Source organism: Phragmites australis, chromosome 1 (assembly GCF_958298935.1).
Source record: "Phragmites australis chromosome 1, lpPhrAust1.1, whole genome shotgun sequence".
Lineage (NCBI taxonomy): Eukaryota > Viridiplantae > Streptophyta > Magnoliopsida > Poales > Poaceae > Phragmites > Phragmites australis.
Window position 1 is genome coordinate 38761509 of NC_084921.1, and position 71463 is coordinate 38832971.

General features: G+C 45.7%; 3 protein-coding genes and 1 pseudogene across 5 annotated transcripts; 2 read left to right on the forward strand and 2 right to left on the reverse strand.

Annotated features, from left to right (window-relative positions):
* Positions 1 to 1609: 1609 nt before the first annotated feature.
* LOC133918280 (uncharacterized) lies at positions 1610 to 6759 on the forward strand. Of its 2 annotated transcripts, none has more exons than XM_062362084.1 (4): positions 1610 to 2004; positions 3241 to 4676; positions 5001 to 5026; positions 5603 to 6759. In XM_062362084.1, the coding sequence occupies exons 2-4, from the start codon at positions 3287 to 3289 to the stop codon at positions 6347 to 6349; spliced, it is 2163 nt and encodes a 720-aa protein (XP_062218068.1). In that variant the 5' UTR covers positions 1610 to 2004; positions 3241 to 3286; the 3' UTR covers positions 6350 to 6759. The 2 variants fall into 2 exon arrangements, with proteins under 2 accessions (XP_062218068.1, XP_062218060.1); XM_062362076.1 differs by having other exon boundaries at positions 1611 to 2004; positions 3238 to 4676.
* A 15618-nt stretch (positions 6760 to 22377) lies between these two features.
* On the forward strand, positions 22378 to 34104 carry LOC133918290 (uncharacterized). 2 transcript variants are annotated; one of them, XM_062362097.1, is made up of 11 exons: positions 22379 to 22847; positions 22919 to 23116; positions 23206 to 23308; positions 31360 to 31430; positions 31510 to 31614; positions 32147 to 32180; positions 32414 to 32514; positions 33321 to 33380; positions 33437 to 33634; positions 33734 to 33873; positions 33944 to 34104. In XM_062362097.1, exons 1-10 carry the CDS (start codon positions 22518 to 22520, stop codon positions 33824 to 33826), a joined length of 1293 nt encoding a protein of 430 aa, XP_062218081.1. In that variant the 5' UTR covers positions 22379 to 22517; the 3' UTR covers positions 33827 to 33873; positions 33944 to 34104. The 2 variants fall into 2 exon arrangements, with proteins under 2 accessions (XP_062218090.1, XP_062218081.1); XM_062362106.1 differs by lacking the exons at positions 33734 to 33873; positions 33944 to 34104 and having other exon boundaries at positions 22378 to 22847; positions 33453 to 33628.
* Positions 34105 to 36677: 2573 nt separating this feature from the next.
* LOC133918301 (uncharacterized) lies at positions 36678 to 40787 on the reverse strand. The gene is made up of 6 exons (XM_062362117.1): positions 40127 to 40787; positions 39963 to 40014; positions 39391 to 39492; positions 37418 to 37482; positions 37140 to 37310; positions 36678 to 37056 (listed from the first exon to the last, which is right to left on the reverse strand). Exons 1-6 carry the CDS (start codon positions 40715 to 40717, stop codon positions 36988 to 36990), a joined length of 1050 nt encoding a protein of 349 aa, XP_062218101.1. The 5' UTR covers positions 40718 to 40787; the 3' UTR covers positions 36678 to 36987.
* A 1101-nt stretch (positions 40788 to 41888) lies between these two features.
* On the reverse strand, positions 41889 to 46302 carry LOC133884669 (uncharacterized; annotated as a pseudogene).
* Between the last annotated feature and the right edge of the window lie 25161 nt (positions 46303 to 71463).

Genomic DNA, 71463 nt, shown 5'->3' on the forward strand with positions numbered 1-71463 from the left:
AATCTTCATGGTTGATTTATCAAAATGCTACCCTAACAAAAGATAATTTGATCACGAGAAAATGGAAAGGGGATGTAAAATGTGTTTTTATTAATGAAAATGAAACCATTCATCATCTTTTCTTTGGTTGTAATGTGGCAAAATATGTGTGGAGCTTAGTAGGTCTTGTGATTGGAACTCAATGTAGACTTGAATCTTTTGACCAATATTTCATCTGGATGCAATACTTTCTGCCTCAGGGGAGAAAATGAGTTCTTTATGGTTGGGCTTGATTTGAGCTTCAATTCGTATCAGACGATAGACATCGTGGAACTAATGATTCCCGCTTGCAGCTTTATATTGGGTCACGTGGAAATTGAGACAAAGAGTTTGTTTCAAGAAAAAAATGGGCAGGTTATGCTTGTTCATTCTTGAAATATCGGGCAGGTTTACAGAAGGAAGCATTGAATAGTGGAGCTCAGGTATTTCAAGAAGAGGCGCTGAGGCTGCACCCACATCAACCTGATGATGGAGCTAATGAAAAGCTAAACCAAGTCGAGACCCGAGTGGTGATAGCCGGAAGTACTATCTAAAGACAACGCTGAAGGGACATTTGCCAGGAAGATCGAAAAGGCCGAAGTCTGGTAGCGCGAGTTCTACATATGGGAGCGGAAAACCTCCGAATCTACCTTTTGCTGTAACAACGTCGGACGTTGCTTTTGTAGTTCATAGACAGTAGGCACGGTGCAAGGGCTTCTGCTGGTTTCAGGTAGTGTGTAGGCTCCATGGGTAATGTTTGCTAGTTGGGTCTTTGGTGTACGTGGGCACTTCTAAAAATCGCTACAAAGTAGTTCTTTTCTCAGTTCTGCATTTTAATTTTCAGGTCTTTGAACTTTCGTAACAAACAGTGTATGGGAAATATCATGTAATTTTGTTGCTTTTAGTAATAAAATTCGGGGTGATCCCGTTATGGAAAAAATATCGTTAAACTATAGAATAAGTGTGTCCTTTTCGAAAAACTACATAAAAAGATTTTAAGGTAAAATAATAACTTGTTTGGTATAACTTCGGCTGGTGTATTATCAAACTTGGGTGACAAGCTGAAAAAATTCATGACTTACCTGCAGGGATTTCAATTTTGTTTTATAAATGTTTTCATTCACTGACGAAAAGATCAAAATTCGTAAAATTTTAATTATTTTTTTATCCTTTGCTCTGTAAATCTCACATATCAATTTGTTTCTTCAGAATTAAATACTTGGTCCCCCTCCGAAATTTGTGACCTCAGCTGTGATCTCAGAGATAAAAATACATAATTTCTTTGAGAGGCAGCTTGAAAAGAGAGCTGTACCAAATATGCCGGGGTGATCTGGCTGCAGGTGCGTTGAATGCAACTCCGAGTCACCCAAAAAAAAGCGCAAAGCGGTCCCTGTGATGAGATATTTTTTCGGTGACTTGTTCATCCCAAAAAAGAATACATTTGTATCTCCATACCCTCATCACTTGGCTGAAACTCCGCGACGTCACCCTCATCACTTGGCCAGTTGCGAAGACTAATGGTGGCTTTTAATCCCATAGGCCAGCCACGCGACGCTGCGACTGCCGACACGACGCGGCTGCGTATATGCCACAGCCACAGCCACAGCCCGGGCGTCCCCCTCCAGCTCTGCGCGCGCGGATTGGCTCATTCGCTGGGGAACATGGCCGTGGCCGTGGCCGCGCGAAAATTCGCTCCACCTGCGGTAGTGGGCGTCGCGTGCGGCGCTGCCGCCCACACGTTTTTATTCCCGTGGACGCGGAGGCCGCGATCGGGATGGGGATGTTGCCTGGCGGGAAGGGAGTGGGGCTGCTGAGCACTTGATCCGTTCCTTCTTGGCTGTGGCGCAAGTGGGCGACAGGTGCCTCCGCCGCCGCCGCCGCTCTTGCTTCTTCGCGAGGGTGTTCTTTTAAAGCCGCTGCGCTCGCGGTGGAGTCGTTCTGATCTAATCTAATCTTGGTGGAGAAATGAAGCCGGCGATTGATAAGGTAATTAAAGTTTTCTCTTTTTTTTTTTTTTACCTCATGAGTAGTGGTTGCTTGTTTTGATATTTAGTCGATTTATGGGTTCTTGTTTTCGAGAATCGTTGGGATGGTTGCGCCATTAGCTTGACAGATGTGCTTAGGAGGCCTCTTCTTTTGTAAAGCACTTTTCCTGCTTCACGTGATAACGATAGCTTTCTCCTCCTGTGTTGGGGCTTTAGGGATTTCTTGCTGAGTGGCAAGGTGTTTTTTCTTTTGTCATTTTATTCTTGGGACAACTATAGACAAATTATATAGTTTATTTCACAGCAAGAATGTAGCAGTGTAGCTTGGATTTAGAAGTTTAACTATTGGCCTTTTGTTGAGGTTGCATAATACAATTCGGGAACAAGCCTTGCTTACAACAAGTACCTTCTGTTCTTCGAAAAAGAAAATTAATTCTCCAAAGAAGGCGAAGAAGAAGAACCTTCTCAAGGCCACTATTGCACCCTCTCCTTTGTATTTCGATTAACTGATATAGTTGTTATTTGAAGTGTGCCTCTTCCGTGAAGTTTTATCCTACTTTCTTGGCAATATTGTTATCAGCTTCTTCGGTTGAACTGGAGCTGATAAATTGTACTTTCTGAGGCTTTAGTTTTTGTTGAACTGTTGATCATGATCCGTTATAGATTCACTTAAGCTGGTAATGCCGTTACCAGTTTACATGTTCTGAGAGTACAATCTGTGTTCATGCTTGTATTTTCTGTTCTTCAGTGGTTTTAATTCTTTCGAGTTCTTGTATTATAAGTCGGGTAAAAGTTTAATATTGTGCAAAATGGCATATACAATTTCCATAAAAATTGATTCAACTGATGATAGTCTTTGATTTACTATATGAACAAATTTCGTGATCTTACTCTTCATAGAAGGGATAAACTAAACAAAGGGTATTCAGAATAAAACGAGAAAGGATTATTAAAGCTACATCTTTTTCCTATCAACTCTTTTTTTGGAAAAAAAAGACTCAATGTATAAATAATAAGGATTAAATTTAGTAAAGGTAAAATTAACTTTGTATTGGGAATTGTTTCGAGAAGTTCCAATAGTACTTTGCGCTACTAACTGTTGTAATAACCCTTACAATACTCTCTCTCTCTCTCTCTCTCTCTGGGGTTTGCTTTTTCGTGCACATTGTTTTTTTGTTAGGGCAGTTTACAATTACAATTTGAGCTACATCTCCCTTCTTTCCATTTTTGGCAGAAGATTCAAGTAAATCTTTGAAGCTGAACTGTACTTGAAAGTTCCAATCATGTCAGACTGTGTTGCCAAAAGATTTGGGAAGAAAGAAGAGTTTGCAATCCTGTCAAGCCAAAGTGATCTTGGAAAATCATCTTACCACAAGCATTCCCCGTGGATGTCACATTGGACCAGAGCAAGCATCAGTGCAGAACCTCAGTGTGGCAATAGCTGTTGTCCTTTTGAGGAAATTGGCGATGTTGGCTATTCAAAAGATTGTGGGACTTTACCTTTTGAGCTTATTAAAGCTAGAGTGGCTGAAAGGTTTATGCTGGGAGTGAGCAATGCAGGTGCCTCTGCAGGGGATACACAGCAGTTTAATTCTAAGATGTGGGGTGTAACGCACAATGTTTGCCAAGGAGTTGAATGCAAGAATGATCAGGTTGATAGATCTTTTGAAAGTTCCATGACGCAGAAAAATGTGAACTTATATGCTGCTAACGCAGTGGTATCAGAAAGATTTTCTGTTCATAAGCTTTCTGATATATCTGTGAATTCTCGTAAGGTTTTGAGCTCTGACAATCTGAGTTCGGAGTGGAATCACTTCCCTATATTTGAAATCAACCAGAAGATTGACGGTATACTTAACCCAAGACGCTCTGCAGTTGGTACTTCACCTGATAAGCCTTTTGTTCCACAGAAAGCTTTAAAGGTAAAGATGTGTGCATCTAATGTGATGACATTTTCATCGAAGGAATATCAGTTCCACTCGCATCAAATAACTGATGAGAATATGAATAACTGCAGATCTGCAGTGGGCATCCAATCTCACGAAGATAATCATATTGGTCTCAATTCTGATCACGCAGGGAGAGAACTGAAAGGCCATTTATCAATTGAAGAGTCGTGCTCTTGCAGCAAGAATGAAACTAATCCATCATGTTCATTGACAGACAAGCGCTGTGCTAGCGTGAAATTGAAGGACTTGTCTCATTGGGCTAATGAGAACAAGTTCATGTTCTCAGCAAGCAGAAAAGAGAATGAAAATATTGAAACTAAGAAATTAGGACCATCAGGAGGATGCCAAAAGCAACAAGATTTTGAGAGAGTAGCATTTCATGGGCCAGTGCTTGATAGAGAATATGAGATGAAACCAGTTAATGCTTCTGCCCCCAGTAAAGGAAATGCTGTGGAAACTGGTTGTCGTGCTAATCTATTACAACCTGAAGAGAATGTGAATACACACAGAGTAGATTCTGCAATGAAGTTGACAGAATCCTGTGAGTTACCGGATAATATTGAAAACACGCTGACAATGAAGAGCAAGGGTGAGACACTGGCTGCTGGGAAACCACCAAAGGTTAAATTGACAAGTAGCAAGCGAAAGCCCCCCTGCTTATTCGAAATGTTAACACTACCTTCCAAGTCACAAGCTACACGTTTCAAAGATCCGACATCTTCAGGTAGATCTTGTGGTAACATAGGTAGTTATTTGTTGAGATCGCAGAAGCAGTTCTCAATTATAACTGGTACTTTGTATAGTGACGCTCACCGTGCGTCAAGTGAGGCTATTATGAGATAATCTAATATTAGATAATAATTAAGAGCATACTCTTTCGGTACACCTGGATGGCAAAATGCAAAGAACCTATCTACCACGTTGTTTGCATCAAAAGGTGTACCTGATAATGTCCATAAGAGAAAAAAAGATGCAGCCTTAACTCCAAGTTTCAATATCTTTACTTATTGTAATGTGTCAATGACATGTTTTTTGGGCTTCTTTGTAGGTTTTGCTGCTACATCAACACAAAAGGTATTAGCATTCCAAATTAATTTATTATATTAGCCTGGTGTATACAACCAAAATAGAGCTAAGTGCTAAAGAAAAACATGGATTCATTATTCATGAAACATTATTTAATTTTGTATATGGTACCATGCAAATAACATTTGGAATGTTAGATACAACTTTCTTTTCCTTTTACTTCCTTTTTCTTTGGCAGTAGTACATCAAAGCACATGTTATAGGGAAACATGAAATAATTTATAATTACTATTATAAATGCACCTTGCATATGTTTTTATGCCTCCTCCTACTACAAAAATCAACATATGGCAAAAAAATGACTACCTTGTGGGATGCATCTCGATTTTCTGATGTGCAAGTTGATACATGCCTTAATGCAAAGTATATCCCGGAGGAAGTCTCTGCGGTCTTGTTTGAAGGTTTCCTGCTCCAGAACTTTGTTTAGCACATTAGGGTTACTATCATTTACAAAATTGATTGGATTTATTGTATGCCTAACGCCTGGTCTTTCATATTCCTCATGAGGACCGAGACTATAAAGCTATATTGGAAACTTATAGTTATTGTTGTTGTTGTAAACAGCTTACAAATGTTCCGCGGGACTCTGACAGTCCAAACATGGCAAAATCCGAGCAGATAGCGCCTTCATCAATCAGAGGAGTATCAAGCAGCAGTAGAGGAAATGAAACTGTCAATCTGAGTGCAGAAAATCACAACTCCTCAAAAGCAACATGTGCCAGTGAGCAAGAATGGAGCATGTCCAAAACAGCAAGCATGAACCTAGATCTAGTTTTTCAAATAGGCAGAATGGGAAATCCAGTTTCCAGTGCTCTAATTGAGTCACCAGCATGTTCAGAGCCAAGTGACAAGTGGCTCAAACGCCTGCGACACAATATCTCAGATGCTCATTTCCTTTGTTCCAAGAGACCAAAGGTTGGAGATGGCCCACAACCTGGCGAAACATGTACCGTGTTTGGTCGAGAGATTGATTGTGACACACACAGTGCCAACATGATCAACCATGTGAAGGAGGATCAACTAAGGTATGGAAGACTGATGAACCAACAAAACCGAGAAGGCTCACCTATTTCAGCAAAAAGTTTTAATCGTTGGATAGGAAGATGGTGCCAAGGCGGCGCCCCTACTTTTCATGGAACTTCAAATGTAGAGAAACAAACCCCCAAGTCTAATACGCCACCTAATGATCTTGAAAGTCAGTTTCCAAGCATTGCTGCAATGGCGATGATGGGGCGGGTAATGAACAAGCTGCGGCCGTGTGAGCTTCAGAAAAGGGGTCCTTCGGTAGTCTGGAAGACACATGGGTTATGACTGACATTTGAGAAGTGCGTCATTTTCCGGTAAATCAGTAATGGGCCTAAGGCCGACTTCCCCTACTATCCAGGCTTTCCATCCATCATGGGGATCTGTGCCAGGGAAAAGTGATTTTATTTTGTTCCTTTCTCAAGGAAATCCGAAAAGGAATTGATGCATAGGCTGAACAGTATTTTATGCTGACCTTTGTTATGGTCATTCGCTGTCTCCTGTCAGCAAATATATACAGGCATGTCGTGGCCTTTTTATACGTGTCATTATCATTTGTACGTGTGAGAGAGAGGAGAATATGTGGCCTTTCTTTTATCGATTAGTTCTGTTGCCTGCGGCCCTGCTTAAATGCCTAGACTATTTTTTGTCCTCCAAAATTTCAGTCTCTTCACCTTACATTTCGTTGATTGTTGTAATATTAGTATGATCGCCCACCCTATGTATTATAGATTTAACTTTGACTAAGATTCTTTTGTGTTGCATGAAACACAATGCTGTAGTATTCATGGATAACATTTCTTTTGTCCTTGAGCAATGTTGCAGTGCACCCTTGCAATTTATTTGTATCACAAATATGGCACTAGCTGCACTGCAGTCGACACCAGAAAGCTAATAGAAAAAATAGATCTAAGTAAACATTACAACAAAACAGATCATCAGTGTCGGTTAGACTAGAACCGGTATTGATAAAGTATCAGTGTCGGTTCGTAACTTTCTATGCTCGATCAGTAATCAGTGTCGGTTCGTAACTCGGAATCAGTGCCGGTTCGAAATATAAACCAACACTGATAGTATTAGTGCTGATTTATAATTCAAACGACACTGATACTCTCAGTGGACCCAAAATTTTAGTACATCGTGATTTTTGCTCGTGCTTCGGTCTGACTTATCTCCTTTCTCTCTCCCTTATCTCTTCACTGGCACCTCTCTCCCCTTAGTCCCTCACCGGCCTCTCTCTCTCTCTCTCTCTCTCTCTCTCTCTCTCTCTCTCTCTCTCTCTCTCTCTCTCCCCCCCCCCCTCACGGTCTCTCATCGCGCTGCACGAGCCCCATGGGTACGGGAGCGTGGACAGGGCGACGGGTGGGCGTGGAGGCCACCACCACCATCACTGCGTGCACAGGTTGCAGTTCCGACCGGTGGGGCTGCCCAGGATAGCATACGGGTCGGAGCTAGAGGAGAAGATCGAGAAGGTCATCTACGCCTGCTGCTTCTTGAACTTCCTCGTCATCGGTGGCTCGCTCATTGGCTCCATCACGTGCTTCATCAAGGTGCCTGCTTGCTTCATCACCACATGTTCAGATTTGTAGTAATGGCTTCCTTTTTGCATTACTTGTTTCACCTCCAGACGTGTTTCTGGTTGGAACGATCATGTTTGTCTTCGGTGCGGGCCTGGAAGGAGATTCATAGACCCGTCGATGCATCATCTTCCTGTTCGTAGTCGCCTACGAATCAACCGAGATCCATGAACTCGTCCAAGGATCTGGCCGCCTAGGGTACGAGAGTGTGGCCTGGAAGGAGAGGATGGAGGGTTGAAAGTAGAAGCAGAACCATCACTAGTGCTAGGTTCCTTAGTTAGTGTTAGGTGCTGACAGTGTGATAGAATTGGTATGATTACTAAATTTAGCTGATGTTATTTGCTTGCACCATATATGTCATATTGCGCTAGAGTGCATGAATGCTTCCGATTGATTTGCTGATGTTATTCGATTTAATTATGTGAGATGATTACAATACAGTATGATTACTGAATGCTTCTGATTGGTTTGCTCTGTTTTCGTGCTCTGTGAGATGATTGTAATATTTAGTGGTGTGAGATGATTGGAATGAAGGTGGTTCTGACTCAATGCATCATGCCAGCTTGTTTTCGGTAGATTTTCTTTTTTTTTTGTTTTCTAAAAAACAACAACATTGCCGGCTGAACTCACAAACCGACACTGATAATGAGTATCAGTGCCGGTCCATAACTAGGAACCGACACTGATACTCAGTGCATCAGTGCTTATTCATAAACTGGCACTGATAGTCATGGACTATCAGTGCGGAGTAATCAGTGTTGGTTCAAAAATCGATGCTGATAGCATTTTTGAGCCGGTACAGATGACATTTTCTATAGTAGTGAAAGTTTGTTGCAATGATTTCTCCCTTTTCTAATCTACTCCTTAGTGCTTCCTCAGCTTAGGTTCAGTGCCAAAATTCAGTGCAAGTGTATCTCAAAGCAAATTCTAAACATATGTTAGGAATTTAGATATGAGAGATACCAATTTAACGTGAGAAGCCCTCCAATGTGGAGGTAAAAAACCACACGGGATAAATCTATATTATGATAGCTCAGGCTACTATTGAAACCCCGAAAAGCCTTATAGATATGTTCATGAAGAAATTGTCTCAGAAACCCCGAAAAGCTAAACAATGACTAGGATCACTTGTGTCTTCAAATACTTCATGCAAAACTAAATTGAGCAAATAACCAATAGGTCTCAACGCACAACTATCAACAAAGCAGACTCTAAACAGTATTTAGAAAAAGTCTTATGTGATACAATTGTATTGGTTTGTTTTGACCAATAGATGTAGGAAGTTAGTTAGTGTCAGTAGCTAGTTTTGCAGTTCATTCAGTTAATGGGTGTGGCAAGTTAGGGAGAAAATGGCGTCTGGGATGGCACGTGCGGCACCAGCATTGGGCAATAAGCCCATGTTCTTGTGATTCCATTTTGCTATATAAAATGGAGAAAACCCTGCTACAGAAAATTGATTCTAGCAGCACCAAATCCGTCATGTTTGTGTTTGTGTTCATCAGTACTTCAAAGTCTTGTTGGGGGTTTGAACTTTGTCAAATTTTCTTCAGACAAGCAAAGCGCAACAAGAGAGATAGCGAACCAGTGAGTTGTGAGAGTTCCAACATAGGCAACGACTTGGCAGGCACTGGAGATAATGGTGAATGCAGCGAAGAAGGAGGCGGCGATAAGGAGGGGTGAAGAGCGACATAGCCTTGGAGCCATTGAAGCGCGAAGGCATGATGATGTGATTGATGACTATGATCATCTGATTTATATATTTTTGAAAGATATTAATAGTTAAAGATTTAAAAATTTGATCGAAAACTTGTCCAAAATGTCTTATATGTGTAACTAGAGGGAGTAACTGAAACCGGAGTTGGGCATCCGTCTTTAGGTTGGCGATTTTACTGGTGCATCTAGAAGGTTTCAGCATGTTAATATTTTTTTTAAAAAAAAAAGTTTTGGCAAGTTTCATAAGGTTTCAAGCATGAGTTTCATCTTTACCAGAAACCCCCAGCTGCTTTTATTGAGTTTAGCAAATTTTTAGAAAGCAATTTTTGTTCATGGATATCCGCACTCTGTATGCTAGGTTGAAGCACACTGACCAAGGACCAACATGAGCTCGGAAAGAGGCGATTGACAACCAGACCACACCCCGTGACACCCCCTCTCTCGCAGCCTGACCTTAGCTCACTTTTTTTCTGTGGCCCCTTCCCTCCTTCGTCACCAACGACCTCGCCGGAGCCGAGGAGGAGAGGGCATCCCTAGTTAGGGGCAGGTTCACTCAGAGACATGGTGTATTGATGTACACCTAAATTTTGTGGAAAAAATTAACTATATAGCATATTCTCTAGGTAGCATCGAGCCCAATGACCCCAAGTGGCCAAGCCCAACACGTGGCAACGAGCTACGGGCAAGTTACCACCGTCCCATTGGGCGGTGGCCTAATTGGCCAATGCAATGCCCACAACCCACACCCAGCGGCCTAGGCGCCCATGAGACCATGACTGATTGACGACTCCACGGTCTAGCTATGTTTCCACTCGCCACCAGCAAATGCACGCATGAGTCATTGAGTTGAGATAGAGGGCGGCAGTGGCAGCACATGTGTGGCAACGGTGGCGCGGGTGCAAGCTAAGCGGGGCATGGCCATAGCGGCGCGATAGGGCATGGTCGCGACGGCGTGAGATTTGTTTTTTATCTGTTTTTTCAGTAACAAGATTCATATTGATTTTATATGGCAGTTAGGCTCAACTAATGGTTCTTTTTAGGTATGGCTACCGGGTGTAGATGCACTCGAAGATGGGGAGCAGCTCCACTTTGATCCTTAGGCTTACAATCATCTCTGAGGATTTAGCATTGGCTGGCCTTGCGTGAGGTGAGATTTATGCACATAGCGCATTATTCCTGTCCTAATTTGAGATTAATATATGGTCTGTTCTCAACAAATTTACCTTCAATTGCAGTTCCGATGTTGTGCGCGATCAACTTGGACTCCGATTAGAGTTCCCACATACATTGTATGGCGTTGCTGGAAGGCAGGTTGTGTTTCTCTTTATCCCTTTAGAACCTAGACATTGTTACCAACAAAACTTAAATAGCTCTTCATGTGTGCCATATGGTGACTCTTTGGTTTTCTTAAATACAACTTCTATGGGTATATTAATTTTGAAAGAAGAATAATTAGATGTATGCACTGATTTGTGCTTGCTTGGTTTGATACTTATGATTGGGTTGAGTATAGTGTGGATAGAGAGTCTGCCTTTTGCTTTGTTATTTATTCAAGGATAATATTCATGCTGGTGGAGATGCTTTTATGAATTGGGGATTTAATTGGAACCACAAAGTGGTATTTAGGAAACATGTTGGTAATATTAAGAGTGCCCACAATCAAGCTCAAGAGAAATATGATTTCTTTGTGAAACCTAAAACATAAATTCAATTATTCAACAATCATTTGCTTCGACAACCCAAAACTACAAGGTTTTTTACATAGACCGCTTGACATGATCACTTAAGTGCATAAGGTTTCTCCTGAGATATGAGTTTCCTTTTTGTGGACATGATGAAAGTAAATATTCCAAAAATAAAGGAATTTTTCTTGCGGTTTTAAATTTTCTAGCAAATAAATTTCAAGAAGTTAATAAAGTGGTTCTAAATAATGCTCTGGGAAACAGTAAAATGATAGGCCAAGATAAAAAAGATCTCATAAGCTCATGTGCCAAAGAAACTACTAAAATTATCATGCATGATCTTGCTAATGAGTATTTTTTGTGATGAATCTAGTGATGTGTTCCAAAATAAATAATTGGTTATTTGCTTGCGTTATGTTGATAAAAAATTTGTACTTTAGATCTTGTCATTGTTTAATATTTATTGTTATAAACAAAATTTGCTATGTACACCCAATTTGAAAATTTTGGGCCTGCCACTGTCCCTAGTTGCAAAAGAACAATTTGACATTTTGATGTAAAACTGGTGTTCTCTCAGCTTGGATAGCACCTGCTTCAAATGATCAGTATGGAGAGCTAGATTAGGACTATAAATCAGTATATCATCCAAAAGTACCAAGACAAATTTTCTAAGAAAAGGAGTCAAAATGTCATTCATCACACACTAAAATGTGGCAGGAGCATTTGTTAAGCCAAATGGCATAACTTTGAATTGAATGACCTTGATGTGCTTTGAATGATGTTTATGCTCATCTTCCACATTCATTCTTACTTGATGATATCCAGCCTTCATATCCAGTTTGGTGAAGAATTATGTGTTAGTCAATTCATTCAATATCTCATAAATAACTGGAATTGGAAATCTATTCTTGATTGTCAATGGGTTCAACTTTCTATAATCCACACAAATAAAACTGGAGAGGCAAAGGGGCTAGTACTTGGGATAATGAGTCCACCAGCTAATAATTCACTTACTTGACACTCAATCTCATCTTTATGGTGTCGGGAATATTTATATGGTCTATAATTAACTTGTGTAGCTCCTGGCAGTAAAGGAATGGTATGGTCATATACCCTTGGAGGAGGTAGTTCTGAAGGTTCAGCAAAAACATCCTTGAATTCTTGTGATAACTGCTCTACAGTCTCAGGTACTACTGAAGTCTGTGTTGCAGCATAGTTTGCCACTACAGCCACTGCCCACACCTCATTCCCTTGACGCCATTTGATGAATTTATCAGATGGTAGTTCACTGATTTCCAATTTAGGTTGTGGTACTCCTTGGAGTTTGAATGTCTTCCATTTTTCCTCAAACTCCAAAGTTTTGGTATCCCAATTACAGATCATGGGGCTATGTGCTTGCAACCAATCATATCCCAGAATTGCATCATAGGCTCCCAGGTCCATAACTCTCATGGTTGTTGTGAAAGTGTTTCCTTGGCACCACCACTCCATGTTAGGTACACAATGTTGCTGATCAAGGTCCCTTCATTGACCAATTTTACCTGGATTGGCTGTACTGCACTAGGAGTGATACCCACCCTGGGAAGGAAAGATGAATTTATAAAGCTGCGAGAACTACCACTATTAATCAAAATGAGCATCACTTGGTTTTAGTCTAATGCCCCGATCCTCATAGATTGGACATCTTTTGTGCTTATGTAGCGAAAATGGCCCTATTAGACCATGATTATGATTTTGGTGATTAATAACAACATAGTTAATGCAGCTAACATATTTGTCAATTATATGTTTTAGTAGGTCTTATGGATGCAATACATAAAAAAGCAACTGCAATCGGAACAAAGTTTGGTTGAATTAGAGAAATCCCAGGAAAAATGTACTCACTGGATGGTCCGGTGCTGAAACAATTATAGGCACCAGAGCTTTGTGTCTAGAGCTAGTTATATCTCACTGGATGGTCTGATGTCAAATGGGCAGAAGCAGCAGAACATTGTTGACAAAGGGGAGAATGCAGATGGCTTCACCGGATGGTCTGATGATCACCGGAAGATCACGCTGGACTAATTCTTGCAGAGAAGATTCCAAGCACAGAAAAACGAAGATCAACTCACCGAAAGGTCCGGTGCCTATGTTGTACACATCACATGCTTCACACCAAAGTATTTCATGCAAAAGCGTTTCTAAGAGTTGAAGATCGAAGAATACCTCACTGTATGGTATGATGATAGGTGTTGTGTACACCAGAAACTTACACCTACACAGAGAGGCTGTAGATGCTCGGATGACTCAAATATACTCACCGGATAGTCCGGTGATGGAGATGATGTATGCATCGGAGTGTCCAGTGTTTATAGAGATTTTGAGTGGAAGTCCAACGGCTAGTTTCTGAAGATGTACTCACCGGATGATCCGGTGTTAGTACTACTGTTCTTACCGGATCATCCGGTGTTAACAACTTTTTTTAGCCGTTAGGTTAACGGCTAGTGCACTAGTTTGAGGCTATAAATACCAATCCATTTAGTCTTTTGAAGGTGTGGTATGCTGCTGAAGTCTAAAGGAAGCTCATACACACTTGAGAAGATATTTAAGCCACCAAAGTGCTTAATGTGATCATCTAAGGTAACTAAAGCACATATTTAGTGAGTGATTAATGCTTATAGGCCTAGAGAGAGTGTTGTTAGGTGATTGCTGCCTAGAGAGTGGACCAATGAGTGATTCTAATTTGTACCGAGTGGTACGCTGGTGCCTTGGAGTCTTGATGACTCGCTGGCACCTTGAGCTAGAGTTTCTCAAACTTGTTGACCCTTTGACTTGGTGTGGAGCGCCTGCAAGACATGTGCACGGGGACGCGGAGACCCTTGCCTTGGTGGCTCAAGTTCTGAAGTGAAGACGACAACAAATGACTAGGAGAGAGGCTTGTGGTGAGACCTCCTCTTTGTGGCTTGGTGGCTCATTCGGATTGAGGCATTGTATTTATGACTTGGTGACTCAAGAGTTGTGATTAGAAGAGTCTTGACGACTGGGAGCATATCTTTGGTGGAGCTCCTACTGAACTAGGAGTGATATTCATACCATCGATACCACGAGATAAAAAATCTCTTGTGCCGAGTTTACTCTCTCTATCTTATTTACGTTTTCGCGTTTACATACTTGCAATCTACCTTTGCGTATTTATGTTCCTAAAGTAGTTTGCTAGGATTAGCTATAGGCTGTAAAACTCTTTTGAGCGGTAGAGTAGACACACTAGATAAATCTAAAGCATATTTAGATAGAAATTAAGATAAGTTTATCTTGTGAAGTTTTTGGAGCCAGCATGTTTCTAAATATCCTAATTCACCTCTTTTTAGGACGTCCGATCCCTACAGCCTACTAAAACATTCAGTGACAATTGCCCAAAATTAGCAGTGAATGTATCCTCCTTCTCCAGCTGCTGTAGAACTTCATCATTGAGCTCTATGTTGAGATAATTGACCACTAAAGCATTAGCTTGAGCTTTGGGCCTCTTAGTGCATTTCTCTAGGTGTGAAGGCTTAAATTGGTCACCACGATAATAAGATAGTCCATTTGCTCTTCTATAGTCCCTGAGCTATCTCTCCTTCCACAATGGTCCTATACTCCCCTATGGCTTACTGTCAGGTTTGTATGAACTAGAAGGTGTCTTGGTGGAACTACTGTTTTTTAAAAGTTGAACGTCCCTTTCTCCAATGCTTGTTCCTGAACCCTAACCAATAGCACAACTCTATCTATAGTTGATGGAATTTGAGACTACACTATTGCTCATATATCAGGTTTCAGTGCTTTCACAAAATGCGAGACAAAAGTCATCTCATCATAACTGACATTGTGCACGGAGATTTGGTAGCAAATATCCTCAAATTCACTTGCATAATTGTCCACGGATCCTTTCTGCTTGAGATCTAACAGCTGTTGAATTGCTCTCGATAGTCATCAGCTCCAAATTTGTCCTCCACCGCCTAATAAACTAATCCCAACTCCCTGATCCTAATCCATGGGTCAGTTTGTACACCTGCAGCCAACGAGCAACATTCTGTTGGAATTGATCTCGGCCTTATCCCTGACGTGACCGAGATAAAAGGAGGACCGTTTGCCCTCCATGCGCTCTGATCGGGAGCCCCAACCAACAAATGGTGGTGGTCCCACCTTGTGCTGCGCTTGATATAAACCAGGGGGGAGTCCCGTAGGACATGTGACTAGATTTTCGCATGTTAGGCTAATCTCCCCCCCCACAACTCTAATCCAATCCTAAGAGAACGCAGTAAACAAGGTGAAGGCTACTGCCGTCTCTTCATCCACTACGTGCTGGTGATCGACTACATCGCCCAAAGCCTCTTCATCACGCCGACGACCACTTCACCATCATCAGATGGCGTCACCGAACTCAGGTAAACACCTCACACTTCCGCACTTAGGGTGTTTGATCTTAGGGCTAGCTATTATGTTGATTAAGTGAAGCTTTAAGGTCTAACATTTGGCATCAGAGCCATCCTAGTCCCTAATCAAACCCAATTAGTCTTAAGCATGTTGAATTACGATCGGTTGACGCCAATTAGCGGTCAATTGTTTCCAATTTTGATCGGTTTAAGTACATTGATGATAAATTATGCGATTTAAGTTCAATTTTAGGCTCGGATCAATGCACAAGTTCATGTTTATGTCTCGGATTAATGAAATTAGGATGAATTCTTGTATACACTTTCATGAATTAATCAATTCGAGCTCGGGTCAATTCAATCAGGCGGCTCTTATGCTTATACATTCATGAACTAAGCTTCTATATTGTTGTTATGTGTTCATGGGGCTCGGGTTCGGTCAATTAGGCTCGGATTAAGTGGGATTAAGCAATTAGAAGGAGGGGAATTGGGGAGATTAAGAAAAACCCTAAGAAATCCCCAATTCCCCCCCCCCCCAAATCCGAACCCTAAACCCCAAATTTTCCCCCTCAATCCTGAACCCTAAACCCATTTCTCAGAACTCAAAGCAATAGAAAGAGGGGGGGGGGGAGGACTTACGGCTCCGGTGGTTTTCCGTCGCTGTTCATGCCCGTCGGAGTTCTCCTTCGGCGGGATCTTCCTCGTGCGCGCGCGGTTCATCCGGCCATTCTCGCCTCCTCCGTGGGACGAGATCTCCTCTCGCCGCGCGCTCATCTCCTCCCGGGCTCCACCGCAAACCAACCGACGGAGGCGCGCGCGATCTCCGTCGCACGCGCGCTCTGGCGGTTTGGCTAACAGAGGTGCCCTTGCCCTCTTCTCTCTCGGGCGACCGGCGGCCGCGCTCGGCGCCGTCTCTCTCTCTCTCGGCCGGGCCAAAGTTTTCCGTCGCCGACGAGCTCCGGGTCGGGCGGATTTTTCGGGGAGAGAGAGAGGAAAATGAATTAGGGTTAGGGTTTCGGCCGACGGGGTTTTTATACCGGGCGATTTCGTCGGCCTGCCGTTGATCGCGATGAACGGCTGAAAAGCTCTGGGCCGGCGCGCGCGCGAAGGCAGATTGGGCCGTTCGCGGTGGCTGGGCTGCGCCCTCGCTCGGGCCAGCGCACGCGTGGAAGCTGGGCCGTGCCCTCGGCTGGGCCGGCGCGTGCACGTGAAAACCTCTGGGCCAGGCCGTGCTGATGGGCCAAGCTGGGCCGAAAAGCCTTCTTGGGCCGTTTTCTTTAATGTTTTGGGCTTTTTCCATTTATTTGGAATTTCCAGTGATTTCTAACGTTTTTCCATTTATACACTGGAATATCTAATGAAATTAGCCCAAAATTAATGATGATTAATGCATAAAATATTGTTGTTAATTCTCTGGTTCAATTGGATCCAACGGGAAAAATTTTCCGAAGAATTTTACGATCAATTTATATAGGTTCATAATTACTTTCTGACCAAAGTTGATTATAATTATGTGCCATCTTTATGTGTTTAATTTAAACTCTTTTCCGTTTTCTGCCTAACGGTGATGCGGATTGGAGTTTTATTTTTGCATGATTTTAATCAAACCAACGTAGGGTTATTTTGGTGCAAATTATTTCCTTATGATAAATTTACTGATCTGGCCCAATTCTTCTCTCCAGTTCTTAACGCTTCCTCTATTGCCGCCACTATTGACGGCATAGAGCAACTCACGGGCAATAATTTTCCTGCTTGGAAAGCTAAGGTGACTGTTGTCCTTGGTGTTTTAGACCTGGACTATGCACTCAGGGTTGACGCTCCCACAGCTCCCGCCATTGGCGTGGAAAATTATGATGAATTAAAGAAAACTTATGATGCACTTTCTGAGAAATGGGAGCGGTCCAACCGCATGTCTCTTATGATAATGAGGAACTCAATATCAGATGCTATAAGGGGAGCAATCCCAAACTCAGAAAAAGCTAAAACGTACTTGGCATCTGTGGAGGAGCAATTTAAAGGCACCTCCAAGGTTTATGCCAGCACACTGATTCAGAAGCTCCTCAACACTAAGTATAATTATGGGTCTGGTGGCATAAGAGAACACATCATGATGATGACAAATATGGCTGCCAAACTCAAGGGCATGGATATGGAAATCTCTGAGGGTTTCCTTGTCCACTTCATTATGACCTCTCTCCCTCCTGAGTTTACTCCTTTTAAGATAAATTATAACACTCAGAAAGAGAAGTGGAGCATGAGCGACTTGATTGCAATGTGCGTCCAAGAGGAAGAGAGGGTGAGGGCTAAAAATAAAGATTTTGTGAATCAAGTAAGCAGCCCCAAGAATAAGAGAAAATTCCAAGGGGATTTCAAGTCTAAAAAGAAGTTGCATTTCGTCGCTAAACACGACAAGGCAGCACAGAGGGCGCCCAAGGCATTTGCTCCTTCTGCTCCTGCCTCTCAAGAATCTAAAGATGACGGATGCCACTTCTGCCACAAGAAGGACCACTACCAAAAGGATTGTGTTGGTTTCCTGAAGTGGCTTGCAAAGAAGGGTAATGATTTCATAACATTCATTGATGAATCACTTTATGCTGATTTTTCCCTTAATTCATGGTGGATTGACTCAGGTGCCACTGTGCACGTTACCAACTCCTTACAGGGATTCCTTACCGCGAGAACATTAAGAAAGGGGGAGCGAAGTCTTAGAGTGGTCAATGGGAAGGAAGCTCAAGTTGAAGCTATCGGATCCCTTCCATTAGTTCTTAATAATGGCTTCACTCTTAGATTAAATAATGTAGTTTATGTTCCTTCTATGAGGAGGAATCTCATTTCAGTTTCGATGTTAGATGATGATGGTTTTTATTGTAATTTCGGAGACAATAAATGCATTCTTAAATTTAATTCAGATGTTATTGGTCTTGCCATCCGACAAGACAAACTTTATATGCTTCCTCTTAATGAATCCCCTGTGACGATGAATATCTATGATGTAAGCTATAAGAGAAAGAGAAGTACAATTAATGAGATTTCTTCGAAACTGTGGCATTGTCGTTTAGGCCACATTTCGAGGGGGAGAATGGAGCGTCTCATTAGGGAAGAGATTCTCCAACCCTTAGACTTCTTCAACTCTGACCACTGCATAGATTGCATTAAAGGAAAATACGTTAAGCAAATAAAGAAAGGGGCCACTCAAAGCACAGGATTATTAGAATTAATTCACACGGACATATGTGGTCCTTTTCCTGTGATATCAGTTGACAGTTTTGATTCTTTCATTACCTTCACTGATGATTTCTCCCGTTACAGCTATATCTACCCTATTAAAGATCGATCTGAATCTCTCGATAAATTTAAGATATTTAAGGCTGAAGTAGAAAATCAGCACAACCTGAAGATTAAAGTAGTGAGATCGGATCGCGGGGGAGAATATTATGGGAGGCATGCCACATATGGGCAAATCCCTGGTCCTTTTGCCAGATTCCTTCAGGAAAATGGCATAGTAGCCCAATATTCTACACCTGGTGAACCTCAGCAAAACGGGGTAGCTGAGCGACACAACCGCACGCTTATGGACATGGTGCGAAGTATGCTCAACTATTCTAGTTTACCAGTTGGACTGTGGATGGAGGCACTTAAGACAGCCACACACATTCTTAATCGGGTTCCCAGTAAATCAGTTCCAAAAACACCATATGAATTATGGACTGGAAGAAAATCCTCTTTAAAGTATTTACGTGTGTGGGGCTGTGCAGCTGAAGCTAAAGTCTTTAATCCACACATTGGGAAACTAGATCCTAAGACAGTTAGTTGTCACTTTATCGGGTATCCAGAAAGATCAAAGGGATATCGCTTTTACTGTCCAGATAGGATTACTAAGTTCGTAGAAACAAGACACGCTGTGTTTCTTGAAAACGGGGATATGGAGACAAGGGAAGTTGATCTTGAAGAAAAACGGGTTTATGTTCCTACTCCATTGATACAAGAGTCACACATCCCTGTGCCTCAGGTGGTTGCACATTCAGTAGAAACTAACGTCAGTACACCCCCTGTTGAGGTCTCTGAAATTCCTAATGATATACCTAACGATGAGCCTCAGCAGTCCCCTGCAGCACCCAGTCCTTGTCCTGCAGTGCATATGAACCGATCAGGAGATCACAGCGTGACAGGAGATCTGCCATCTCGAATGATTATGTTGTTTATATGAATGAGGATGTTAATGACATAGGGAAGACAGAAGATCCCAACTCATATAAAGAAGCCATGGTGAGTAAGCATTCGTTTGAGTGGCTTAATGCCATGAATGACGAATTAAAATCTATGAGCGATAATGATGTGTGGGACCTAGTAGAAATTCCTGACGGAGCCAAAACAGTAGGTTGTAAATGGGTCTACAAAACAAAATATGACTCTAATGGGAACATCGAAAGGTTCAAAGCAAGGCTCGTAGCTAAAGGCTTCTCGCAAAGAGAAGGAATCGATTATAATGAAACTTTCTCTCCTGTATCAAGTAAAGATTCTTTCAGAATAATTATGGCGCTTACAGCGCATTATGATTTAGAGCTGCATCAGATGGATGTAAAAACGGCATTCCTTAATGGTGACTTGGAAGAAAATGTTTACATGGCTCAGCCAGAAGGTTTTGTCATGAAAGGCAACGAACATTTGGGATGTCGCCTTAAGAAATCAATTTATGGTCTAAAACAAGCGTCTAGACAGTGGTATCTCAAGTTTGACAAAGTCATCAGAAATTTTGGTTTTAAAGAAAATGAAGTTGATAACTGCATTTATATAAAGTTTAAAGGGGGAAAATTCACCATCTTAGTTCTTTATGTGGATGACATCTTATTGGCCAGCAGTGATAAGGATATGCTGTTTGAGACCAAGAGATTTCTTTCCTCTAATTTCGATATGAAGGATCTCGGTGAAGCCTCTTATGTTCTTGGCATTGAAATTCATCGAGATCGGTCAAAAGGAGCATTAGGTTTGTCTCAAAAGGCATACATTGACAGAGTACTAAAGAAATACAATATGCATAAGTGCTCTGCCACGCCTGCTCCTATTGTTAAGGGCGATAAGTTTGGGACATATCAATGTCCAAGGAACCAATATGAAATTGATCAAATGAAGACGGTTCCTTATGCTTCAGCTGTCGGAAGCATTATGTACGCTCAAGTATGTACGCGCCCTGACTTAGATTTCGTGACCGGGATGCTTGGCAGATATCAATCAAATCCAGGACCGGACCACTGGAAAGCCGTTAAGAAAGTCCTTCGCTATTTGCAAGGCACTAAGAACTACATGCTCATATTTAGAGAATCCGATAACCTTGAAGTCATTGGCTATTCGGATGCAGACTTTGCGGGGTGTGTAGACACTAAGAAATCCACGTCAGGTTATATCTTCACCCTCGCTGGAGGAGCTATCTCGTGGAAAAGCTCCAAGCAGACACTTACAGCATCTTCAACGATGCAAGCTGAGTTTGTGGCATGTTATGAGGCTACCGGGCAGGCTGTATGGCTAAAGAACTTTATCCCGGGACTAAGAGTGGTCGACAGTATTGTAAAACCACTCACATTATACTGCTATAATCAACCCGCAGTTTTCTATACGAGTAACAACAAGTCGAGTGGTGCTGCCAAACACATCGACATTAAGTATCACGTTGTGAAAGATAGAATCCAGGATCAAACTATAAGTGTCAAGCATATAAGCACTAAGTCAATACTTGCGGATCCGCTTACTAAAGGCTTACCACCTCATATTTTTCGTGATCATGTTGCCGGCATGGGGTTATTGGAAAGCCTATGATTCTGGATAAGAGGACCATTATGCCAACCACTCCCATTAGGAATAATGAATTTCCATTTCGAGATGAAATAGTGTACTATGGGTTCTGGGTTTCAGTGGCATTTTATGAACCGCTGTAATCTTTTGTCTTGGTGTGCTATTTCATTAAGAATGGGCTTATGATGTTAGCCTTTCGATCAAGGGGGAGAATGTTGGAATTGATCTCGACCTTATCCCTGACGTGACCGAGATAAAAGGAGGACCGTTTGCCCTTCATGCGCTCTGATCGGGAGCCCCAACCAATAAATGGTGGTAGTCCCACCTTGTGCTGCGCTTGATATAAACCAGGGGGGAGTCCCGTAGGGCATGTGACTAGATTTTCGCATGTTAGGCTAATCTCCCCCCCCCCACAACTCTAATCCGATCCTAAGAGAACGCAGTAAACAAGGTGAAGGCTACTGCCGCCTCTTCATCCACTACGTGCTGGTGATCGACTACATCGCCCAAAGCCTCTTCATCACGCCGGTGACCACTTCACTATCATCAGATGGCGTCACCGAACTCATGTAAACACCTCACGCTTCCGCACTTAGGGTGTTTGATCTTAGGGCTAGCTATTATGTTGATTAAGTGAAGCTTTAAGGTCTAACACATTCCCCTCCATATGCAATGAAGTAGCCGTTGTCCACATCACTTCACTGACATTGAAGATCCTAAAATAATCAAAACATTTATCTTTCCAAATCTGTGATTCTCCCTAGTGAACGTAGGGAAGGACAACTTGGGCAAAGTACGATGTGGGAAACTACATGCATCACCAGATTGACAACTTGGGCAAAGTACGATGGGTGTGCGGTGACTCACCGAATGGTGACTGGAATCTCGACTGCTCTGGTTGTTGCAGTGGTCTGGATGTGTGGTGTAGCCTTGGAGACGCCCATGGTTATGGTGGACTGATCTGATCACCCTCGCTCGCCGCCACCATGTGCTCCACTGTCAACCCGGCCACCGCCTGATTTGTGGTCTCAAGCTGCTTCGCCATCAATTGTTTCTCGCATGTGATCTACCAGACCACCTTGGTATTGAGATCTAGTTGCGCCATCATCTGTTGCTAAGTCATCATGAGTGCGCCGATCTGCGCATAGATCAGATCAACATTCTCCATGATTCTCTCCCATTTGTTGTCGTCCTTCTTCTCTGCCTCCGCCATCGCCTCCAAGACGAACGGCATCTGCACTGAGGGCTTCAGAGGAACCGTGGTGCCCTTGCCTCAAACTAAGCCAACCCGATCGGGATTTCTAGGATGCTGGAGAAGTGCCACATACGGCAGGAGCTTCAATCTCAACTAACCCTCTTCAGAATTTTACAGCTCAAGGTCGAAGGAATGGAACTATCCGGCCGTGTATGGGTTTCCGGGCCGTTGGCCTCCAGGAAAAGGCCCGGCCCATCATTCCTTCCACGGTTGCACCCTCAAATCCTGTTTTGCCCATCCCAATCTACGAGCCGCGAGGGTGCCATGGCGCGATACTCCCCGCCGCTGCTGCGTCGCTTCTTCCGCTGCGCCGCCAAATCCGCCTCCGCCGCCGGAGGCGGCACTGGGAAGAAGAACCTCGTCTTCTTGGGATCGCCCCAGGTACTAGCACCCCCGAAACTCCCAGCTTCTCGGTCCGGTGTTCTGAGTAGAGAACTCGGGTCGCTCCTCAGGTGGCCGCCTCGGTCCTGGACACGCTGCTGGCCGCGTCCGGCTCCCTGGACTCCGCGTTCCAGGTCGCCGCCATCGTGACGCAGCCCCCCGCTGCCAAGAACAGGGGGAGGAAGCTGATGCCGTCGGCCGTCGCGCAGCTCGCGCTCGCACGCGGGTTCCCCGAGGACCTCATCTTCACGCCGGAGCGGGCCGGGGAGGTATCTTCCTTGGCAACCATCCTCGAGTGTTCCTCCACTGTTAGGCTATATAGGATTTGCGGTTCGAAGTGATTTTTGCTGCAATGCAGGAGTCGTTTCTCTCGGATTTGAAGGATGTAAAACCGGATGTTTGCGTCACCGCTGCTTACGGGAACATTCTGCCCCAGAGGTTTCTTGATATCCCACCATGTGGTACGCCTGGTCGTCAAAGTACCTGTTTGACTTTTTGTTCGTATTGATTGAATGTGGTGGCGCGCAATGCACAAGTATTGCCTCATGTTCAAGCAGAAATAGTTCACTTGGAATTCTCACCAGAATCGATTAGCAACTAGTACTGTCCACTCTTTCCAATGGAAAATTAACACATAATGCAGCTCCAGAATTGACTAGCATTAACATTTAGGGCCCGTTTGGCGGAGCTCCCTGTGGAATCAGGGGAGCTCTGCTAAACATCAGTTTTCAGTTTTTAGCTCTGTTAGTCGCTGAATTCTTACTCTTACTAGTAGCTGAATTCTTACTCTCATCGAGAGAGGATGACACTAAGAGTTGGGGCAATTTTTCTGGTTTATTTCTCACACAAATGCCATGCCAACCTGAAGGGTTGGGGATACATATTTATAGGCTGCTAGCCAGCCAAGCATATGCTAAGATGCTGTCCTAGATGCCAAGCATATGCTAAGATGCTGTCCTAGATGCTGTCCTAGCTGTCCTAGATGCTAAGATGCTGTCCTAGATGCTGTCCTAGCTGTTCTAGATGCTAAGATGCTGTTCTAGATGCTAAGATGCTGTCCTAGATGCTGTAGCCCTAGAAAGGACCACAAAGACCAGCCAAGGACTATCTGAAGCAGCCCCACAAAGACCCATATGCAGCACAGAGACTTATCCCATCATTCTCCCCCTAAGTCTTGTGCGTCGTCTTGTGGGAAAGTTGAACCATCCCGGTCCTGGAGCAGAGCTCAAGGAACTTGATCCTCCCAAGAGGCTTGGTAAGCAGGTCCGCGAGCTGGTCCTTGGTGTTGATGTAGCTCGTCTTGATGCTCCCTTCCTCCAAACAGCCTCGGATGAAGTGGTACCTCACCAGGATGTGCTTACTCCGTTCATGGAAAACGGGGTTCTTTGCCAGGGCCAGAGCGGACTTGCTGTCCATCCTGAGCTCCACCGCTCTAGTGTCTTTGCCGAGGAGATCACCAAGCAGTTGAGCGAGCCAGAGCGCCTGAGTTGAAGCGGTGGAGGCCGCTATGTACTCGGCCTCGCAGCTGGACAGGGCCACCACCTGCTGCTTGACCGACTGCCAGCTAACGAGGCACTTGCCGAGGAGGAAGAGGATCCCGCTCGTGCTCTTGCTGGTGTCGATGTCGCCGGCGTGGTCACTGTCGCTGTACTCGACGAAGTGTGCCGCCCCAGGGCACCTAGGGTAGTAGAGGCCGTGGTCGAGAGTCCCCGCAACGTAGCGGATGATTCTCTTCACAGCCTGCTGGTGCTCCGTCGTCGGTCGCTGCATGAACCGACTGACGTAGCCGACGGAGAATGCCAAGTCCGGCCGTGTGTGGGCGAGGTAGCGAAGGCTCCCCACAAGACGCCGGTACTGCGTAGCGTCCACCTCCTCCGTCGTGCTGTCGCGGCTCAGCTTCAGCCTCTCCTCCATCGGAGTGAGAGCTGGGTTGCAGTCGGTGAGCCCAGCTAGCTCAACGACGCGCTTGGCGTAGGCGGTCTGTCGAAGCGTGATCCCGGAGTCATCCTGGTGCACCTCGATTCCCAGGTAGAAGGAGAGAGGCCCTAGGTCACTCATCTGGAAAGTGGCCTTCATCTCTTCCTTGAATGCCGCCACCTCCGCATCCTTGGTGCCGGTGATCACCAAGTCGTCGACGTAGACACCCACCAGCAGAGCATTTCCTCCACTGCCCCGTCGGTAGATGGCCGCCTCGTGCGGTCTTTGCTCGAAGCCCATCCCCTTCAGCGTGGAATCCAACTTGGCATTCCACGCCCTCGGCGCCTGCCGCAAGCCGTAGAGGGTCTTGCGCAGGCGGAGCACCTTGCCCTCCTTGCCGGGGATCGCAAATCCCGGCGGCTGGTGCACGTAGACCTCCTCCTTCAAGTCGCCGTTAAGGAACGCCGACTTGACGTCCATGTGATGAACACGCCAGCCCTCCTGGGCAGCTAGCGCAAGGAGGAGTCGCACGGACTCCATCCGTGCCACGGGAGCGAAGGCGTCGTCGAAGTCGACCCCCTCCTGTTGCACGAAGCCTCGTGCCACCAAGCGAGCCTTGTGCTTGACGATGGCGCCGGCTTCATCCCTCTTCAGCTTGTACACCCACTTAAGGGTGATCGCGCGGTGACCACGAGGAAGGTCAGCAAGCTCCCAGGTGCGGTTCTTCTCAACCGCATCCATCTCCAACTGCATCGCGGCGCGCCATGCCGCGTGTCTTTCGGCCTCTGCAAACGACCGAGGCTCGCCGTCGTCACACGCAAGGTGCAACTGCGCCTCCAGGTCGTGAGGCACCAGTCCCGGCACCGGCTGGTCGCCGAGAAGGTTCTCTATCGTACGGTACCGCAACGGCTCGCCGTCGTGGTACGCGTCGATGCGCTCCTCGTCGTGAGAGAGCGGAGTAGCGAGCTCAACCGGGCTGTGCTTGACACGAGCTGGTGTTGGAGTAGACGTGCCCGGAGAGGTACCTGTCGGTGCTGGTGCCAGCTGTGGTGGAGCCAGCGAAGAACTCATCGCAGCCGAGGTCCTGGCTGGAGAGTGTGGTGCTGTCGGAGTAGCAGGCGCCGGGGTCGGTGAAGGCTCGGGGACTGGGGTAGACGTGCTCGTCGAATAAGAGCTGCCTACTCCCCCAGCTTCCTCGAAGTGGACGTACTCGACAGTGAAGTCGTCGTACGTTGGAGCCGAGCCATCGTCCACCGCCTTGTCCCACGCCCATCCTCGCCCTTCGTTGAACACAACGTCGCGCGCCGTGCGCACACGTTGTGTCTTCGGGTCGAGGATGCGGTAGGCCTTCGAGCCCTCCGCGTAGCCGATGAACCATGGTTGTTACGGCGGTGTGGCGAGGCGCGGCGACCCACCACATTCACAACTTTACAGTGCCATGGCGCGTGGCGTGGCGACGCCATAAACACGTGGCGAATACACACATTATAGTCTAGGATATTAACAAATAACAATGTAAATGTAGCTTAACAGTTATAATCTACGATATTAGGAAATGTAAATGTAGCACAAAAGGCAAATAGCAATGTAAATGTAGCACAAAAGACATATAACTCTCTCATGTCTCAAAGTTGTACTGTTGTGTCATTGTGTGCTAGTGTGCTTAAGCTACTGTTATGATTGCTAATTGCTTAGTGTGGTACTTTGCTATGTGTGCTATAGCTTAGAGTATAGCTAATGCCTACTCCCTACTGTTATGTGTGCCTAGTGCAGCAGTGCTTGAGCTGTGTGCTACACTGCTATGTGTCAATGTGTGCTTGGCTGCTTGACCTGTGTGCGTGCTAAGTGCTTAAGTGTGCTACATTGCTACTGCTAGTGTGCGTGTGCTCATAGTGTGATACTGGCCTGATGGCTGCTAGTGTGCGTGAGAGTTGAAATAGAAAAAAAAAACACAATAGAAGAGGAGCTGAGGAGCTACTCGATGGAGGGTGGCCGGCTCGGGAGATGTCAACTCAAGGGTGGGGGTGGCCGGCGAGGGAGACACCGAGGGCGAGGCCGACGGAGGGTGAGGGCGGCCGGAGATCCGAGGCGGGAGCGGCGAACACAGCAGGTGCAGGGGTGGCGGACTTCCAGGCAGGGGCGGGCGGAGATCGACTGTCCCGCCTCCGCCGCTGCCAGCTTAGGCTAGGGTTCCTCAATCCTTGCGGGCTCTCGATGGATGCGGATAGAATGGTGCGGGCGGATTCCTCAGTCCTTAACTGGATTACCAGGTAAGTCACCACCAACCTAACCTTCTATTGCACCCGCCACAGAGCCGCCATGTGCCACAGGACGCCATACAGGCGCCACGGGGACGCCACGTCGAGCCGCCATGCGCCACAGGACGCCATACAGGCGCCACGGGGACGCCACGGCGATATGGCGGACGCCATACACGGCGGAGCCGTGGCGTCCCTGTGGCGACAAGGGGATTTCCGCCACGACGACATATCGTCGTTATGGCGACGATATCCCGACGCCATAACAACTATGCGATGAACACTCCCGGAGTGCTCCTGTCGTCGAGCTTGCTGATGTGGCCAAGCTCCTTGGCGAACGCGAGGCAGCCGAAGACTCGCAAGTGGGAGACCGCTGGCTTGCGCCCATGCCAAGCCTCGTACGGCGTCCTGCCGTCGAGCGCCTTGGTAGGCGAGCGGTTGAGGATGTAGACGGCCGACACCACCGCCTCTCCCCAGAAGACAGCCGGCATCCCCCTCTGTTTGAGAAGGGCCCGAGCCATCCCCACAACTGTCTGGTTGCGTCACTCGACGACGCCGTTCTGCTGCGGGCTGTACGGCGCGGAGTAGTGGCGCTGAATGCCCTTATCAGCGCAGTACGACGCGAATTCAGCCGCCGTGAATTCGCCGCCGTTGTCGGTGCGCAGCATGCGCAGCTTGCGGCCGCACTCCGCCTCCGCAGCAGCCTGCGTACGCCTGATGGCGTCCGCAGCCTCTCCCTTGCTGCCGAGGACCATCACCCACATGTAGCGGGAGAGGTTGTCGACGAGCAGCAGGAAGTAGCGTCGTCCTCCCGGTGTGGCCGGTGTCACCGGACCACACAAGTCCCCGTGCACAAGCTCGAGCCTCTCCTTGGCTCGAAAGCTCGCCCGCTGGGGAAAGGAGAGTCGCCTCTGCTTCGTCAATACGCAGACGTCGCAGAGCTGCTCCACATGGTCGAGGCACGGCAGGCCTCGCACCATCTCCGTGGCACTGAGCCGCTTCAGGGTCTCGAAGTGAAGGTGCCTGAAGCGCTCGTGCCACTGCCACGCCTCGTCATCCCGACGAGTAGCGAGACAGAGGGGTTGTGCCACCTGCACGTTAAGGACGTAGAGTCGATTTGCGCTTCTGGTTACCTTGGCAAGAAGGCGACGACGGCGATCCCAAATCCTCATGACTCCATCCTTAACCACCACGCGCGAACCGTTCTCATCCAGCTGTCCCAAGCTGATGATAGAGTTCCTCAACGCGGGGATGTAGTAGACTCCGGTGAGCAGCCTGTGCTCACCAGACGCGGCGGTGAAGATGACGGAGCCGACGCCCTTGATCTCCACGCCGGAGGCATCTCCAAACTTGACGGAGCCTCGGACGCTAGAGTCAAGCTCGGTGAAGAACTCCTGTCGACCGGTCATGTGATGGGTGGCGCCGGTGTCGAGGCACCACCCGTCAGTCTTGTCGTTGTCGGAGCCGTCGCCGAGGAGGGCGTGTGCTTTTGGCTCGTCAAGGTGGAGGAGAGCCGCTGCGGCCGGTGCCGCTGGAGGTAGCTCGATGCTTGCATGTGCCATGAACAGAGCCGGCTCCTCCTCCTCCGCCTGTGCGACATGGGCCTGACCGCGTCGTGGCTGTCGACAGTCCTTGGCCCAATGGCCAAGCTGGCCGCAGTTGCGGCAGGTGTCGTCTCGTGCTGGCTTGTACTTGCCAGCGGCGCCGCCCTGGGCGCCTCCGCGGGCATCACCCTCGGCACGTCCTCGCGCCCCGGCCTGGGGGTCTCTGCGCGCCTTGCGCGGCTTTCCACGCTTGCGGCCGCCTGTCGCGGAAGAAGGCTCCCCCTTCTTCCGGTCACCTTGGCAGGCAGCCCACTGCTCCCGAGTGAGAAGGAGCTTCCCGCCAGTGGTGATGGGCCCCGAGAGAGACTGTGGCTCATCGCTGTCGACGACCTTGAGGCGACCTATCGCCTCCTCGATCGACATCGTGGAGAGATCCAGCAGGGACTCGATCGAGCGAGCCATCTGCTTGTACTTCTCGGGGACGCAACGGAAGAGCTTTTCGACAGCTCTCTCCTCGCCGTAGGTGTCATCGCCGAACTGCACCATCTTCTGCAACAGAGTGTTGAGACGGAGAGCAAAGTCATCAACGTCCTCACCTGGCTTGAAGGCCAGGTTCTCCCACTCCTTGCGAAGTGCCTGCAGTGTGGACTTGCGGGCGCGGTCGCTGCCGATGCGTGCCGCAGCGATGGCGTCCCAAGCCTCCTTGGCAGTCCGCTTATTGGTAAGCGAGAACTGCATCTCAGACGGGACTGCAGCGATGAGGGCATCCAGCGCCCGTCGATCCTGGTCGTAGTCGACGTCGCCGTACCGGACTGCCTCCCACATGTGCCGCACCTGGAGCTTTACCCTCATCACCGCAGCCCACTCGACATAGTTGGTCTTAGTGAGGGTAGGCCACCCATCGCCGGGGCCGACGTCCCTGACAACAGCCTGGAGCCCGTGGTAACCACGGTACCGATCCAGGGAGAGAGAGCCACGCTGCCTGTGAAGACCGCGCTCTCCATCGACCCGTCCGCCACCGTTGCCGTGCTCGCCCCCTCCAGGAGCGCCACCGCCGTGCTCGCCTCCTCCAGGAGCGCCACCGCCGTGCGCGCCTCCTCCAGGAGTGCCACCGCCGTGCGCGCCTCCTCCAGGAGCGCCGCCGGCGCGTCCGCGTCTGTCTGGGCTGCCGCCACGCTCGTGGGCGTGCGCGGCTGCCCACTGCGCCGCCCGCGCTCGCGCTGCCTCCCTCCCTAGCAACTCGAGGTCCGCGTCGGCGCTGTCGTCAGCAGAAACGGAGCTGCTGATGCTGCCGCGCAGAGCCTCGACCTCTGTTGCCGCCGCACGCGCTGCATCCGCCGCCGCCGCTGCTTCCGCCTCCGCTCTGACTGCTGCCAGCTCCGCCGCTGCCAGCCTCGACGCCCTTGCCGCCGCCGCAGCGGTCTCTGCCGCCGCTCGCTCGCGTTCCTCTGCCGCGGCAAGTTCGGCCTCCTGCCGATGCCGCGTGCTCGAGGCGACCGAGCGCTGAGACTGCCCTGCGGACATGACGCGCTACCCGGGGGCTGCTGCGTGGGGAGAGGGCTGCTTCAGACGAGCTGCTGCTCGTCTGCGCAGAGGGAGAGAAGTGAGCAGGAGCGGCCGGAGCTGCTGCTGCTCCCAGCTGGGGCTGTTGCGCGGCTGGGAAAGGAGGTGAGCAGGAGATGCTCAGGCTACAGGATACTACGGCTCTGATACCACTTGCTAGTCGCTGAATTCTTACTCTTGGTAGTAGCTGAATTCTTACTCTCATCGAGAGAGGATGACACTAGGAGTTGGGGCAATTTTTCTGGTTTATTTCTCACACAAATGCCATGCCAACCTGAGGGGTTGGGGATACATATTTATAGGCTGCTAGCCAGCCAAGCATATGCTAAGATGCTGTCCTAGATGCTGTCCTAGCTGTCCTAGATGCTAAGATGCTGTCCTAGATGCTAAGATGCTGTCCTAGCTGTCCTAGATGCTAAGATGTTGTCCTAGATGCTGTAGCCCTAGAAAGGACTACAAAGACCAGCCAAGGACCATCTGAAGCAGCCCCACAAAGACCCATATGCAGCACAGAGACTTATCCCATCAAGCTCTTCGAGTGAAATCCGTGGGAGTAATTTCCTCAAATGAACTAGATGTTAGGAGCTGAAAAAAGTAGTTTTCCTTGATTCACTCTCCACACAGAATCACTTCCTCCGTAGAATAGATAATCACACCCTTAAGAGAAATTTGGATTAGGGGGAGCTCTACCAAACAGGTCTTTAGATGTTATTGCATTTACTTACAATAATTTTCATAGCATTTATAATCATCTATCAGATCGTGAGAAAGGTCGTGAAACAACAGGAAAAAAAGTTAAATTGGTGTGGCATATAACCATTGCTTCATATGTGGGTTAGATTGGTATGGCATATAACCATTGGTTTCATATTGATCATATCATTATGGAATCTGTATCCACTTCTCAAATTATCCTATTGCTTTCCAACGGGAACCAGATAGCTCTTGCTGGTTACTGCTTTCCATAAAGTGCCTAACTAAAGAAAAAATTTGGAATCAGGCTTTATGCATACATGATGATTCACACCATACATCTGATTCTATTTCGGTTTACCACAAAACAGCTAAGATTTTATAACTTTCAGTCAGTTCATAGTCAAGTTAACTTGGGAGAATTAGTGTTTTAACCCTAATTTGCCAGAAAACAATCGGGGACTCATTGGATTCGGTATTGAAATGCTTCTGGGAGCCCCAAGCCCTGATCATCTGCCATGGCTCTTTGTATTTCAGGAACAGTTAATATACACCCAAGCTTGTTGCCTCTATATCGTGGTGCAGCTCCAGTGCAGAGGGCATTGCAGGTTTTATTGCTCTCCTTGTTACAATTCAGTGCCACTGAAACTATGTAATACTTTTTATTTATATCACCTATGTCTGTAGGATGGTGTTGTAGAAACAGGTGTTTCCCTTGCATATACCGTTCGTGCATTGGATGCAGGTCCAGTGATTGCATGTGAAAGGTTTTCTGTTGATGAATGTGTCAAGGTAGGTGATATTCACTGTCTTGCCAGTTTGATGGATCATCTTGGCAGTTCAAAGTAAACAAAGTCTGCAGTTCTCTAACATGGGCATATGATTATTAAACATTACTTAAATGGTACCAAAGAGACTGTTTTAGACCTCTCTTTTGCTGTTCAATCACATAATATAACTGTGATAACATGATGCGTGAAATTATGCTTTGGTTGTTCATTTTAAGATATCTTTTTTGCTAATAAAACTGGATGTTAGATTTTGAAAAATCTAATGGATTGCGGACCATCACTGTGCATTTGTACTTGTGTACATCTGTGTTAATGATGAGAGTTGAAGTTTTCCACTGTGGCATGACCATTCTACTAAGATGATATGTTGTTAGTTCAATAATTTAATAAATGTTCCTAAGCAGATTTTGGTTAGTTCAGATTAAAATAAGTGCTGAAGAAATATGAAGTGTCAAGAAGTGCCAAGATGTTTGGGCATCAGCTTGCTATTATCCGTCATCATCATTTTCTTATGTCACTTTCTTTGTCTACAGGCACCAGAGCTACTTGCTGTATTGTTTGATATAGGTAAAGACTACAAACTAATCGTAGTCCATGAAGTCACATTTCTACATGGTCATTATGTGAAATCGGTCCACTTGTAACTCCTTGCTGATGGCAAGTTTGCCACCCTGCTTAATTCTAACTCTTAGCTGGACGTAATGATTAGTCCATTAAAATTTGTAAATAAACAGGATGGATAACTTTAACACTACATTTTCTATTTCAGACCTGGTAATGTTGATGCTTGTATTAAATAGGATCCACGCTATTGATTCGTGAACTACCATCCATTCTTGATGGCTCGGCTAAAGAAAAGGCACAACCACAGGATGATTCTGATGCTACACTGGCACCCAAGGTAAGCATTGGCAGTTGTAGCCAAATATTTCCTGTCATATTGAATCGATACAACTGAATTCAGTCTTCTGATATGAAGCTGGACATAAAATTCCCTGCATTAGTCCCATCTAACATTCACCAGGAAAAATTAATGTTACATGAAATTAATTGTTTATTGAGTGTACTTATAAACTGAAAATGGTGAGGATTATAATTTGGAAGAGCATAATTTTACACCAAATTGTTGCATCCCCCTCCCTGCCCCACCTTTTTCCGTACAGTTCTTATTTTTTCATTTTTTTGGAACTCCACCCTCTTTCTTTTTTTTGAGGGCTTGTGTTTCTAACGTTGATATACAACTTTCTAGAAGTATATTACACTGAAGTTAACGTGTGTGTTTGAATTTCTATAGTTGTTCAAATTTGACTCGGTCATTTTGTTGAATTCCCCCCGCAATAGTTAGGGTGTAAATTAATTAATCTAAGGGTACCCACAGACCCTCTATAGTTTCACCAATAACACTATTCTCAAATTGAGCAATTTTTTAGAAAATTAGTGTTATTGGTTGAACTAAGGAGGGTCGGTGGGTACCTTAGGTTAACTAATTTGCACCCCTAGCAATCGTCATACATGCTTTTCAATGGGAAAGATGTACTTGCTAAAGCTGCTGAACCCAGTACTGAGACTGGGAATTCTAATCTACAAGCACTTCAAAACTCTGACGGCTGATACACTCAAACGATTCTTCACAATCTAGATATAGCCTAACTAAATTATCATTATGATCTGTTTTACTAATTTATCATAATGACCTCTGTTTTACAGTTGAATTCTGAGGAGTCATGGTTATCGTTTGACCAAGATGCTAAAGTGCTCCATAACAAGGTGAGTTTGTAATTGTTAGTGTACTCATCAAAGCTATTGCCAACCAACTCTGGTAGGTACGAGCATTTGCAGGGTGGCCAGGAACTCGCACGAAACTGCAACTTGTAAACCAAAACGGTGAATCCAATGTGCTAGAGATTAAGGTTATCAGCACGAAGGTTTCAACATCCTGTGGCAAGATCGGTGATGAAAATGAGATTCTGTTCTCGGGGAGCTCATTGCTGATTCCTTGCAGTGGGTCAACTTGGCTCGAGGTGTGCGCTCCATTTTGCTTATCGATAACAAATTACAATCTTCAGCTCATTTGTTTTCCTTGTGGCCTTCTCCAGTTTATCTAATGTTGTGTATGCTAGGTCGTGGAGCTTCAACTCCCTGGAAAGAAGGTAACGACGGCACGAGACTTCTGGAATGGATTGCGTGGTCAGAAGCTGCTGAAATCACCATAGAGTGCTTGCATTCGCATCACAGCTTGTGCTATCATATGCATAGCAAGGTCAGTGTATGTGATGCTCTGTTGCCACAATTTTTACAGGGTTATTGACGTCATCCCGTGAACATTGCAGGGGAGCGCACTGCCATTACACACATATTACTGGAAGAGACGTCGTTTTTCCTGATTTTTTTACTGGGTTATTTTGCATTCATCGTTGGCATGTTTATTGCTTGTTCCGTGGATCTTTTAAAATTACATACAATTGTTAATTTTTGGTCCCATTTCATCTGAGATTTTTCTTTTGAATGATGCAAAATCACAAAGGAAACAGATCTTTTGGGTTGCTGACGTCAGTTCAATAACCATTTCATCTGCTTTCTTTTTTTAAAGATTTTGCATCAGCTTGGATAGTGTCTCCCCCTCCTGACGTCAGTTCATTTGGGTTCTCGACGTCAGTTCTGACGGGTACGAGTACGACGCGTCGACACCTTTGTGTGTATAAATACACACACACACACACTCACCCAGCTGCACCAAGCAACACAACCAGTGTAATCACGAACGCTGTACGCGCACGCTCACTCCCTTTTGGTTGGTGAGCTTGAAGCGGCAATATATGGCCCGGCGCGCGCTTCCGCGCCCCGATAATGCGCCGCTACCGTGAGCGCGCTAATCTCCGGGCGTTCCTCATGCTGGTCGGCGGTCGGCGCGTCGGTCGTTGTGCGCTCCGCGGGAGGGGGACGACGTGGCCCGCCTACAGCGGAGGGCGCGTGCTGGCGGGCTTCCCGCTGTGGCTCCTCGGTCTCCTGCCGTCCCACCGGTTGCGGCCCTTCCTCAGAGCGGCGGCGAAGCCGAAGCGTTTCCTCATTGGCCGACGCTTCTTCTAGGTGTAGTTAGTATACGTGGCCACGTACTCCACAGCCCGGCAGTTTGGCTGCACGGCCAGGGCCGCTCACTCGATCACGTACTCCAGTGCAACGCGTTTGGACTGGACAGTAGTGTTGAGAAGCAATAGAACAGTAGTCATTCGAGAGAGAATGAATCGGTAATCTTTCATTGATCTCGTTTCGTATATATACAGAGGGAACCCGGTTACCACCGGTGATGACTGGCGGTTGTTCTTTGATCATATTTTCGTAGTAAGTAGTATATGTATATATGCAGATCATTTTGTTCCCCTAGTTTGTAAGTGTTCGTACATATATCATAAATGTGTGCGCAAGGTTTTCTAGACATGGCGTGCACATAGCCATATGTGGCTATTTGCTACAAGCATGTCTAAGGTGGCGTTTGGATACAGGGAAATGAGAGGTGGGAAAGGGATATGAGCATGGGGATACATCTAAAGCCATGTTTGTTTGGAGGGAATGGGACAAGAGCTAGGTAAGGGAAAGGGAAATGAGGGGCTCATATCCCACCGATCGTAACCCAGTGAGGGAGGTGGGTTTAGCTAGGATATAAAATTTGGATGCAGTTGCCAATTGTTGCTCGTTGGAGAGGTTGCTGATGAAGTCTATTGGGATAAGAGGCAATTTGGTCTAGAAGTTTTTATATACCAATCTCAAACTTGATGGATCCAAACAAAAGATAGGATTAAAAACTTATTTCCTAAACCCAAACCCAGCATTTCATATCTAACCGCGTTTCCATATTCCTTTCCCAACGTTTATCCAAACGCCACCTAAGAGACTCTAAAACTCACTTTCTATATCATCACATAGAATTATTTCTAAAAGATTCTCTCTATATTGCTATACTCTCTAATAGACTCCTTGTACTCTAATTCCTATATTCTAACGGCTCCCTCTCATATCTTACAGACGGATGTATCCTAGCCGTTAGCTCATCTCCTTCCCGCTCAGCCTAGCGAGCTCCTCCAAGCCCCGTACCGCTGCATGCCTGACCTTTGGGTACTTGGCTAGGCGGGCGCCGAGCCAGCCATACTCGAGCTCATCAAGGATGTCGTGGAGGCGGTGGGCGCGTCCCTAATCTGGAGCAGTCGGGGCATGAGATCCGCGGCCATGGTTGTCATCTTCTCGATTGCCGTTAGGTCCTTCCGGAGCACCGCAAGGCAAGTCGCCAGACCCAACAGTTTGCGCATGACCAGGTCTTTGACGGTCGCCACCCATTCCTTCAACATTTGAATACAGGAGAAACCAGCAACAACCTCACCGCCTCCCCTTCCGGCCCGACAGCCATGGCAGGCAGATTCGATTTGGGTTAGGGATCGAGACGGCTTGCGTACTCTCTGTCGACGATGGTGTTCCCGAGGATGACAGTATGGCATGGGAGAAGAGAACGAAACCATCTTTGATTAGCTTCCAGAGCTGACGTTGACGCACACCAGCAGTCGCCGGTGAATTCGGCCGCACTTTTTTCCCGTGGCTTGCGAGCAGTGGAGCCGGGTGGATAGGGAACGAGAGCTGCTCCCCCAAAAATATCTAAGATGGAAAGGAGTTTTGAGGATTGCTAAAAATTGAAAACAAAATAAAGGAGCTATTATTGAGGCATTTTAGACCCAAAATCTCTAAAAATAGCTATAAGAGCCATATTAAACATCTCTCGAAGATGCTCTAAGTAGCATACTGAAGTAGTTCCCTTTATTTTATTTTTTGAGATGAGTAATTCCCTTTATTTTACGAGAGATGTCCGTCACTCCACTGTAAGAGGTTGCTTCACATTTCAGAGGCTCATAAAGTCGTAAACTTAAAATATATAGAAGTCGTTCTTTCAGCTCCCATTCCAGATAACTAGCAGATCCGTTTTCAGTTAAACAGCTGCAATCGCCACAGGTCCGTCCAGCAGCAAACTTGCGGTAACCAAGTGAGTGCCAAATATCAGCTCAGAAAGGTGCGATCTATGAATTGACTTGAATAAATTAAAAGCAGGCACATATCTTATATTAACTTAGTAGAACAAGTATTATCCACCTACTCTTCTTTTTTTTTGGGACCTACTTGATGTTTGGATCTAAGCTCTACCGACATAAACCTTATACAATGAAGGGTTGCAGACACATGTTACACAGAAGATACATAAAACGTGAATTTAACTGTAGGTAATCAAGTTATCAACCGAAAATGCTCATATCTGAATCTTCACGAACTGCTCATCATGGGAAACACGATTACACAACCGGCAAAGTCAAAATTAGCAGGACAGCAAGGATAAACTTCATGTATTTGAACCCTGCCGCATCTTCTGAGCCCGTTCTCTCCATGACCCTTTCTGCATTGCCAAAACCTAAGATAACATTGTTTCATGAGTGGCTTTGGAATACATAGAAATAAACAAAATGCAGAGGAAAGTGAACTTGGTAGTATTACTTCATCGCTAATGAGGGAACTGCTAGGTTGAGCTTCTATATCTTCAGCTTTCTCACCCTCATCATTGATTTTAAGCTCGTCCTCAGCAGTTTCAGTATCAACAATCAAAGTTGTAGGTACTCCAAATATAGCCTCATCATGCGCATCTCTGACTTTATCTTCATGCTTTGACTACGATATGTGAAGAGAGTAATGGAAAATCCAACAACGGTTAGGAACAATGGAAAAGGTGCAGAACATGGAACTAAATTGTAACTCATTACTTTGCCGTGTTATACCTCCACAGCAGAAAGTCGGAAGCTCTTTCCAATGTTCTTTACCAGCAAAGCATCATCATTAGCAACTACAGATAAAACATAAAGGTAAATTCTGGGTTGCCAAACAACAGAATGCATAAATGGTCAAAATATTTTGCATATATATTACTGCACTAAAACCTCTTAAACACTTAAGCAACCAAGTATACTACACACTGCACCAGTCAGAAATAGGTCAATCGTGATGCATCCCAGTTTCAACAGCTTGAGAAGCTCAAGCAGTTGAATTTAGTGTGAAACCACATTATGTGAAGGTTCTAGTTGATTGGTTTATCATTGATACAGAGTAGACACCAGAACAAATTATTTTCTATGTCCACCGGTGTTACCTGGACACTCGTGTCTAATTTTTTTGCCGAATCGGACACCCGAATCCGAGTCGGATTACGATAGCCGTGTTGAATTCCGAGTTGTATTTCGTGTGTCCAAAATTTCTTTGCCGAATCAGACACCCAAATCCGAGTCGAATTCCGACACCCGTATTCGTGTCTCGGTAACACTGGTATCCACTAAACCTTAACGGTAACAGTGCTTGCATGAATAGCTAAAAATGGGTGGCCTTGTACGGATATCTTTGCCAGTGCTCAGTAGCTCACTTATCATTTTCAACATCTATTACCAGTGTTCACTTCAAAGACCATTCAGGTACTAATTCTTAAAGTTCTTAATCAAACATCATTGTATTAAGGCGGATGCTAAAAAACAGGAGTCTGTTTTTGAAAATTTTTCAGGCGATGGCTATGAGTGTTCACAACCATCTTCAACCTTCTGCCCACAGCCTCGCTCGCGCTACAGCTCCGGCGCTGCAACTCTCCCTCACCTTGCCGCGCTCCCTCGGCCCGCCCGCCTCTGGCCATCTCCGGTGGCGAAGACGTAGCCGGATCTGCTCTTGTAGCCCCGCCGTGCTAACCTGGCGTGCCGAGACGCCCCCGCCCGACCCTGGCCCACCGACCATCCTCCGCTGCCCGTGCCTGGCAGCACCCTACCCCTGTGCTCGCCTCCTTCGTCGGGCCGGCCTGCTTCCCCAGGCATCCCTCTAAGCTCGGGAAGCACACTGGCGACCCCGAAAACCCCCTCCCTGAACCCTAAACCTCACTGGCAGCGACCCACCCCCGCCCCCGCGCGTTTGAAATTTAGGAAGCGTGTTGTATTGATCTCCAAATGGTTCTTCAGAGCACATAATTATAACTAGGAAAGAATTTTATGCTCAATAGGCTTTTTTGTCCGCCCTAAAGAAAAACAGGCTGTTCTGCCTCTGTACAGCCATTGGACACTCCGTGCATGAATCTAAAGCTCCAAGCTATCACTCAAGCAATCAAAAGCTCTAGCGCCACAGTCTAAACAAAATCTGTAACTCTATGACTGAGATGATGTAAGAAGCAAGTTTTTTCTCGCATTGAGTCTAAGCTATGATAACTCTAGCAATGGTTGAATTGATGCAGTCACTTAAATTTATATAAAAAGTAGGGTTATTTCATTGTACATAAAAACTGAAAAATAAGAGAGCAACTACCCAACGAACAAGAACCTCTCATATGTTAATATATCGTACCTTCCTAGAGCGAATCTGACAACTCAAATACAAAATTTATTTTACTAAGAACACCATGAGACAGTGAAAAATATGACCTTGGGTGTGTCAGAGCAATTGTGTAGAATTCACTATACTTTAAGGTTCTATAAATTGCTCTGCACCCTAGAAATAGGATTGTAAATCCTAGGGGTTTAAAACCAATATCAGAATCCCAGGCGGATGTCTAAAATGATATCACACCAAGCTGAATAATAACTAGATGAAGAACCATGTTATGCAAAGCCACAGAAAGAATAATCTAGACAATGCAACCATATCAAGACTGACCTGATGAAGAACCATATTAATGCAAAGTCATATGAAAGAATAATCAAGACAATGCAGCCATATCAAGACTAACCTTCAACATCATCATCATCATCTTCATCAAGGGGAGCATCCTTATTAAATTCAAATCTTTCCCACCCCACAGTTGAAGTCCCAAGACTAGAATCTTTTGCAGCTGCCAAACATTGAAAAAGAAAGGATCTTCAGAACAATGAAAATATCGCCAAAAAGCACCTATCGCGGAGTGCGATCAACATAAAACACTACAACTCCATGTGCATTCCAATGGCATTTTGCTCGTGTATTCAAGAGTTGATTTTGAGTTTTGGAGTTATATCATGTAAGGTATATCCATATATCCAAACAGAAATGCACATAAGCATTGTGCTACCTAGACTTACCTATAATCAATTTCCACTGATCAAGTTAGCATAGCAAAGCAAACTGCCGAGACTTATCTACAATCAGTTCCCAACATTGCTCTACACTGCTCACATATTCAATAAACCTATTCTACCAGTAGCATCCCGTTGCTATGCTCAAACAAGTAGCCACGACATTGCTTTTGGTTGAAAAAGGAATCATCCTAGCTCATAAGAACGGAAACAATAACAAAAATGAAGAACTCAAAAGAGCGGTAAATACCCGTCTCTGAGAGCTGAAGCTTCATCTTTGCTTTAACTCTCTCAGCCGGTGTCTGCAGGAAGCATCAACATCTCATCATCTCGAAACACGGGCAAGTTCACAACACAATTGTCCAACGGGGGTTTTCAGAATTTACAGAGCAGTAAGAGCAAGGCGCGACTAACCATTCTGTCATATCCTTCTATGAGCCGCGAGTAGTCCACTTTGCCGCCGTCCCTACAGCCTCGCCCCTTCGAGCTCTCACGGCCGCCACCATCGTTGCGCCGCCGATCCCCATGCCAGTCCCGCCGACCCTCGGAGGGCGAGCTTCTGCCGCTCCGGCGAGAAGGCGAGCGCGAGCGCGAATGCCTCCGCGAGCCCCTGCGGTCCTCCCTCTCCCTCTCCCTCGATCTGGACCGGCGCCGCCGCTCCCTCGATCGGGACCTCGACCTCGATCGGCGCCTGCGCGAGCGAGACGGGGACCTGGACCGGGCACGGGTCGGTGAACGGGAGCGGTGGTGCAGGCTGTATGGGTGCTCGGGAGGCGGCAGAGGTGGTTTGGTGGGGTAAGGGGGTTGTGCGGGGGCGGGGGCGGGGGCGGGGGCTGCGCCAGCGCGGACGAAGCCGGAGAGGAAGGAGGAAGAGGAGGCGGTGGGTTTGGGGGCGAAGAAGGTAGGATCGGAGGAGGAGAAGCCAAGGCCTTGCTTGAAGCGGCGGGCGCCCTCGCCCTTGCGGTTGAGCTCGTCGTAGTACGCCGCCGCCTTCGCTTCCTCCATCGCTGTCGGCTCCTTGCGGGACGCCGGTGAGGATGAGTGGACTGGGTTGTTCAGCCTTCAGCGGCAGCAATGCAATGTTGGGTACCTGCACATGGGCTTTCGGCTTCAATATTTTCTACGAGATTGTTAAACCCAGCCCAGTGACAGTAAGCCCGTAAATTCCGAACTCCAGCTTTTTGGAATTTTTATTTTAAATTAAAAATTATAAATATATGAGCATGTTTTGAAATATTGAAAATATGGATTTTTTTCCCTTCTCACAGATGACAGTCTAAAAATAAAAATATTATGTTTTAATGCTCTCAAAATTTAAAACTATCAAAATAATCATAAAAAAAATCTGAAACAATTCTACGGTGTAGAGAATGCTATCATCTAACTCTCTAAATAATTTTAACTCAAAAAATGACTTGTGCAATGGAAAACAAGAGAGACAAATTTCAGAAGCTAAATGACAGTATCCTCTACACCACAAAATTATTTCGATAGTATTTTGAATTTAGAGTATTGGAACGTAACATTTTTATTTTTAAACATATGTGTCACCCTTTCAACGAGCGACATAAGGTTAGATTTGTAATTTTTCAAAACAGAAGTATATATTTACATTTTTAAAAAAAATAAAAACAAAAAATCCTGCTTTTTGCACTATATACTGCTTATTTCAGATATGGTATATATCAGTTAGTTCTAACAACAATTATTGCCGCAGAATAATCTATGTGAATAGGCCCCATTTGGAACACGTGAGTTTTTATTCAATCCATGTGAATAGGCCCCATTTGGAACACGTGCATTTTTATTCAATCTAACAGCGAATGAATAGATTTATGTGAAATTCGGCCCTAAAAAATATTTATGTGAAAATCTTGCATTCCAAACAAGCCCTTAGTTGGAAACCACAAACATTTTCTTTGAACACATGCAAAAGAAGGTAGCAGAAAGCCACACTTTCTCATTTTTAGGACCCACAGAGGGAATATACAGTAATACAGTTATCTTGATTGAATATGTTCAGTCAGTTCTGGTGCTGAATTGCCAGATTCTTAAACCATGTAACATGCCCTGACTCACCTTGCTGAAACTGAAGGCGTCACTGACTTGTAATTTTAGAGGACTTTTACGGTACACCTAAATGAGTGTATACCGTTCATTTTTTTTATCCGGTGGTTTAGATTGGCCTAATGATACTCTATCGCCCATCAGTATCATGTGTATCATTAAAGAGTATCATGGGTATCATAAGGGTAGAATTGTAAAAAAAACTATGATAAACTTGTAAATTATATGTTTAATTAGGGAAGATCAAAATGTTAGTTTATTCTTTGGATAAGCTTTCACTTATTCTGTTCATTTTATTTATTAGGGTTTCCACCCTCTGTCGGTCGGTCGATAATGGGTGGCGAATGTCCGAAGTCCGATCAGTCAATGACGTAATTACCCCTAAGGGTATCAAGATAATTACAATAATACCTACTAAAATGGATGGTTGGATCACAACAATGATACTCTCCATCATCTAGTATCATGGTGTACTGTAAAGGTTCTCTAATTTTAACCTTTGCGAGTTCTGCGGCTGCACGAGCAGCGGCAGATGCACGGGTGGCGGCAACAATGGCAGCTCGGGCTTTTTCTAGCACGTCTGACGAACTTGGACTGGTGCAGGATATCTCCTCGGCAGGGGAGGGATGCTCCTGGGTTGTCACATTGGTCTTAGTGGCAACATAAGCTCTTGCACACCCAGCTGGTGAACTTGGAGACTCGCGAACTTGATGTTTTCCTGCATCCTCGACAGGTGAAATCAACACCGGCGGCCTGGGCCTGGTGGACTGAAGATCCTGAGCCGTCCTGCATGCCAGCAGAGAACCATAGTTATTACGGCGGTAAGAAGAGGCGAGGACGAGTATGACGTGCAGCGAGTGACACCAAACTCACTTCACATAAATGTACAACACAACTATCAACTAGCTATAAGCATTCAGCAATCAACTACATAGAGCAAAGCATTACCAGGGTCGGCAGAGCAGAGCAGAGCAACTACACTACTACACAGAGCCAGCCGACCAAGTTAGTAGCTGCAGAGGAATCGATACAGAGCAGAGCTGTGGAGGAGTCGACAAGCTGCCCCAGCACCGTTGCGGCCTGCAGAAGTGCGGCGAAGTCCATGGCTCCATGAGCCGTTGTAGGGGAGCAAAGACCCGGCAAAGTGGGCAAGGGGAACGGTGGATAGTAGGGGACTGGAGGACGAGAGGAGGTGACGACGGCGGAGGTGGGGATGGGGTGAGGACTGGTCACTAGGGGGCGGTGTACATGCTGGAGCTAGACTAGAGCAGCAAAGGCGACGGGAGGCAAACAATAGCGGATCTGATTCTAGGCTTGAGAGATGGCGGCGCACCCTGCTCTGGAGTTCTCTTAGGTCTAGTCCCGCGCCTCTTTCCCCCGATCTGCGTGTTACCTTTCCCGCGTGCACGCTCCCAGTTTTCTTGCCTCATGTGCGCTCCCGGTTTTGCTCGACCTTGCGGCGTCTGCCTCCCTCCTTATGGCGTCAGATCACGATAAGGCGACGCCTAGGTGACGCCACACGCCGCGGACGCCATACTCAGATTAGGTGATCACCACTGAGCGCCCCGACGCCTAGGTGGGCCTTAATAACTATGCACATAACAAATTGGCTTCTCGAGTATTTTCATCAAACTTAACTGGATATGTAGTTCACAAGGAGCTAATTGTAGCCATAAAGAGGTTTGAACTAAGTTCATTTGGATCGTCTCTTATAAATTCCTTAATCAACTGCACCACGTTTGTGAATTGTTGGGCCCCAGTTTGCAGTAAGCAGCCAACAAACTTTCTAGCATTAAAAAATTATGTTTGTAACCCTCATTGTGTAAAAGTCAAAATCAATCCAAGGACATTCATACAGTCACGGGAACAAGATAATTGAGGTAAGGACAGAATTGAGGTAACCCTCATTGTGTAAAAGTCAAAATCAATCCAAGGACATTCATACATTAGGCCTGGGCCAAAGCCACAAGGCCAAAAAGGGAGGGAAAACTCTATAAACTGAACTACAAAGATTGGCACATAGAAACCTGTTATGGCATATCAAGTGGAGTATGCAGCCGACAGTCCTAGATTCTTAGCTGAATGTAAGATGAATAAAACAATGTCTTGCATGAACTTAAAAAAATGTAAAGGAAACTAATGGTTTCTCAGGATGAGCATAAAGATCCAACCAAATTCCTTCAACTGAAACAAAAGTGTGTGGAAAGTCTCGAACCTTCCCAGATGGTAAGCCCACCAACAGAAATATCAAATGGCCAGTTGTTTAAGCATTATAGTTTTATTCACTTTAGAAAGCAGTAACCACACCTTTCATATTGCATTCCTGACTAATAATTAGGGAATAAGCAACAAGTTAGCAAATGCTACCAGTAGATCTTCATATTTCTTGTTGAACTCTGCTTCGGTATTAGATGAATCCCATTTAATATTGTACTCTTGGGCAATAGCTTTCAACACCTTCAGCTTTGATTCACCTGATGGAGCCTTCACCGAAAGCTTCTCGATTATCTGTACAAAAGATGCTCAATAGTATTGAAAAGGTAAACGATGCTCACTTTGCAAGCAATACATTTTCGACTTCTGAAAAAAAAAATGCGTATGTTGGAGGTTCCACTTACTGTACGATTAACACTGCTGTCAGGGCGCAATTCCATAGCAGCAGCAACAAACTCTTTCCCATACTTGGTGGTAAACAAATTACGGAGATGCATTAGCTCAGGCAAGTCTGAACATCTTCCTGATGCAAATATTATACTAGCAATTGCTTCTCGCAGTTCTAAGGGGCATTCCCTGTTCCATAATAAATTAATAGCTGCTAATCATATTCTGTGAAGTGACAAAAAAAGAATCTCGAGTCCTAGCATTAGTAATTTTAATACGATCGCACTTGATAAAGCAGAACCTACTTTTGGACCTCAACAATAGGGGACTCGTGCCAGAACAAATTCACAGAAAAGCTCTACAATCTCGTAAGCAGCCAATATATTTTGCTCCCGAATAATGTGCTCCACCTATGATTAATCATGATAGATTAGGAAATGCAGAAAGAATAAAGTAATGAGACCTATGCAAAGTAAATAGTTGTAAACCTGTAACTCCAACTTACTCGAATCCTTGCAATAGATTCCTGGTCGGTCTGAAGGTACTGGACCATCTCTTTGCGCATATTTATCAGTTGCAATTCCCTCCTATTGCGCAGCAGCTTGATCCTCGAAATGATCAAATTCAAACATGTTTTACTACATAAAGCACATCAATTATGAAAATTAAGGGCTTAAACAGTCTGACCACGTTTTCTCCAAGTCCACACATGTTTGTAAATATGTAAGAACGACACTAAACACGAACTGGGTATGAAAAGCACATAGCCATATACCAATAGCTGATAATTGATGGGTCTTTCTATAAGACCATAACTGAAATCAAGTAACTGCTATGCAAAGTCATCGGCTATTGTTGACCATCTGGGCTAATGAACACATATACTCAACTATACAGTTATACTTGTTCAATTTCGTCAGCTCAATACTACCTCAATTTCATTGGCACATTCCAGTTCCGGTGGCTCTAATATTCAGATGTCTTACTGAAGCAGGCATCCTTCTGAAAACGAAGCTGCTGTTCAATCTTCCAATACCGAGTCTGATCGGGAGCATATAAGTATATAACATCTTCAACAACATAATATACATGAAATTGCTCATCAACATCTAATATACGGCGCTTGGGAATGGCAATTTGCCACACGACGGGAGGGGGTACAGAGAAGAACACTCGTTATCATTCGGATCCAGATACTGCTATCACCTTTTTGCATCAGCATAACAGATCATCCATGAATTACTCTATTTAGCGGAATCTAAATCTAGAACTCCGAGCAAGCACAATGGAATCACCGATCTTAGAATCAAACCTAAACTGAAACGGGAAATTTGTAACGAAGGCAGGGGTTCGTGATTGGAAGGGGACGAGAAGGATAACCATTTGGTGCCGAAGGTGGAGCGATTGAAGAGCGTATTGAGGGACGACCAGGGTTTGAAAATGCGTCGGTTACCACTCGGAATGCGCGGTAACCGGTCCTCTTGGTCTGGCTCGGTTTTGTAATGCGACTGGTAACCGAATTTAAATTCAAAAAATTCAAATTGATTTTGAAAAAACTCAAAAAATCCATAAAAAACTAGAGGTAATTCTAAGAGTATCTGTGTAAAGAATTTTTAAAAAACATGTCGTTTGCATCACCAAATAGGCGATCAAAGTGAGATACTCGGTTAAACAGGTTGAGATACAGTAAAGGTCGAAACGGGCCGAATGCACAGTAACCGCAGCCCGTTTCGACCCACATGGAAGGGATAAGGTTCCTCGGCGTTGTGGTCAACGCTGTGCACAGCAAAATTTCCCCACACTCCTCTCCACAGCCGAAACAACAGCTTCGTTGCCCGTCCGGCCAAATTCGCGGCTCTCCGACGTGAATCCAGTGACGGAGCGGTGATTCTCGAGCGGTTAGGCTCAATAACCGACCACATCGTAGCAGTTACCGACCGACTTCGACAGGCTACGCGGACTCCCTGATGCGGACCGATTACTGACGAAACCTGTTCGGTAACCGCTCTTATTCTCTGCGATTTCTCGTGTTATTCGATCGGTAATCGTGGCGAGGTGGGCGGTAGGTACTTGTGCGGTCGATCCGACGATGCAGTGCCGGATGCGCTCGGTTATTAACCTTTTAGTAGTGATTTTTCGTGTAATATGGTCGGTAATCGGTATTAATAGGGCGGCAGTTCGTTTTGTAGTCGATTAGGAAGATGTAGTGGTTGATTCGCTCGGTTATCGACCCTATTGCGTCGGTTACCTTATACAAAAAAATGTTGTTAATATTCGTTCAATTTAACATGCATGGACATGATTATTAGTAGGTTAACTATTGAGTTTTCTTCTTCCAACAGAGACATCACAAACTAATCGATGGCGGATAGAGACATGGTGTGGCAGCACTGGAACAATTTGGCCCCGGGGTTTAGGTGCAACTACTGCAATAAGAAAAAGGAATGCGGTGGTGCCACAAGGTTGAAAGAACATTTGGTAGGGCGCGGATTGAATGTTATACATTTTGATAGGGTGCCTCCAGCGTGATTATTTTAGATGTGAGCTAGATAGGGCAAGAGATAAGAGGAAGGGAAAGGCTAAGGAGAGGTTTCAAAGGCAAAAGTCAGCAAGAGTTCAGGTAGATTGGACAAGCGATAATGAGGACACGGAAGAGGAATAGGTGCAGCGTGGTATGGCTCAGTCAAGGGATGAGGAAGAGTTCAGGAGGAGGGCAGGTGAGTCCTACGAATATGGAGGTGGTAGTGGTAGTGACAGAGGATGCACTGTGTTAAAGAGGATGCTTAGGAGATCATCTTCAACAAGGGAGCCACCACCAAGTGCCAGAGATTACAATGTTGCTTTAGCAAAAGCCCCTGTGCAGCCGAGGATTGATACCGGGTCATGGAGTGCGAAGGGAAAGAAAGCGAAGGAAGTTATTGGTTTGGCATGGTCCAAATTTTTCCACACTTTAGGCATTCCTGGTAGAAGGGCGGACGATGCATTCTTTGTTGCTGTAGTGAAAGAAACACATAAATAGGGTGAGTGATTAAGTTTGTAATGAATTTATTGTTATCATATTTTTTTCTTTTTGACTTATGACCATTTGTTCCGTAACAGACGAGGGTGTACATCTCCAAGTGGCCGGGATATAGATGGTAAATATCTGGATGAGAACGAAAGTGCATTGAAGAAAATATTTGATAAGTGGAAGCTAGAATGGCTAGAGTATGGTGTGACCATAATGTGTGATTCGTGGACTGGATCGACGCACATGAGTATTATTAATTTCCTCTTATATTGCAATGGTCATATGTTTTTTCACAAGTCCGTAGATGCGATTGCCTACAGTCAAGATGCAAAATATTTGAACAAGGTACATTATTTTGCTAAGTTAGTAACATAGTATTTCAATTGTTGCATATTTATTTAGTTCATTCTTTTATGCAGGACATAAGAGTAGTGGTCAATGATTTGGGGCCATAAAATATTGTGCAGATCGTGACTGGATAACGGGTCCAACTATAAGAAGGCCTACTAGGTTCTCAGAAAGGAATATCCTGCTATCGCATGACAGCCTTGTGTGGCTCATACGATAAATTTAATATTGAAATTAGTTGGTGAATTTAGAGAACACGATATGGTCATTCAAAGTGCAAGGTCCATACCGCGATGGCTGTACAATCATTCAAAGCTACATGAAATGATGAAGGCTGCGATTGGTGGAGAGTTGGTGAGGTGGAATGCCACAAGATTTGGCACAAACTATCTATTTCTTGATAGTTTTCTACACCGAAAGGATAGGTTCATGCAACAGATGGCATCTAGTGAGCTCCAGCAATCTCGCTATATTAGTTCTGATATTGGTAGATATGCACATAGTTGCCTATCCAGCTTACCATGGTGGGACAATCTTAAAATGGTTGTCGATTCTGTTCAGCCATTGTATGCATTCCTCCGATTTGCTGATCAAGACAAGATGCCAACATCGAGTGAGGTGCTCCTGAGATACACCATTGTGAAGCAGGAGTATGATTCGTTGTATCGCAATGATAGAGATTCTTTTAAAAAGTACATGGCAATTATCGATAGCAGAATGCATGATCTAGCGAATGGGACCTACATGAATGCTAGTGATACACTCCTAACACTTGTAGTCTTATTGTACTAATGCTTATGATTCTAATACTTATGGTACTAATGCTTTGATCATCAACTTGTAGCGGCCGCCCTGAACCCTCGCACGCACTACGCGTATGGCACGGGTCCAAACTTGTTCGAATATCTCCGGGTGGCATTAGAGAGGATGACCGATGTTAGTACTGCCACGGAGGCACTTATTGAGGTTCAAACATATTGGACAAAGTCTCTGTCGTTCGCAGGTCCGCTCGCTTCACGGATGGCTTGTGACGGCAAGACTCAATCTGGTGCGAAAACCTTAACATATCTAACCGTTGCATCATTTTATATACTTTTCCAAGCCTCATATCACTTTATCTACTTGCAGCGCAATGGTGGTCTATGTTTGGTTTATCTACACCTACACTTTCAATTCTTGCCATATGCCTAGTGTCTCAGTGCGCTTCATCTAGTGGGTGTAAGAAGAACTGGAGTACATTTGCATTTATCCACACCAAAGTTCGCAACCGCTTAAGCTACAAGAAGCTCCATAAGTTGGTATATGTCAACTACAACATAAGAATACAAAACAATTTGGATGCAGGCATTAGGTCGACTGTTGATGATGATCTATTTCAACGGCTTATGGAGCTCACATTGAACGAGGAGAACAATCCGCTCCGGGACTGGATGGAGACCGGTAGATCAAATGCAACCCCTGAGCTTGATGATGAGGATACAGATAGTGACATACCCCTGCCAACTCACCTGGTGACAGACACAGCGAACCCACAAGATTTACAGTAGTGAGATGCTACAATGGTAGGTGACACACACATAGGAAAGAGGAAGAAGTAAATGACACATACAAAGAAGAGCAAGTAGATTAAGGGTAACGGCAAAAGACAAGTGCAAAGCGATGAGAGCACGGATAGTGACCCAAAGATCCCAACTTATCAAGAATAGAATGACAGCAGCTCAAAGACAGATAGTGGTGACGATGATGGTCATGGCGGCGATGTTCCTCCATGCCCATCCTCTGCTGTTCCTCCCGTGTAATTCATTGGTGAGACTCAGTTTTCGAATGCCACATAGGAATAGAACCACGGTGCCGCATCCTCACAAAGGTATATCATACAGGGTGGCCACGATAGACCACAAGATAGTGGGAGCTATTCCAGCAACAATGGTATGGAGAGTAGTTCTAAATCGTATCCGTACCACTATCCTATCCCTGATGCTCAGTCAGAGCCTCTTATTCAGTGGGTCTATGAGTGGCAAGACTCTGAGTTTTATGCCATATTGCAAGGACAATGATCAACCATTTTTGCATAGACGGGGCAAACTTGGGTAGAGTTTAAGGCAGAGTTGCTATCTATACGACGGATAATGCTCATATCCACCGAGGAGTACAATACAGCCGAATTTAATCGCCCCAAGCTGGTGGTTCTAAAGGTGATGAAAATTTACTTTTTGCAACTACTTTATTTCCAGACCATGATATTATACTATTTTTTTCATCTCGTAGGTTGCACGTGGCGTGGATACTATGCAAACTACATTTTAAGTATCGATCATCACTTTGATAAGTACTGATGGATGCCATGTGATTGCGTTTTTAGCTTTAGTACAGATAATTCGACATATATTTATTAATTTGAGGTGCTACATATATAATATATGTATATATTTGATGAAACAATTATATGTTCATGTTCGTATTGCTATTAGTATTTATTTGTTGCCTTAGAAACTTCCAAAATATAGCAAAGGTCATGCCAAATTTTTTTTCTGATGTTATAAAACTTAGCAAATCTCATGCCACATTTGTTACTATTTTTTCCTGATTTTTTAATATTTTTTGTTTTTTTATTTTCTTACAAAATCATTGATAATGCGTTCAAATCGCTCGGTTATCGATCAAATTTGCTCGTTAAATTGGTGTTTAGTTATCGCGTAAACCGCTCGGTTTATCACACAAACCGCTCAGTAACTGGTCCGATTCGACCGGTTATCAAGAGGTGAATCTGACGATTTTTTTTCTAAATTTAAATTTTAGTAAATGAATTTTGTTCGAATTTTAGCTGAATTTCGAACGGCATGATAATCACGAATTTTCGGTTACGGGCTCGGTAACCGAAGCCCATTCGGTAAGTAAAACCTTAGGGATGACATCGTCGGCGGCCTCGTCCGTGATACGCTCCCGATGTCAAAAGCTAATTGGAAGGGAGAGTAGCTCGGGGAAAGACATGCGGTTCTGTGTACCTTTTCAGTTATACCCTTTTAGTTATTTTTCTTGAGTGTTCCTGTCAGGTTTTCTCCGACGTTTCGAAGAAGAAGAACCAATGGTTACATAAATTCAGCAATGAGTGAGTGAGAGTTACTCCGGAGGGGGAGCAGGGGAGGGAGCAGAAGGCTTCTTGTCTTTTCCCCCTTCCCCTTCCTCTGAATTCTTTTTGGGAGGCTGTTGTTGGTGGGAGGAATGCCTGGCTCACTGTGACAAGCATCTCGCCTCTATGATACTTTGTCATAAAATGCTTTTTCCCCCTAATAGAATGGATATTGTTGGGAAATATCTTAGCTACTACATGACATGTAAAGAGATGAAATATCTAAAATACTCTCATATGTATATGTTTGTAACATAATATCTTATAGATAAGTTAGTAATTTTTCTGCCATTTCTCTTTATAAAATAAGTCCTTAGGGGCAGGCAGGGAGACAAAAAGTTCTTCCCTTGCACCATACAGAGGCTCCCTCTAGACTCTTTCACACAACTTTCTTCTGGCTTCCTATCTTCCTCTGGGTTCACCGGACATCCCCAAGCTCGAGCCCTTTCACTCCAGTGAGATAGGCACTCGTCGTATTCTGTTCAGAGCATATTTTCGTGCCCAAGCAGATAGCACCGTTAGTGGGGATTACAACATCGAGGAAAGAGCCTCGACAGAAGGGAAGGAACAAGGGTGCAACCAGAATCTCCTATGTGCATCGCTTCTCTCCCATCCACTGCCATTGCTCCTCGCCGGGCACACAAGGGACAGAAGGAACCCCCGTTGCTGCCACTGTCATACAGGCGTGGGCTCGTTGATGCTGTTCGTTCGCATGGTGGACTGTCACGGTAGCGTCAGTGCATCGATGCGCTAGCACATCGATACCCTGCACCGGGCCCATTCACGATGGGATCAGGGTTACTGACCATAATTGCCAAAACATTTGACGGTTGACACATTGCAATATAAAGGACTAGTAAAAAAAATCCTGACCATCCCATTCTCGGGGATCACTCCACATCAAGATAGAAAGAATGCTACATCCTACTCTCCTATTCAATGAGGAAGAACTCACACAATCCAGAAAGATGAGTTTCAATCGATTACCCACTCAAAGAAGCACTCAATACTTTCAGAGATCCTGAGGAAAAGAGTTGGGTTTTCACTGAGCTGAAACAATATATTGATGATTCTAGTAAATCAAAACTACTGTTTTTAGCTGTTGGGCTTCTATTTCCTTTTTAAACAAAAGAAGATTTAGTTACAATTGGAAATAAACCTTTTTTATCTTCATACTCGAGAGCACGGCGGACTGCCAGCAGGCGAGAGTGCGATAGGCCGTCGGCGTGCTGATTCGTGTGTTCGTCACCGACGTCCAAGAGACTCTTTGACCCCTCCGGCTTGGCGCCAGGTATGTATTGCGATGCTCTTCGATGTTTCTTATTCGCAAGGGAAAAAGACACGGTCATATCGTATGCACCATGCGGGCCCCTGGTAGTAGGCATAGTGTCATGTATGGCTTATCCTGTCCACTATTCAATGCCAAGCGGTATGGCTACGGTGGTCTGGCACACCCCTTGTGTCCATCACAGAGATAGACAACTAATCTGCTAGCATATCTTACCTGCATGAAAGGCCACCTCAAGCTTTAGAAGAATAGAGCCAGTAAGAAGAAAATGTTTGCTATTAGACAAACATAGACACGATACCCATAAAAACCCTCCATACTGTGTTAGGCGGCCTGACGCGTGCTCCCTTAAAGACTCACTTGGGCAATTATTGATTGACATGATAGGTAACCATAGGAAAGGAATATCAGTGATAGATGCTTTGTATCGCGTTGCTGCCCTGCTGCTAACCATTTTGTGCAGCAACTCGATTCAGAGTTCGGAGGCGTGAGCGGCTCGGGCGAGTGAACGAGCCTCTGCTTGATGCACACACGCAAAACACCACAGGCTAGGCTCCAGGATCCACTCCATGGCCGGAGGCCTTCCGTGCCCCACGCTGGGGCCACCACGGAGCTCCACGGCTGGAGCCACTCAGCGCACCTCGTCGGAGCCCCCTCCGCGCACCGGGCCAGAGGCCTTCCTATAGCAAACATGTATTTTGAAAGATTATAGGGTTCATCTTTAAAATATGTGTGTGATTTTAGTAATTAATGATAACATAGTCAATAAGACTAATATATTTATTAAATATATGTTTTATTAGGTCCTATGGATGCAATATACTAAGAAATCACCGCAATCGGGATAAAGATTGATTGAATTAGAGAAGTTCTAAGAAAATTGTACATGCTAGATGGTCCGATGCTCAGAGGTTTTGTACACGTCAGAGCATTTCTAAAGGAAAGAGTTGAAGATGCTACACGCCGGAAGGTCTGGTGTTCGGAGTTGCACACACCAGATGGTTGTGCTAGAGTATTCTTTGCATAGAAGATCTCATTGACCACTTCACGTGGTTGTATATATCGGATGGTCTGACGCTCTGAAGATGGTGCATACCGGAGCATTTCCAGTGGAAGGAGAAAATGCACAACAACAGATGATCCGATGATTAAGAGGTTGCTACGCCGGAGTGATTTTTTCAAAGAAAGAGACCTTCTCTGGAAAAATCACTCCGGCGTAGCAACCTCTTTATCGCCAGACTATTATCATATAAATGTCTTACAGTCAAAGATATTGAAAACGATGTAAGTGATGATCAATCCGATAAGGATTCTCCATCCCAAAAAGAACATATTGATTTGATCAATGAGCAACAAAGAGCCTTAAAGAAACAATCTACAGAACTAAAGAAATTTAATGTCATTAATGAAATTCATGTTACCTTTGTGTCTAATTATAACAATTATTAAGCAAATTTGAATTGCTAAACAAGAAGCATGAAGAGCTTAAGGCAAAATTTAAGAGCATTGAATCTCATCCTAAGGCCTCTTTGAAGCATTTTACATATCTTTTTAATTTCAATTCTAAGATAGATACTTTCACTTTTTGTGATGATTTAATTAATTTATCTAACTTACCCATTTATAATAAGACTTGTATTGAGAATATTGTTGTACAACCATCTAATGAATTTATTACACAAGAGAATGATGAGCTCAAGCAAGAAGTGGAGAAGCTCAAGAAGGACATGGTAAGATTAAAAGGCAAGAGTCATATCCAACATCCTCAAGATAACCGTGCTACTATGATGAACAAGCCTGCGGAGGGATATACCGTGACATGCTTCAAGTAGAAGACCACAAGTCCTTCCAATGCAAGCAAGTAAAAAATGAGACTAAGGAGAAGAAGATGATGATAAATCTCTCTAATAAGACCTCCAATCTCTACACTAAACCGAACTATAAGATCAATACTAAGAGTAACCACTATAAGCTCAAGAAAAAGGACAATAACAAAGTGGTTGGACACATGATTAGGAGAAAAGATCAGAGATGTGTCAGAGTATTGGGTGAGGGAGCATCCTGACTGATGGGACCCATGAGGCATATGGAAACCGACAGGAGATATTTCTAGACCCATGGCCCATTGCGCGACCAGGTGGAGACTCACACGACCAGAGCAAGGCTTGCACGATCAGCCTCCTTGTGATATTATGCGATCATGCAACCAGTCTCCTGGTGATATTATGTGATTCCATGACCAGTTCTTGCTGGTCGCAGGGCCAGTCCTTACCTAACCCGTCTAATTTTATTTATTGTTGTCTACTTAAGTATTTTTCTTTCCCAGACACCCAATCCGATGAACAAAGTCATGGTCAGTGCAGTTGGGCATTGCCTCGTCCCATAGCATTAAATTCTATGGGATGAGGCTTTGTAGGCTGATGTGGCACCGCACGACAGACATGATAGGATCTGCAGGATGACCAGCCAAGTGGACGATTTTGCAGGTAGACTTGCAGAGTGCAGGGATGAGACAATGTGGCAGACGATCTTGCGCAACACGACGATGGGATAGGTCGGGTGTCCGGGGTCCACAAAGGGAGGCATTCCACGGATGGGACAGACACACGGAGCTCTTAGAGCAAGTTGGGATCACCCAGTTCTCCATGATGATAATCCAAGAGTAGAATATCTAGCCAAGTATGGGTCTGCTAAATGAGGCTCATTTGTAAGTTCTCCTTATCTCTAGTATATAAAGAAAGGAGAACCTAGTTTGTAGGGGGACGGAGGATAAGGAATCTTGAAAACTTATCTATAACCAGTTTACAAACTCTGATAATAAAATACACAAGACGTGGGGCTATTACCCTTCAAGAGGCCTGGACCTGGATAACTCTTGTGTTCTTGAGTTCATCACACATGCAAACACACATACATCACAAGCGTTGTTCACGCGCCCCTCGACCGGTATATCCCAGAATCATTATCAAGGATTAACCCTCGATAGTTGGCACACCAGGTAGGGGGCGCGTTTCTACGTTTCAGTAGGTGTTGAAGATTAAACTGGGCTACCCATGGCCGGATTCATGGCAATCGCTGAGTTCCATTCTGAGGACCCTGGTCACCACAGGGTATTTGTCATGGGATACGAACCAGATGAGCCTAGTGTGCTCTAGGTATGGGATACCGAATCAGAGTCAGATGGCTTCGAGGCTCAACGGGAAGTTTGCATGACAGTTCATGCAACGGGAGACATCGGAGGCTCCCATGTTCCGGGTGCAGGAAATGATCCCCATGCCATGTGTCTGGAGGGGAAACAGACTGATGCCTAACATGGGGACGCTCTGACACAACCCTAACCACCATAACATTGCCTGGAGCTGTCGTAGAGGACGCGGTCTTTGGCAGCATCGTCACCAAGGCCATCCCGCCGCACAAATGCCGGGGGCTCCCCCCTTGCGATGTGTCACTAGTCAGCACTCGGCAGCTTGACTATGAGGCCATGACGTCCGCACGGAATCTGCAGACCGTGCAAATGCTTCTTAGCTACCCATCGATAGCAGTACCGGAGGGTTCGCCAGTAGCGCCATGGTTGCATGATCTCGCCCTCCTGGTTGAGACTGCCTGATGCTAAACTGTGGCAGCAAACATCATGTTTGTCGCTAGGACTGGTGAAGGTCGTGATCGCCAAGACTCATAGCAGGCCTCACGGTAGGAAAGATCCTGTCCTCCCTTGATAACAGGGAGCGCTCGGAGACCCCTACCGCATCAGGATAGCCATCTCTCTGACCTGCGTGACTCTCTTCACCAACGCGACCTCTGCGGCATGATCCAGAGCCAGGTAGCCACCCGAGAGCAGGAGGACCGAGCCCGGTAAGAGCAAGAAAAGACCAAGCAGCCCTACCACTGGCCTCCCCCAAGTATGGTGGAATCCAATTCCTCCATCCCATCCATAGGACCACGTGACCGTCATCTCTCTCCCCAAGCACGCGTCATCGCCCATTAGCGGGTGACTCCCTGTTACAGAACAAGGTGCAACGCCCTATCAGCTATGCTGTGAGAGGTGCGCTGGACGGATAAGTTTTGGCTGATCCTAGGTGAAAATTATGATGGTTCGACCAACTCCGAGGAGTTCCTGTAGATCTACACCACCATGGTGCAGGCCATGGAAGGCCACAGGAAAGTCATAGCCAACTACTTCGTGACTGTCTTGACAGGTTTAGCCCGGTTCTGGCTTATGAACCTCCCCTGTGAGTCAGTTCACTCATGGGAGGATTTGTGCAACCAGTTTGTGGCTAACTTCTAGTGGACCTATGCCTGACCCGGGGTCGAGGACGACCTGTACCAGGCCAGGCAGCGACAACGCGAGTCATTGCAAGACTTCATCTGGCACTTCACCGAGTGCCAAAACACCATTCCAAAGATCATGAGTGAATCCTGTTGGGGAACAGGTAGGCTACGCTAGCACAAAATAAATTTTCTCTACCGCATTCAACCAGGAAGCCATGCGAGTAGGGGATCATGAATCATTACCACTTGACGAGCAGTGCAGTGGAAGAAGAGTTGGAGCAGACCAATCCAACGTCGTGCGCGTCAAGTAGTCGATCGTCAACCTCGTCCCGAGCACCTTCCGAGTACTCACGAGTACATCCCGAGTACTCTCGAGCACAACCCGAGTACTTCGAGCACGTCCTGAGTACCCCCGAGCACGTCCCGAGTACCCCGAGCACGTCCCGAGTACCCCGAGCACGTCCCGAGTACCCCCGAGCAGATCAGCACCGCAATAGTAGCAGCGCCTCTACGGTATCCACACGTACAAGGATGGAATCGCCGTGCGCCGGTGTGCTAGCACCGCGCGCCCGGGTAGGGTTTCGAAGGGAGTTTGGGAATAGGAGGCGGCCAGGGTTTTTTGTGGCAAGGTATGTTTTCAGAAAAACTCCATGCGCCTTGGCCCCTGCCTATTCTTATATAGAGCACGCTAATGGGCCTTTAATCAACATTAAAGCCCATTATGACTCTAAACCCTAATGGTCCTTTAATCAACATTAAAGCCCATTAGCAGATCCAATCCGCAAACTCGATCGCCTCTAGGGCATATCACCAACAATCTCCCACTTGCACTAGAGTCAGTACAAGTTTTATATTCCATCCCCTTAAGTGTGTGACCCGTTAGGTTCATGTGTAAACGGCCACTATCCGGAAACCCTTTTCCGAATTGCAAGTCAATAGCGGTACCTAGCAGGATATATTGACTCCCGAATGCACACAAAGATTATATCGGCTGAACCTTGATATACTCATGCACCAATCCCTTTACCACACGATACCAGTCAAGCTCAAGGCGAGATTCGTGCCACCCTTGTGATAGCTCGACCATTCACTCGATCAAGTAGTGGATTCACCATGATTAACTCTTTAATCACATTGGCATGGCCATGCACTTTCCAATCCAACTACCTCGAGGGGCCCAGAGATATCTCTCCCGTTATTTAGGAGGGGTAAATTCCATCTTGATCACTCACATCCCACGACATGTTTCATAACATACCCGAAAGCAACCTTTATAACTACCCAGTTACGGAATAGCGTTTGGAAGCCCCTAAGTGTGTTACTACACATTCTGGAATCAATGATGATCTCAGGTCAAAGGATTCTGTAGGTACACCATTTGAGATAACAACTGATGGCACATTAAAAATAACAATCCCAGCAGTATCTCAGGGTGGGTCTATCCAACATCATGTTCTCTAACATGTGTCCACATTACTGATTTGATATCTCCATATCTATGATCCGTGAAACATGATCATCATTCAGTCAAATGTGCTAATCTATAAATCATTATTGTCCCACACAATGATATGAGATTAGGGACTATTTAGAATAACATCATAAAAACAAAGAGTTTCACAAACAAGTCACATACTTGCTGATCAATGTAAATGATAATTATTCATAGAACTAGATAACAATTATCCAAAAGTACATTAGCATAGACAAAACACATTCTCTCACATGCACTAGAGTCTATCCCGCAAGTATCTAATACCCATAGAGCTCAAGTGTGCCTCATGCTTGGGCTGTGAGAGAGGCTTCGTCAACGGATCAGCAATATTTGAATCCATGTGCACCTTGCATATTTTTACATCACCTCTATCAATAATCTCTCGAATGAGGTGATAGCGCCAAAGTATGTGCTTGGACTTCTGGTGCGACCTAGGCTCCTTGGCTTGTGCAATGGCACCACTATTGTCACAATAGATGTCCATTGGACTGGACGCACTAGGGACCACACCCAACTCAGAAACAAATTTTCTGATCCAAACAGCCTCTTTTGCAGCTTCCGAAGCTACGATATACTCGGCCTCCGTCGTGGAATCAGCAACCGTTTCTTGCTTGGAACTCTTCCAACTCACCGCACCTCCATTAAGGCAAAACACAAAACCAGACTGCGATCTCGAGTCGTCCTTGTCGGTTTGGAAGCTAGCATCGGTGTAACCATTTACAACGAGCTCCTCCTCACCTCCATAGACTAGGAACATATCCTTAGTTCTTCTCATGTACTTGAGGATACTCTTTACTATAGCCCAGTGATATTCACCTGGGTTCGATTGATATCTGCTCGTAATACTTAGAGCATAGGAGATATCTGGGCGTGTACAAAATATAGCATACATGATGGACCCGATAGCAGAAGCATACGGTATCGCACTCATCCTCTCGAGCTCATCAGATGTCAAAGGACATTGATTTTTGCTGAGAGTGATGCCATGTGACATTGGCAAGAAACCTTTCTTGGAATCCTGCATATTGAAGCGATTCAATACCTTGTCAATGTACGTGCTCTGGCTTAATCCGATTAGCCTTCTCGACCCATCTCTATAGATCTTTAGGTCCAATATGTATGCTGCCTCTCCTAAATCTTTCATTGAAAAACTCTTTTGCAATGAAGATTTGATAGCATCGAGCATTGAAATATTATTTCCGATTAATAATATGTCATCCACATATAAGACCAGAAACACAAGTGCGCTCCCACTAGTCCTTTTGTAAACACAAGACTCTTCTTCATTCTTGATGAAATCAAACCCTTTGATCACTTCATCAAAACGAAGATTCCAACTCCGAGAAGCTTGCTTTAGTCCATAGATGGACTTTTGCAGCTTGCAAATCTTCCCAGTATTTTTCGGATTGACAAAACCTTCAGGTTGTGTCATGTACACATCCTCACTTAGGTTTCCATTAAGGAAAGCCGTTTTGACATCCATTTGCCATATCTCATAGTCGAAATATGCAGCAATTGCTAGGAGAATCCGAATAGACTTTAGCATTGCGACAGGCGAAAATGTTTCATCATAATCAACACCTTGAATTTGCCTGAAACCTTTCGCCACCAATCGTGCCTTATAGATGTGAACATTTCCATCAACGTCTATCTTTTTCTTAAAAACCCATTTACACTCGATAGTTTTCACACCATCAGGTGGATCGACCAAGTTCCAAACTTGGTTTTCTCGCATGGATTCTAACTCGGATCTCATGGCTCCAAGCCATTTTTCAGAGTCTGGTGTCACCATTGCTTCCGAGTAAGTCTTAGGTTCATCATTGTCCAACAATAATATGTTGCGCTGCTCCGTGGTTAGGAACATAAACCGCTCGGGTGCACAACTGAACCTTTCCAACCGACGTGGGGCTGGTGCCTCAACAACAGGTTCTGCAACATCTTGCATATCAAGTTGTGGTTCAATAGGAGCTGAAACATTTTCAAGTGGTTCTCGAATTTCTTCGAGTTGCACCGTGCTCCCACTAACTCTCTTCGCGAGAAACTCTTTCTCAAGAAAGACACCATTCCGGGCGACAAACACTTTGCCTTCTTCCCGGTTATAGAAATAATATCCTTTGGTTTCCCTAGGATACCCCACAAGGAAGCATTTATTAGATTTGGGAGTGAGCTTATCAGACGACAAACGTTTTACATAAGCCTCACAACCCCATATCTTAAGGAAAGACAATCCGGGACGCTTCCCGGTCCATATCTCATATGGTGTCCTCTCTATAGCCTTAGATGAAACCCTGTTTAACGTGAAAGCAGCAGTTTCTAGAGCGTATCCCCAGAAGGACAATGGAAGATCAGATTGGCTCATCATCGACCGGACCATGTCTAACAAAGTTCAGTTCCTCCGATCGGACACCCCATTCCATTGTGGCGTACCCGGTGGAGTCAATTGTGGAACGATTCCACATTGCCTTAGATGATCACCAAATTCATGGCTCAAATATTCACCTCCATGATCTGATCGTAGAAATTTAATTGTCTTGCCTATATGATTTTGTACTTCATTATGGAATTCCTTGAACTTTTCAAAGGATTCAGACTTGTGCCTCATTAGGTAGATGTAACCATATCTACTAAAGTTATCGGTGAAAGTAATAAAATATTGAAAACCACCTCTAGCTATAGAACTCATCGGTCCACATACATCTGTATGTACTAGGGCCAATAATTCATTTGTCCTCTCACTTCGACCAGTGAAAGGCGACTTAGTCATCTTGCCAAGTAAACAAGACTCGCATGTATCAAATGATTCGAAATCAAATGAATGTAGAAGACCATCTTTATGGAGCTTCTGCATACGCTTCTCATTTATATGACCTAATCGACAATGCCAAACAAAAGTGGGATTCAAATCATCAAGCCGAGGCTTCTTTGTATCAATGTTATAAATGGTTATATTCTCAAGATCCAATATATATAATCCATTTACTAATGGACAATTACCATAGAGCATACCATTCAAAAATATCGAACAACACTTGTTCTTTATTATGAATTCATAACCATCTTCTTCCAAACATGAAGAAGAGATAATGTTTTTGCCCAAGGCAGGAATATAATAACAATTATTTAATTCCAAAACTAATCCTGAGGGTAGCGATAAGGAGTAAACGCCAACGGCCAACGCAGCAACTTTCGCACCATTGCCGACGCGAGCATCCAATTCGCCTCTTGCACACTTCCTAGTCCTTTTCAGTCCCTGCAACGATTTGCAAGTATGAATCATTGATCCGGTATCAAATACCCATGAATCATCAGGACGAGTAGCAAGATTAATTTCAATAACATTTATACCTGAAGAGGAAGTCTTACTTCCCTTCTTCTTTTTGAGTTCTTCCAAGTACAATTTGCAGTTCCTCCGCCAATGACTAGTCTTATGGCAGTGGTGGCAAGTGTCAGAAGAGGCAGGGCTAGCCTTGGGCTTTCCAACAGGTTTAGGCTTAGAACTCGAGATCTCATCCGAAGTTTTAGCCTTGCCCTTGCGCTTTCTCTTCTTGCTATCCTTTTGAACCATCATCACATGACTAGAGCTCTTCTTAATGCTTTCCTTAGCAGTTTTTAGCATCCCATGCAATTCAGCCATGCTTTTCTTCATGCTGTTCATATGAAAGTTCAAAATGAACGGCTCGAAGCTTGCAGGGAGCGACTGGAGAATTACATTCGTAGCCAACTCAGGGCTAAGGGGAAAACCAAGTTTTTCCAGGCTCTCAATGTAACCAATCATTTTGATCACATGAGGACTGCCTGGACTGCCTTCTGTTAACCTGCATGCAAATAAGGACTTTGAGGTGTTGTACCTCTCGGCCCGAGCTTGGTTCTCAAACATGCCTCGGAGTCCCACAATCATATCATGGGCATCCCTATTCTCATATTGCTTCTGAAGCTCAGAGGACATACAGGCAAGCATGAGGCAGCTAACATCCAGTGAATCGTTGGTGTGCTTCTCATAAGCCCTCCGATCCGCGGCAGGAGCATTATCAGCTGGTTCATCAGGATAGGGGACCTCTAGAACATATTCCTTTTTCTCTTGTTTGAGAACAATTCTCAGATTTCTATACCAATCAATAAAGTTTGTTCCAGAAAGCTTCTCTTTTTCAAGAATCGATCGCAAATTAAAACTGGAAGTGTTACTAGCGGCTGGTGCCATAATCTACAACAGAAAATGCAGGTTCAGCACTATGCCTATGTGAATCTTCTATTAAACAATTTAATAAAAGATACTCCACTATATGTGTTTTCCCTCTAACAACATATAGAGGATCAAGATCCATATTCAACTAAGTTCTAGTGAGCTTTGGCATCACTGCTAGAAACTTAGTGACATAGGTAAGCAACGCCTTGCTAATCACATCCTTATGTGACCCTTGTTTGTTGGGTGGCATCGAATGCCTCGGCGCCCAACACCATGCCCCAAAGCCCAAAACCGTTTTGATAGTTTTATCAAGTAAACCAATACTATGCGTGTGGATGTCCAACATCCACTCTAACTAGTTAAGATAAATGATGGCACCCTGTTTTGGTAGACCTACCACACAATGATCAAAACCTTTGTAGGTGCAGCTATTGGAAGGGCATCAATTACTCTTGATTTTTCTGAGGGAAACTACTCTATCATGAAAATCATATCCTCCACATATAAAACATGAAAGAATAGTATGACAGGAACATGAAAACATCATAGGCAATCATATTAACTGTGACATAGTATGGCCCCTTCACATGGTGATCTTCATCGCCACGGTTCCTGTCCTCCGGGTCATCATGCTTCAAATCTCCATGATCTTGTTCTAGTCTATTACACATAATAGCACTAGATAAATTACATGAGAAGAAGCATCACAAGTTGACACACAGGCCGTTATACAATAACATGACAACCTTGGGCTGCAATTAACCATGACACGCAGGCCATGAAAAAATACACACATGCATCACATATCACAAGGCCATACCAGTCACAATATTCTCTGCAAAAACGAGTTAAGCGTAGAATCGAATTCTAATGTCGCGATGGGATCATGTTATTACAACAATCTATGCGTGTACGCGACGGAAATACATAGATCGCAACTATGAAATCGCTATGAAAATCTCATCGGATCGATTGTATCGAGCCAATTCCGAGTCATTCATAATGCCTCAATTTCCATTAGATCAATGCCATTGATCATCGCGTGAGGTTTTTCCAGAAACGATGACAGCACACACGACCTCGATCTGCTGTTCTCCCGACCATGTCGCGATGCACGCAGTTAGCCCTGATGGTGATTCCAGGCGGTAGGGGCAAGTCGCACGCAAAACCAGGTGGGAGATCGAGCTAATCTTTTTGGCTATGTGGTTTCATCGACTGGCATCTCATCCGATCTCTAATTCACCTAACCAACCGTGCATTGATCAATCCATCATATGAACTAATAAAAAACAATAGATCTAATCTATTTCTATCACATATCTTCTATATGTGATTGATCCAGATCGAAAACTACGCAGGATGGCTCTGATACCACTATTGGGGAACGGGTAGGCTACGCTAGCACAAAATAAATTTTCTCTACCGCATTCAACCAGGAAGCCATGCGAGTAGGGGATCATGAATCATTACCACTTGACGAGCAGTGCAGCGGAAGAAGAGTTGGAGCAGACCAATCCAACATCGTGCGCGTCAAGTAGTCGATCGTCAACCTCGTCCTGAACACCTTCCGAGTACTCGCGAGTACGTCCCGAGTACTCCCGAGCACAACCTAAGTACTTCGAGCACGTCCCGAGTACCCCCGAGCACGTCCCGAGTACCCCCCCGAGCACGTCCCGAGTACCCCTCGAGCACGTCCGGAGTACCCCCGAGCAGATCAACACTGCAATAGTAGTAGCACCTCTACGGTATCCACACGTACAAGGATGGAATCGCCGTGCGCCAGTGTGCTAGCACCGCGCGCCCGGCTAGGGTTTCGAAGGGAGTTTGGGAATAGGAGGCGGCCAGGGTTTTTTGTGGCAAGATCTGTTTTCAGAAAAACTCAATGCGCCTTGGCCCCTGCCTATTCTTATATAGAGCACGCTAATGGGTCTTTAATCAACATTAAAGCCCATTGTGACTCTAAACTCTAATGGTCCTTTAATCAACATTAAAGCCCATTAGCACATCCAATCCGCAAACTCGATCGCCTCTAGGGCATATCACCAAGAAATCTATGGTCATAGCATTCAAGAGAGGGATTAGAGGCCAAAAGATGGTCAAGAAGATGGCCACAAAGCAAATCCAAAGCACTACCAAGCTCTTCAAGCTTGCAGACAAGTGCGCACAGGCTACTGATGCCTGAGAGTGTCAGATTGATGCCTGGTCATGGCCGACCTCTGGCCAGCCTGCCTCCTCCAAAGGGGTCGGTCGGAAGGGGAAAAGGGGAACAAATGTAAGCAAGGACCGTCCAACATCATGGCGGTTGAGCAGACCGACCAACCACGCCGACGCTTGAGAAAAAGGAGGGGAAGAAGGGTCATGTCTACTGCCCAATCAACCGCACAGATGTCCACGACCTAACCGAGTGCAAGGTTGTGCGGGGCATCATCGACAAGGAGCTTAGAGAGCGTAAATCCATGCACGACAAGGATGGTGAGGATGGGGCCAACCTTTTCTTCGGGATTACCCTGGGCTCTTTGGATAGGCCCTTGGGATGGGTCGAACTGCCCATCACTTTTGGCTCGTCGAGCAACTTTAGAACTGAAAAGGTCCTGTTTAATGTGGCGAACTTCAGGACCGCTTATAACGCGATCTTGGGACGACCAGCAATGGCCCAGTTCATGGCCATAGCCCACTACGTGTATCAGGCGATTAAGATCCCCGGTTCGACCGGGGCTATCACCATCTTTAGCAATGCAAAGACGGCCTTGCACTGTGACAAGAGGAGCCTCGACATGGTCGAGCTAACTCCCGGGTCACAGCCGGAGAATGCTACTCATTGTAGTCGCCCAATGAAGGTCCACATCATCGCTAGCTAGAAAGAGCGGCTAAAGCCAGTATGCCTTGATGACTCCTACCCATCCAGAATAGTTAAGATAGGGGCTAGGTTGGACCCCAAATAGGGAATCATGCTTATCACTTTCTTACAAGTGAACGCAGATGTCTTCTCTTAGAGCCCGTTTGATTTGCTGGAGTCCTCAGGAACGTGATCAAGCACAAGTTGTCAATACAACCTGACACGCGACTAGACAAACAAAAGGCGCGTCAGTTCGCAGCCGACCGAAAGGAAGCACTTCATGAGGAGATCGACAAGCTTCTAGAAGCAGGCTTCATCTGAGAAATGCAGCACCCAGAGTGGCTGGCTAACCCAGTCATGGTCCGAAAACACAACGGTAAGTGGAGGATGTGCGTCGATTTCACCGGCCTCAACAAGGCATGCCCAAAAAATCTTTTCTCTCTATCCCGGATCGACCAGCTTGTTGACTCAATCGCTGACAACAATCTCCTAAGCTTCTTAGATGCCCATTCATGGTACCATTAGATTAGCATGTATAGGAAAGATGAGGAGAAGACTACTTTTGTAACACCCTTCGGGGCTTTTACTATGTAAAAATGCCTATTGGTTTAAAAAGCGTCGGTGCCACCTACCATCATTATATTTAGCTCATTCTTCAACCACAGCTTGGTAGAAACATCGAGGCATATGTGGATGATATGGTCGTAAAAAGTAGAACCAAGGATGACCTAGTCGTGGACCTCCAGGAAACATTCGACAACCTTTGGAAGTACTGCATGAAGCTGAGCCCTGAGAAGTGCACGTTTGGAGTCCCATTGGGGAAGTTGCTTGTGTTCCTCGTTTCCAATCGAGGAATAGAGGCGAACCTTGACAAGATCAGAGCTATCGACCAGATAAAATCCCCAACCAAGCTAAAAAAGTCCAAGAACTAATAGGATCTGTGGTAGCATTGAGTAGGTTCATCTCAAGGCTGGGAGAGAGGGGGTCGCTGCTCTTCAAGCTCAAGAAGAGGAGCGATCACTTTCAGTGGACCCTAGAAGTAGAAACGGCCCCGCAAGAACTAAAAAGGTACCTCTCCTCCGCTCATGTATTGACCGCACCTCGACCAGACAAGGAGCTCTTGCTCTATGTTGCAGCTACCCCACAGGTTGTGAGAGCTGTACTGGTTGTCAAGCGAGAAGATTTTTAGCAACCAGTGTACTACGTGAGTGAGGTCCTACACAACATGAAGGCTCGGTACCCACATGCTCAGAAGGTGTTATATGCTATTTTGATGGCGTCTCGCAAGCTCAAACACTACTTTCAGGCGTCTCGAATCAAGGTAATCTACTTGCTCTCGATTAGAGAAATTCTACACAATAGAGAGCGATGGGAAGAACAACAAAGTGGGCAGTAGAGCTAGGGGAGTTCGATCTCCAGTTCGTCCCCCGAACAGCTATCAAGTCCCATGCACTAGTCAATTTTGTGGCCGTGGTCGTCAATTGAGCCCGAGTAGGTATAATGACCAAAGGCAGACGAGCACTGGACCATGTACTTCGACAGATCGTTAACGCTGAAGGGAACGGGGGTTAGAGTGGTCCTAATGTCACCAACTGGCGATTTCCTCAGGTATGTAGTTTAATTATATTTTCCAGCCACTAACAATATTATGGAATACGAGGGCCTCTTGTCTGGAATACGAGCAGCCTCCGCACTTAGGATTAAATGCTTGTTAGTGATAGGGGGCTCGCTGCTAGTTGTTAACCAAGTGCATAAGGAGTTCCAGTGCTCTGATCCAATAATGGAGGCATACCTTTCCGAAGTGAGAAGACTGGAGTGATGTTTTTTTGGTTTTAAAGTCAAGCATGTCCCTTACAAAGATGACTTCCTAGCCGATAAGCTGGCATGTGTACCTTCTTCTCGCAAACCTGTCCCGATCGAAATCTTTAAAGAAAGACTCACATAACTATCCACCGCAGTCTTAGGCCAAAGTGAAGGGGATGCTCCGCTTGGAAATGGAGCACTACAGGCAACACCTCATTTGTTGTTGTCGGAGGGTGAACTCCTCAAGCAGGGATCCGGAGGGACCCCCTTGAGATTCGGCCGGGGGGATGATTCTAAATCCGCTTTGTAGGTGAAATAAATGGGAGTAAATGAGATGCAGGTGGAGGTGGAATGATTGGATGCAGGAAGGAGTAAATACTCAGGAGATTTTTAGACAGGTTCGGGCCGCACTGAGCGTAACACTCTACTCCTGTGTGTGTGCTATAAATACTCTGAGAATGTCTCTATGAGGATCTGCTGGGTTACAAGAATATTTGTCTAAGTCTAGAGCTTCATGCTCCTTGTTCTTCGATTGATCTAAGCCTCTGTCTTGTGTGTTCTCTATCTGTTCCGTGTCTTGTGTTCTTCGAGACTTGTCCTCTTTCTTCCGGGGAGCCCGCCCCACCTTATGTACTCGTCGGGGCGGTAGCGTGCCCAGAAAGGATGGTGCGAGTTCCGAGGCACCATAAATGGAAAACAACCATCATGGGCTGATACGCGAGGTGACGGGGAGGGTTGAAAATGCACCCCCGTCCGGTCTTGTTCGTCATCATACTGCTTTTCAATGGGCGCTGTGGAGAGGGCCCACCGGGCAGCCCCGCGTGCCCGCCCGATCAGAGCAGGCCTGACACAGCAGGGCAGCAGGCGGTGTGCCTTGAGCTCTGCGATATTATCCCGAGGCACGCCGGATGACACGTGATGGGACCCGTGCATTAAATATCTCCACGCCTCCCTGCCAGGCCGTGGCAGGGACTGACAGCAGGCGTGGGGGGAGTGGTTGGAAGTGACAGGCCACGTGCCTTCTTAAATGCAGCATCGGGCCTCTCACCAGTTGATACCTCACCACTGAGCCCTTGTGGAGACCACCGCCGAAGGACTTCTCAGGCCCTCGGGGAACTGTGAGTGCTCGGGGGCTACTGCTTGCAGCCCCGAGCACTCTCTCCCGGATATGCCCTCTCTTGGTCCTCGGGGAACCGAGTGCTTGGGGGCCACTGTTCACGGTCCCGAGCACTCTCTCCCGGAATTGACTGTTCGGGTCCTCGGGGAACCGAGTGCTCGGGGGCCACTGTTCGTGGTCCCGAGCACTCTCTCCCGGAACTTAGCTTTTCTTGGGTCCTCGGGGGACTCGGATGCTCGGGGGCCACTGTTTGCAGCCCTGAGCACTCTCTCCCGGAACTTGGCTTTTCTTGTTATCGAGGAACTTGGGTGCTCGAGGACCACTGGGTGTGGCCCCGAGCACCCTCTTCCCGGTACTTGGCCTTCTTGGGTCATGGGGAACTCGGGTACTCGGGGACCACTGTTCATAGCCCCGAGCACCCTCTTCTGAAACTTGGTCTTCTCGGACTTTGGGGAGATATCCCCCGAGGGAGGGCGCCACGTGGCACTCTGCTGTTCTAGCCTCGGGACTCGGGGACCCCCGGTTCCTGTGTCGCCGACAAGTGTCATTGACCTCGGATGGCCATCATGTGGTTGCTCTGCTCGATTCAGGTATGACCTGGATGGATCAGATCTCTAACTACCTTCAGAATTGAGCAATCCCTGAAGATGATGCGTTAGCAGAAAAGGTGTCACGGCAAACCCGTAGATACTCCCTGGTACAGGGACACCTTTACCACTAGGGTAGCAACATCCTTTTACTGAAATGCATCACTTAGGAAGAGGAGAGTACATTCCTCTCTGATATCCATCAAGGCATATGTGGTAGCCATGCTTCGTACTGCAGTCTAGTCGGAAAAATATTCTGGCAAGGATTTTATTGGCCCACTGCCTTCCAGGATGCTTGTGAGCTGGTGAAATGGTGCGAGTCATGTCAGTACCATGACCGAAAAACCAACCTACCAACCCAAGCACTACAAATTATACCATTCTCTTGGCTTTTTCCTATTTGATGGCTCGATATCGTGAGACCATTCCCTAAAGCCCTAGATGGTTTTGAATTTCTTTTCATGGCAATCGACAAATTCACCAAGTGGAGAGAGGTCAAGCCTATCAGGAAGATCACCGTCGCAACAGCAATTAAGTTCATATGGAGGCTAATAGTGCGGTTTGGCAGTCCAAATCGCATAATTATGGATAACAAGACTTAGTTTGCCAGTAGTGCTTTTCAGCACTACTGTGAAGAGATCGGGACTAAGGTTTGCTATGTGTCGGTGGCATACCTATATAACAATGGATAGGTCGAAATGGCAAATGGGATGATACTGCAAGGGATCAAAACCTGGGTCTTTAATCGGCTTAAAAGTTATTCAAGACACTGGGTGGATGAACTACCCACAATACTCTGGTCATTGCGAATGACTCCTAGCAGGGCTACAGCCGAAACTCCTTTCTTCCATGTTTTTGGCCCAGAGGCAATGCTTCCCTCCGAGATCACCCTTCAGTCGCCTCTAGTGGCCAACTACTCGAATGACAACCAGGTGGCACGATGAGAGGATGATGTAAACCTGATCGAAGAGTACTGCGAGCATGCTATAATTCAGGAGCGAAGGCTGGTCGTTTACTACCTTCTTTGGCATCACTATCGACTTTGTCTTTGGCCCTCACCATGGCACTCTGGATGGTCAGTCTCCGTCGAGCATCGCCGTGGCTACCCACCGAGTGGGTCGCTGACTGCCTCCCTTAGCATCGCCATCGACTTCGCCTCTGCCCCCCCCCCCACGGCACTCCGGATGGTCAGCCTCCATCGAGCATTACCGCGGTTACCCACTGAGGGGGTCACTGATTTCCTCCCTCGGTATTGCCATCGACTTCTTCTCTGGCCATCTGCACAGAGCTTTGGACAGCCCCATGTTTGTCGAGCGTCACCACAGCTACCCGTCCAGGGGGTTGCTAACTACAATCCCTTGGCATCACCGTTGACTTTGCCTCAGGCCATCTACGCGGAGCTCCGGATAGCCTCGCCTTCATCGAGTGTCGCCAAGGCTACCCATCAAGGGGGTCGCAAAATACCTCCCTTGGCATCGCTGTCGACTTTGCCTCCGGCCATCTGTGCAATGCTCTGGATGGCCCCGCCTTCGTCGAGCATCGCCATAGCTACCCATCGAGGGGTCACTGATTGCCTCCCTTGGCATCATCATCGACTTCGTCTCTGGATGGTCAGCCTCCATCGAGCATCACCGCAGCTACCCATTGAGGGGGTCACTGACTACCACCCTTGGTATCACTGTTGACTTCACCTCTGGCCATCTATGTGGAGCTCCAGAAGGCCCCGCCTTTGTCGAGGGTTACCGTAGCTACTCGCCGAGGGGGTCGCTGACTGCCTCCTTGTCACACCCAGTTTTAACGGATAAAATCAGATCCGGCTTATGTGTGTCCAGGATGTTCAACACACATAAGGACATCACAGGTGAAGTAACAAAAGCAATACTTTTATTGAATAAATGTTTACAGAAATTAACATATATTGTATTCTATGAAGATATCTGCAGTGGAACAGAAGCACTTGTGCCCAACAACACCGCATGCAACTGACCAGGAGACACGCGCTAGAATGTCACAACCTCGTCTTGATAGTCTTCAATATCTTCACATAGGGAAAATAGCAAGTGTGAGCACATGATATGCTCAGGAAGTGTACATGAAAATAATGACATACAGGCTTATAACAAGAATATGCTAACATATGATATATTTGCGTAAATGCGATTAAAGAAAAGATATTTGAACACAAAAGCATTAAACAATTATGAAGTGAGGGCAACCTAATCAATCCACCCATTAAGTTAACCATCTTGCGAACCATAACCACCTTGAACGACCAGACCGTAACCAAAACCTTAACCAACTAATCATGTGAGGATCCAAATCTCCCATAACCGTGGGTAACACTATTATAACAGTTTTACACTCTGCAGAGATTGTCCAACTTTTAGCCATGAGTCGTGATTTCCATGCTGTTGTGTTCGCGAAATACTTAACACACGCCAATGGTGTGCCGCCAGGAGATCACTACGAAGCATGGTCCATCAATTAGGTCTCGGTACTCCAACAAATGCTAGCCAGATGTCTAATTGATATGCTAAGCCTTACCCATATCGACCTCGTGTTTGGTACGAAATTTCTTGGGTTGTCGCTCCATGGACCAATCTTTATATGTGATACTTGGGCAATGACTATCCAACATCCAACTGGAAAATAACCAACCAAACCTAACATCTCTGCTTGGAACGTATCCACAAGCCCACCACATGAATCAACATCACCAAACCCATTCTTTGCCCAAGTCCTAGGGTTCCATGTTACTAAATCAAATTCATCATTTCCATTGCATAACTCCATTAATCATGTATACGACACTTCCTAACATCCCGACAGCATGGCTATAATTCTACCCAAAAGACTCATAACAACTACCACTTAGGCTTCAAGGAGTGTAAACGAAGAACTAGGTAAACCCTAACATAGGTGACTACCCGTCAGATTAACAGACACTGCATGCAATTTGTAAAACAAAATATTTAAAAACATAGGTTCAAGATGATCAAGAAATACACTCGCCTTTT

What these genes read in the sequence shown, in the direction of transcription:
- LOC133918290 (XM_062362097.1), top strand. Translation starts at nt 22,518, where the DNA reads ATGCTGGAGAAGTGCCACATACGGCAGGAGCTTCAATCTCAACTAACC. An exon ending in TCTTCTTGGGATCGCCCCAG is followed by an intron (nt 22,848 to 22,918) that starts GTACTAGCACCC and finishes GTCGCTCCTCAG; the next exon opens with GTGGCCGCCTCGGTCCTGGA. An exon ending in CGCCGGAGCGGGCCGGGGAG is followed by an intron (nt 23,117 to 23,205) that starts GTATCTTCCTTG and finishes GCTGCAATGCAG; the next exon opens with GAGTCGTTTCTCTCGGATTT.
- LOC133918280 (XM_062362084.1), top strand. Translation starts at nt 3,287, where the DNA reads ATGTCAGACTGTGTTGCCAAAAGATTTGGGAAGAAAGAAGAGTTTGCA. An exon ending in CAAAGATCCGACATCTTCAG is followed by an intron (nt 4,677 to 5,000) that starts GTAGATCTTGTG and finishes GCTTCTTTGTAG; the next exon opens with GTTTTGCTGCTACATCAACA. An exon ending in CTGCTACATCAACACAAAAG is followed by an intron (nt 5,027 to 5,602) that starts GTATTAGCATTC and finishes TGTTGTAAACAG; the next exon opens with CTTACAAATGTTCCGCGGGA.
- LOC133918301 (XM_062362117.1), bottom strand. Translation starts at nt 40,717, where the DNA reads ATGGAGGAAGCGAAGGCGGCGGCGTACTACGACGAGCTCAACCGCAAG. An exon ending in TGATGATGATGATGTTGAAG is followed by an intron (nt 37,483 to 39,390) that starts GTTAGTCTTGAT and finishes TTTTATCTGTAG; the next exon opens with TTGCTAATGATGATGCTTTG. An exon ending in GTTCCCTCATTAGCGATGAA is followed by an intron (nt 37,057 to 37,139) that starts GTAATACTACCA and finishes ATGTTATCTTAG; the next exon opens with GTTTTGGCAATGCAGAAAGG.